General features: G+C 37.8%; 4 protein-coding genes and 2 pseudogenes across 4 annotated transcripts; 4 read left to right on the forward strand and 2 right to left on the reverse strand.

The window, feature by feature from the left end:
* Positions 1-7,691: 7,691 nt before the first annotated feature.
* Positions 7,692-9,181, reverse strand: LOC122341848. Its single transcript, XM_043235517.1, has 2 exons — positions 7,888-9,181; positions 7,692-7,787 (listed from the first exon to the last, which is right to left on the reverse strand). Exon 1 carries the CDS (start codon positions 9,165-9,167, stop codon positions 8,235-8,237), a length of 933 nt encoding a protein of 310 aa, XP_043091452.1. The 5' UTR covers positions 9,168-9,181; the 3' UTR covers positions 7,692-7,787; positions 7,888-8,234.
* Positions 9,182-11,211: 2,030 nt separating this feature from the next.
* On the reverse strand, positions 11,212-13,617 carry LOC122341847. The gene is made up of 2 exons (XM_043235516.1): positions 13,372-13,617; positions 11,212-13,271 (listed from the first exon to the last, which is right to left on the reverse strand). Exon 2 carries the CDS (start codon positions 13,023-13,025, stop codon positions 11,784-11,786), a length of 1,242 nt encoding a protein of 413 aa, XP_043091451.1. The 5' UTR covers positions 13,026-13,271; positions 13,372-13,617; the 3' UTR covers positions 11,212-11,783.
* A 1,957-nt stretch (positions 13,618-15,574) lies between these two features.
* On the forward strand, positions 15,575-16,670 carry LOC122341849 (annotated as a pseudogene).
* A 2,785-nt stretch (positions 16,671-19,455) lies between these two features.
* Positions 19,456-20,828, forward strand: LOC122342073 (serine/threonine-protein kinase pim-3-like). The gene is given in 4 exon segments (XM_043235845.1): positions 19,456-20,238; positions 20,342-20,446; positions 20,449-20,517; positions 20,610-20,828. Coding segments are annotated over 4 exon segments (642 nt in total). The 5' UTR covers positions 19,456-19,883; the 3' UTR covers positions 20,723-20,828.
* Positions 20,829-31,959: 11,131 nt separating this feature from the next.
* LOC122341966 (serine/threonine-protein kinase pim-3-like) lies at positions 31,960-33,327 on the forward strand. Its single transcript, XM_043235699.1, has 3 exons — positions 31,960-32,710; positions 32,814-32,990; positions 33,086-33,327. Exons 1-3 carry the CDS (start codon positions 32,356-32,358, stop codon positions 33,196-33,198), a joined length of 645 nt encoding a protein of 214 aa, XP_043091634.1. The 5' UTR covers positions 31,960-32,355; the 3' UTR covers positions 33,199-33,327.
* A 2,190-nt stretch (positions 33,328-35,517) lies between these two features.
* LOC122341312 lies at positions 35,518-37,513 on the forward strand (annotated as a pseudogene).
* Positions 37,514-72,089: the final 34,576 nt, after the last annotated feature.

The following is a 72,089-nucleotide window of genomic DNA, read 5'->3' on the forward strand; positions in this document are numbered from 1 at the left end:
CTTTAAAGCATGAAGGAGTTTGAATGTGTTTAAGTAAAACTAAAACAGTTATATTTACAACCCGCGATGTACAATAAAACAAATGGTATAGTTAGTAAAAAAAAAACAAAAAAAACACCGAATGCTGTCGTTCAAAAGGACGCACGTGACGCAGGTTTTTTTTTTTTTTTTTTTTTTTTTTTTTTTTGGGGCCAAAAGGCATTCCATTTCGAACCTGCCAATATGACATCACAATTAGCGAGCAGTGGTATATATAAGCAAGAAAAAAATTCTCACTTTGTTGGTTGATGTTTCGGAGTATTTGATAGCGACTGTTAGCGACTTGCAAACGGTTTTTATCATGGGATTGCTTTCAAGACTTAAAAAAGTAAGCGGTTTGGAGCGTGGACACGAGCCCAAACCCAAAGACTCCCCCATCGTGAAGGAGAACCGTGAACCGGCGTCTGCTGGTGCTCTTGAGACCGATGGAGGGAGAAAAAAGAAGAGCTTCTGGAAGTGGGCTGCCCTTCACTTTTCTTTCCTTAGAAAGGCAACATACGATGTGGCCAAAGCCGAGGAGAAATATGGGATAGAGGCAGAAACACCCTGGACAGATAGAGATGGTACAACCACATCAAATGTTGATAAATCACTAAATCTGCAGTTACAGGAACCTAAAAGAAAGGAAAAATAAAAACATTGATAACATTATCGCACCAAACATTTTAGAGCAACAGTAGAATTTGTCAAAAGTTTCCTTTTTATAGGACATCAATTCAAAACTGCTTCTAAATCTGTTAATAGACTGGAGTGTACACGTGCAATATGTACACCCGAAGACACCCCACCAGGGCTGATGAGGTGCCTGTGGGTGCTGTACAGGAGAGGAAGTCCCCTCACTTCTGAGGTCCAGCTCGTGCAGGACATCCTGGAGAAGGGTAAGAACAAGAAATCTGTGAGAATTAGAAAATGTTATTATAAAGCATTATATATATTTATATACTGTACAGTATAATATAAAATTGCATTTCATACTAACCTCAAATGTTTGTCTGTTAATAGGCCATATTCGCAACAAATATAAAATCGGCCAGAAGCTGGGTGAAGGAGGATGTGGCAGTGTTTACGGAGGGATTCGCTGCATGGATGGACTTGAGGTATACATTTTCTTCACTTAAAAACAACACATCTGTTCAGGATTTATGACTGGAGTGATATCAGCTATCTGCATGTGCTAATTGTTCATCTTAATTTGTTTTGTTGATTAGGTGGCTGTGAAATGTTCAAAGAAGTTTCCAGACATGTCATCTATCCGAGTGGTGAGTAGACTGCGTTCCCTGTCTTAGTATTGTCTCTTAGTCACTGTTTTCAGTTTATTCATGTTAACCAAAGACAAACTGTTTTGATTTGTGAAGTCTTAAGGAAACCACTTCCGTCTAAGCATCATGTTTTCTTTCTTTTAGCCTGGTCAACCCAAACGTGTCCCCATGGAGGTTGGCCTGATGCTCATGGCCATTGATGGCCCCAGCTTTCCCAGATAATTGAGCTGCTTGACTGGGAGGACGACAAAGACCACTATGTAATGGTCATGGAGCGCCCCGTGCCTTGCGTGGACTTGTTCACTTTTCTCCATGACTATGGAGGAAGCCTTGATGAGGGGACGGCACGAAAGATCATGCGGCAGGTCATTAATGCGGCTAAAACTTGCTGCGCGCGTGGCGTCTTCCATCGGGATATAAAGCTGGAGAACGTCCTGGTGAACCAGGACACCTTAGAGGTCAAATTAATTGACTTTGGAGTGCAGTGCGCTCATGAAGAGATCTGCCTTCAAAGTCTTCTGTGGTACGTGTAATGAAGTATTTTATTAATAGTCTCACAGAAACACATCTTACGTGCACTCAACATGCTGAGACAATTTATTAAACATCAGACATCCTTCCTGCAGGCACAAAAGAGTACTGTCCACCCGAGGTCAGCATGAAGGGCAGGTACCACGCAAAACCCACTACAGTGTGGACGCTGGGGTTCATCCTCTATGAAATGCTGTGTGGGAATGTCCTTCATCACACGACCGTCACATGATCGCTGTGGACCTCTGGAGCAGACCTGGCTTGTCAAAAGGTGAGATCTTCATCAAACAACAACCGACTCTGTGTCGTACAAAAAGAGAGCAGGTGTAAAGTAAAAGGTACATGATCAAATGTCTTTTTGCAGAATGCTGCCAGATGATTTCGGATTGTCTGCAGCCTGATCCACAGAAGAGACTCAGACTGGATAAGATGCATCTCCATGAATGGTTTAAGGTAACGGAGTCTTAAGACTAGCTAAGCGTTTTCTTGGTTTAGCTTGATCGTCAGTCGTCATTAACTTTAAAGTCAGCTTTTCTCTAAATGTGATGTATTTAGACAAATAATGCTGATTTATGTTATGTTTCAGGTCACGGAGTAACCTCCAAAAAGAACACAAAGAGCCTCAAAAAATAAAAAAACTCCTCTCACAGCCGTCCTGTTGTTTTGAGTCTCTAGTCAGCTTTGTGTCTGGTGGTCTGTCAAGAGTGGTCTTTCCATCAGTCTACTTAGCAGCAATATCTGTGTCTGGTAGTATCATCTGCTTGGGGATCTGTAAATATATTCATTGTATATTCATAGTATTTATTATAAGGAATTGTGTAAGAAAATATGTAAAAAATTGTCAGTAAGAAAAAACTGTGAATATATAATAAAATGTTATGTTTACATTGTGCTGTTCCCTTGTAAAGTTTTATATTCCCCTACAGTATATTTTAAATTCCCCTACAGTCCTTTAGGCTTCTGTTAAAGTAATGTCTAAATCAGTGTCAAGTACCGTTCTTGAAGTGTCACCCCCAACATTTCAGCCTGAATCTAAACAATTACATGAATACTTGTTTGGTCAAACAAACAAGGCAAATAAATGTCATTTACAAATATTAGCCTATATCAGATAGGGTTAAACTCGAACTAATTGTGTTTTATCATTTAACTTGCAAACTCGAAAATTATACATTATTGTATAAACTATCTAGGAGTTACAGAAAGTAAAGCCCACAATGTTTCTATTGCTGTCATTGATTTTGGATGAGCAGTTCAAAGACTGGTCATTTCAGCTGGAGAGTCTACTGTCTACTCACTATTCTTCAATGTCTGGTGTCTCTTCAGCAAGGTTATAGAGTGTAAATGAGCCTTTCAGCAGATGATTCAAACTAGATTCCATCTCAATTTCAAGACATAATTGCTACTGCTTTCTAACTAAATGTGTCTTATTTGTAGACCAATCAGGATGTTGTAATTCACAGGTCATGCCTCCTGATGCTAAATGAAAGTTGGTTGTGAAGTTGACAAAAGCATCACCTTCAGTGGTGGACCCTTCAGATTTGTTTGAATAAATAACTTTCAGATTTATTTTATTTATTTCGGAACCTTTCAGATTCTTTTAAATATCTTTATAATCTATAATAATGTCAAATATGGGCCTATTTCATGTTTTATGTATCAAGATCAAAGTCCCCATGTATTTCATTTATTTTATAGTAAAACATTAAATAACATAATAATAATAATAATAGCAACAACAAGACAACCAGGAAGGATAAGTTATAATCCTATTAAATCAAAATCTATTAAAAAACAATACCAAAATTCATATATGCACTACAGTGGTGGACAGAAGTACACAGAAGTGACATTTATTTATATTTACAGACTATTCAGGTATATTTACGGTTTAATTAGGCTCAGATGTGACATGAAATCATTTCAATTTAGATCGTTTACCTATTATTTCATTATTATTAGGCTACTATTATTAGGTTATGAATTAAATATTACAAAAGTAAACTAACGGCCAGTGGGTGGCGGCAAGTCACTGTTTGTCACTGAATCGTTCGTTCAAACGGTTCAAACAACTGATTCGTTCAGGAACGAAGCAAGAGACTGTTCAAAAGATTCGTTCAAAAGCATGTTTATTCATAAAGCTGCTCAGTGCTGACGAAACTCTTTGGACCATCCTTTTCCTAAAATGTAAGTCGCTTAATATTCATGTATAGTTTATTAACCCGCTTTATAAAATCAATATGACATTTAATATTAAAGCTCAGTTTATAGACATTAGAACCGTCCTTTACAAGAATACAAGAGGGCTGTTATTACCATGTTTCTTTAAGCCTTAAGGTGTCTTTAAAGCATGAAGGAGTTTGAAATGTGTTTAAGTAAAACTAAAACAGTTATATTTACAACCCGCGATGTACAATAAAACAAATGGTATAGTTAGTAAAAAAAAAAAAAAAACACCGAATGCTGTCGTTCAAAAGGACGCACGTGACGCAGGTTTTTTTTTTTTTTTTTTTTTTTTTTTTTTTTGGGGCCAAAAGGCATTCCATTTCGAACCTGCCAATATGACATCACAATTAGCGAGCAGTGGTATATATAAGCAAGAAAAAATTCTCACTTTGTTGGTTGATGTTTCGGAGTATTTGATAGCGACTGTTAGCGACTTGCAAACGGTTTTATCATGGGATTGCTTTCAAGACTTAAAAAGTAAGCGGTTTGGAGCGTGGACACGAGCCCAAACCCAAAGACTCCCCCATCGTGAAGGAGAACCGTGAACCGGCGTCTGCTGGTGCTCTTGAGACCGATGGAGGGAGAAAAAAGAAGAGCTTCTGGAAGTGGGCTGCCCTTCACTTTTCTTTCCTTAGAAAGGCAACATACGATGTGGCCAAAGCCGAGGAGAAATATGGGATAGAGGCAGAAACACCCTGGACAGATAGAGATGGTACAACCACATCAAATGTTGATAAATCACTAAATCTGCAGTTACAGGAACCTAAAAGAAAGGAAAAATAAAAACATTGATAACATTATCGCACCAAACATTTTAGAGCAACAGTAGAATTTGTCAAAAGTTTCCTTTTATAGGACATCAATTCAAAACTGCTTCTAAATCTGTTAATAGACTGGAGTGTACACGTGCAATATGTACACCCGAAGACACACCCCACCAGGGCTGATGAGGTGCCTGTGGGTGCTGTACAGGAGAGGAAGTCCCCTCACTTCTGAGGTCCAGCTCGTGCAGGACATCCTGGAGAAGGGTAAGAACAAGAAATCTGTGAGAATTAGAAAATGTTATTATAAAGCATTATATATATTTATATACTGTACAGTATAATATAAAATTGCATTTCATACTAACCTCAAATGTTTGTCTGTTAATAGGCCATATTCGCAACAAATATAAAATCGGCCAGAAGCTGGGTGAAGGAGGATGTGGCAGTGTTTACGGAGGATTCGCTGCATGGATGGACTTGAGGTATACATTTTCTTCACTTAAAAACAACACATCTGTTCAGGATTTATGACTGGAGTGATATCAGCTATCTGCATGTGCTAATTGTTCATCTTAATTTGTTTTGTTGATTAGGTGGCTGTGAAATGTTCAAAGAAGTTTCCAGACATGTCATCTATCCGAGTGGTGAGTAGACTGCGTTCCCTGTCTTAGTATTGTCTCTTAGTCACTGTTTTCAGTTTATTCATGTTAACCAAAGACAAACTGTTTTGATTTGTGAAGTCTTAAGGAAACCACTTCCGTCTAAGCATCATGTTTTCTTTCTTTTAGCCTGGTCAACCCAAACGTGTCCCCATGGAGGTTGGCCTGATGCTCATGGCCATTGATGGCCCCAGCTTTCCCAGATAATTGAGCTGCTTGACTGGGAGGACGACAAAGACCACTATGTAATGGTCATGGGCGCCCGTGCCTTGCGTGGACTTGTTCACTTTTCTCCATGACTATGGAGGAAGCCTTGATGAGGGACGGCACGAAAGATCATGCGGCAGGTCATTAATGCGGCTAAAACTTGCTGCGCGCGCGTGGCGTCTTCCATCGGGATATAAAGCTGGAGAACGTCCTGGTGAACCAGGACACCTTAGAGGTCAAATTAATTGACTTTGGGTGCGTGTGCGCTCATGAAGAGATCTGCCTTCAAAGTCTTCTGTGGTACGTGTAATGAAGTATTTTATTAATAGTCTCACAGAAACACATCTTACGTGCACTCAACATGCTGAGACAATTTATTAAACATCAGACATCCTTCCTGCAGGCACAAAAGAGTACTGTCCACCCGAGGTCAGCATGAAGGGCAGGTACCACGTAAAACCCACTACAGTGTGGACGCTGGGGTTCATCCTCTATGAAATGCTGTGTGGGAATGTCCTTCATCACACGACCGTCACATGATCGCTGTGGACCTCTGGAGCAGACCTGGCTTGTCAAAAGGTGAGATCTTCATCAAACAACAACCGACTCTGTGTCGTATAAAAAGAGAGCAGGTGTAAAGTAAAAGGTACATGATCAAATGTCTTTTGCAGAATGCTGCCAGATGATTTCGGATTGTCTGCAGCCTGATCCACAGAAGAGACTCAGACTGGATAAGATGCATCTCCATGAATGGTTTAAGGTACGGAGTCTTAAGACTAGCTAAGCGTTTTCTTGGTTTAGCTTGATCGTCAGTCGTCATTAACTTTAAAGTCAGCTTTTCTCTAAATGTGATGTATTTAGACAAATAATGCTGATTTATGTTATGTTTCAGGTCACGGAGTAACCTCCAAAAAGAACACAAAGAGCCTCAAAAAAATAAAAAAAAACTCCTCTCACAGCCGTCCTGTTGTTTTGAGTCTCTAGTCAGCTTTGTGTCTGGTGGTCTGTCAAGAGTGGTCTTTCCATCAGTCTACTTAGCAGCAATATCTGTGTCTGGTAGTATCATCTGCTTGGGGATCTGTAAATATATTCATTGTATATTCATAGTATTTATTATAAGGAATTGTGTAAGAAAATATGTAAAAATTGTCAGTAAGAAAAACTGTGAATATATAATAAAATGTTATGTTTACATTGTGCTGTTCCTTGTAAAGTTTTATATTCCCCTACAGTATATTTTAAATTCCCCTACAGTCCTTTAGGCTTCTGTTAAAGTAATGTCTAAATCAGTGTCAAGTACCGTTCTTGAAGTGTCACCCCCAACATTTCAGCCTGAATCTAAACAATTACATGAATACTTGTTTGGTCAAACAAACAAGGCAAATAAATGTCATTTACAAATATTAGCCTATATCAGATAGGGTTAAACTCGAACTAATTGTGTTTTATCATTTAACTTGCAAACTCGAAAATTATACATTATTGTATAAACTATCTAGGAGTTACAGAAAGTAAAGCCCACAATGTTTCTATTGCTGTCATTGATTTTGGATGAGCAGTTCAAAGACTGGTCATTTCAGCTGGAGAGTCTACTGTCTACTCACTATTCTTCAATGTCTGGTGTCTCTTCAGCAAGGTTATAGAGTGTAAATGAGCCTTTCAGCAGATGATTCAAACTAGATTCCATCTCAATTTCAAGACATAATTGCTACTGCTTTCTAACTAAATGTGTCTTATTTGTAGACCAATCAGGATGTTGTAATTCACAGGTCATGCCTCCTGATGCTAAATGAAAGTTGGTTGTGAAGTTGACAAAAGCATCACCTTCAGTGGTGGACCCTTCAGATTTGTTTGAATAAATAACTTTCAGATTTATTTTATTTATTTCGGAACCTTTCAGATTCTTTTAAATATCTTTATAATCTATAATAATGTCAAATATGGGCCTATTTCATGTTTTATGTATCAAGATCAAAGTCCCCATGTATTTCATTTATTTTATAGTATGTAGCGGACCCCGTCCGAATGATGGCCGAAACTTTTACTGATGTTTCCAGACTTTTATTTCTGTTCCCTTTCGTCTTCAGAAATCACCGTAAGAGCTGAACAAAGTGATACAAAACGTATATCAACATTACCTGACATATTCAGCGATGCTGACAAAAACACTTGTATTAAATCAACAGCGTATAAAACACAAACCTTATGCCTTTTCGGGGGGTTGCTAAATAAACTTGTTACATCTCTTTCGTGAACGAGTTTTAAGCCGTCATGAAGCGTTCACTCTCCCATTCCCCTTTTCTCTTTAGCGCCGTGCGTTGTGAAAAGCGGGTTTTGTTTCAAAATAAAAGTCCCCCATAAACAACGAAAATAATTTGGTCATTAAACATTAAATATTACAAAGGCAACACCAAACAAAATAAATTAAAATTAACTCTTATTAAAGCCTGTTACACTCCCACCAAATTATCAATGTTTCTCAAACATGACTAATTTCACTTATAACTCTTGTGTGCATCAAGTGCAATAAAGTCCTTTTGAAGATGCATTCACTCTGCTTCCAATAATAAGACCAACTTCTGAGCTGGCCTTTCTACTATTGAGGTTTTATGAACTCGTTCTCCTTTCTTGTTTAGTCTTTTGTCACCAAGTGCTATTTTGGCCTTTCTTACCAGTCCATCTGAACTCAGAACAGTCTCAGTAATCCTTCCAAGCCTCCATTCACTCCTTGGTAAGGTTTCATCAATATCCATGACTATGTCACCAATTTGAAAGTTCCTTTTTGGAGCATGCCAGCATCTAGCATCCTCTTGTTCACTTACAGAAGCCGGTGAACTTGCTTTATCCCTCTTGATCCATCTCAGAAGACGTGCAATGGCTTTGGTAGCTTTAGACCAAGAAGAGAACTTGGATAAGTGATCCACAAGATCTTTACTTTCTGTGGTCTTCGTTTGTAATGTCTGAATTTTCTTTACTTCTGGGTCTCCTACTGGGAGATCCAGCACAACATCTGAGGTTGTTATTTCCCTTTCCCACAAGAATGAGGGACCAGAGAACCAGTTAGATGAGAGCAGTTCATTTATTGTCCTTCCTCTAGAAGCAATGTCTGCTGGATTTTCATCCGTTGGGACATACAGCCATTGTTCAGGTTCTGTACTTTGACGTATTTTTTGAACTCTATTGGCTACAAACGTGTGAAAACGACGAGCGTCATTATTTATGTAACCCAAAACCACCTTTGAGTCAGTCCAAAAGAATTCGTCAACATTAGTGAGGTTAAGCTCTTCTCTGAGCATATTGCTCATCCTGACTGATACCACAGCTGCCGTTAACTCTAGTCTCGGTATAGTAATGATCTTTGAAGGAGAGACCCGGGCTTTGCCAATGAGAAAAGTGCAATGAATTTCATCATTCTCATTTATCATTCTCAGATAGGAACACTGACCGTAACCACAGGTACTTGCATCAGAGAAATGATGCATTTCGGTTTTCACAATCTTGCGAATTCAGATGGTACATAACATCGTGGTATATTCACATTTCCCAAATTGACGAAGTCATTCTGCCATCTCTCCCACCGTGGGCTGAGAGCAGGGAGAGCGGATCATCCCAGCCTGTACCTTGGCGACACATTTCTTGCAAAATCCTCTTGCCATTCAGAACGTACGGAGCTACAAAGCCCAAAGGATCATATATGGACGCAACAGTAGACAGTATACCACGGCGTGTTGTAGGTTGACCCTTTAGTGGTATATGAAATTTAAAGCTGTCACTCTGTATGTTCCAATGGATGCCCAAAGCTCTTTCAAGCGGCATGTCATTGAAGGTGAGATCTTTTGTTTCAAAGTTTACAGCGCATTCTGATGCTGGTATATTCTGCAAAACAGTGTTGTTGTTTGATACAAACTTATGAAGTCTAAGACCACCCTTTGCACACAGCTCCCGTGCTTCCTTTGTCAACTGAATGGCCTCTTCTACTGTCTCTGCACTTGTAACTCCATCATCGACATAAAAATCTCTAATGATGAACTGAGCACCTAATGTGTGTGTTTGGCTGTGGTCATTGGCTAAGTATCTTAGTCCATAGTTCGCGCAACCGGGCGAAGACACTGCACCAAACAGATGCACTTTCATTCGGTAATCTTGAAGTACTGAATTTGCATCTCCATCTTTCCACCACAAAAAGCGCAGATAATCCCGATCCTTTTCTTGGACATGGAACTGGTGGAACATTTTCTCAATGTCACAAGTTATTGCTATTGGATATCTTCTGAACCTTACAAGGACTCCTGTGAGATTGTTTATCATGTCTGGTCCTGTTAGTAAATGTTCATTGAGGCTTGTACCTTTGAATTGTGCGGAACAGTCAAAGACTACCCGTAACTTATCTGGCTTCTTTGGATGGTAGATGCCATGATGGGGTATGTACCACTTTTCACCATCGGTTGCATCATCATCCACTGCTTCTACGTCACCTCTTTCAATGATGTCATTCATATAAGTAACATAGTCTGTTTTGTACTTCTCATTTTTACAGAACTTCTTGTTCAAATGATTGAGTCTGATGACTGCAAGCGCTCTGTTGTCAGGCAAGTATGGTCTCTGTTTAAATGGAAGAGGCATTTCATAATGTCCTTGAGCATTTTTCCTTATTCCTTCCTTGAGTTTATCTAGAAACTTGATATCCTCTTGAGAGACTGTCCTTTGATCTGCTGTAACATCCTTAAAGTCTGACTCAAGTATCCGAACTGCATCCACAGGTGTCAAAGCTGGTATCTCCCTTGTAGCTATTCTGTGACAAACACTGAATCCAACCGATCCATTAATGCTTGGTGCTGAGCAGCCCACAATACTCCAGCCTAAGTCTGTTAGAATAGCATATGGTTCCTCATCCTTACCTAGTATGACTTGCTTGGGAGCTAGCATTCTGGGGCAGTTATATCCGATCAGTAAACCTACTTCACAACTAAGAAGTGGTGGCATTTTGTCTGCAATTATCTTCAGATGACTCCAGTTCTCAGCTTTATCCTGTGTTGGTATGTGATCACGATTAACAGGTATACACTCCTTTGTATAAACTGGAGGAAGACTGATATGTACTGATGAATTGTAACCGCTGACACGAAGACCAGATACTCTTTTTACTCTTAATGATCATGTTGTCTCCAATCATTGTGGTTAATTTGAGTTTCACTGGGTGACTGTCCGTTTGTAGCGTATTACTAACTTCTTCATCAATGAAAGTAGTGTCACTCTGTGTGTCTAGTAAAGCATACACAAGCTGTTCAATGGATGGATTTTTAACTGACGACACCCATACCGGTACAATCATAGATGTAATGACTGACTGATCTTCACTGGTGATATTAAGTGACATAGCATTTGTAGCTTCACACTCAAGTGCATGTACATTGCTTACCATGGGCAATGGTCGTTCTCTGTTTCCGTCTTTGTCATAACTGTAATCATGAAGACATGTGGGATGTCGTAATTTGCATACATCACACGTGTGTCGCACAGCGACATTCCTTTGCACAGTGGCCTGGTTTTAAACACCCATAACAGAGTTTGTTATCTTTCACATAGGCCCTTCTGTCCTTTAAAGACCTCTCCATGAATTTCAGGCACTTATGAAGCTGATGTTTGTCATCTTCACACAACATGCACTGTGCTTTTAACTGTTCTTTAACTGCTGTTTGTCTGTCATTGTTTACAATTGTTTCAGTCTTAAAGACAATTGCTTTGTTTCTTTTATTTCCTTTGAGATCCTTCTGTCTTGAGGTAACTCACGAGAATGAAGAGCATGCAATGAAGTGATGGGATTACACATGATTTCTGCTTCTGCTGACATGAAATTGACAAAGTCATGAAAGCTTGGAAACTCCTTTCCATTCATGAGGGCTGTAGTGACCTGACGGTTCCATCTGGAAGCTGCCCAATCTGGAAGTTTCTGTATGAGCTTTTGGTTCTCTTCACAATCGTTTAATATTTCCAGACCTTTAACATGAGGTATGGCTTGCAAACAGGCATTAAGGAAGTCTGCAAATGTTCTCAGACTTTCTGCATCTTTGGATTGTATTTTTGGCCACTTGGAAAGTTTATCCCGAAAGCGCTCTTTGAATGACAAAGGGTTGGCCGTATCTTTGGTTTAGTTTGTCCCAAGCATCTTTATAGGCTTCTTCGTCATTTCGAAAAAAGGTGCCCTCAAGATATTTGTGTGCTGAGCCACTCACATACTTTTTTAAATAATAGAGTTTATCAGCTGCTGGGATGCCCTTTCTATCTATTAATGACATAAATGACGCTTTCCAGTTTACAAACTGAATTGGGTCTCCACTGAACACTGCGGGTTCAGGTATGGGTAACCTGTTAATGGCTATACTGTCCTGAACTGCTTGAGCAAGATGAGTTACTTCACTGAGAGGTGTTGACTGTACAACATTGCTTTGCTGATGTAACATTTTGTTTCTCTGCTCTTCTTGTTTATTCTGTGTTGACTCACTTCTTGTCTCTTGTTTTATTTCTTCATCATAGGATTTTACTCTGGCACGAGCAACTTCAATATCCTTTTCCACCTGCAGCCGTTCTAGCTCAAACTTTTGAGTTTCTAACTCTCTTCTGAGTTGCTCTTCTAAGGTTCTTATTCTCTCCTTTTGTTGTCTTTCCGTTTCCATCATCTTGTATTCAACCTCTTTTGCAGCCAGCTCTGCTGCAGCATCTGCACGTTTGCTTGCAGAACTAGAAGATCCAGAGTGCATGCTGACACTCATTTTTGAAGCAGTTGAACCATATATAGAGCGAGCATAACTATGTGCTTTTAGTTCACTTAGACAAACTTTTTTTCTCTCTGCATCAAACTCGCCATCTACAGTTGTCATTCTGTCATACACAAATTTGATGATATCATTGGTCACAGCTTCACATGCATCAATTTTACGTCTTAAATCAGCAGCAGGTGTAACATATTGTCTTATGTCACTGAAAAGTTTCAGAATACAGTTCCTTTTATCCTCAAGAGAGTCAGCAATTTCAGCCAGTTGCTTATCAGTTATGTCTGTTTTTAAGGTCTGTCTTGCTTTACGGGCATCTAACTTCCATTGCTCATACAAAGTTATTAACCTTTTTTCTTTCTTACAGCATTCATCTTTCTGATAAGCAAGCATTTTCTCCGTAGGCATACAAGTACGTTCGGAACGTCGAGGGAGTTCTGCACTGTCTTGTACATGACACTGGCGTTCTGCAGCAATTTTATCTTTATCCGCTCCATTTAGATCCCTTTCCTTTTCTGTCTCTGTCTGAAGCAGGCTTCCAGTTATTTGTTCTTCTGTTTCAATTTCCATACTTAACTTGCCGACTACAGCACAGCGTCGCAGCTCCGTAGACCATCACGCTGATTCTGACGTACTGCCATCCATTTTCCTTTAGTCACGTTGAATCCGTCTGTCAGCACGTGCGGCGAGGATCTGAACCAGCGAAGGTAAAGCTCTTACTGTAGCGGACCCCGTCCGAATGATGGCCGAAACTTTTACTGATGTTTCCAGACTTTTATTTCTGTTCCCTTTCGTCTTCAGAAATCACCGTAAGAGCTGAACAAAGTGATACAAAACGTATATCAACATTACCTGACATATTCAGCGATGCTGACAAAAACACTTGTATTAAATCAACAGCGTATAAAACACAAACCTTATGCCTTTTCGGGGGGTTGCTAAATAAACTTGTTACATCTCTTTCGTGAACGAGTTTTAAGCCGTCATGAAGCGTTCACTCTCCCATTCCCCTTTTCTCTTTAGCGCCGTGCGTTGTGAAAAGCGGGTTTTGTTTCAAAATAAAAGTCCCCCATAAACAACGAAAATAATTTGGTCATTAAACATTAAATATTACAAAGGCAACACCAAACAAAATAAATTAAAATTAACTCTTATTAAAGCCTGTTACATAGTAAAACATTAAATAACATAATAATAATAATAATAGCAACAACAAGACAACCAGGAAGGATAAGTTATAATCCTATTAAATCAAAATCTATTAAAAAACAATACCAAAATTCATATATGCACTACAGTGGTGGACAGAAGTACACAGAAGTGACATTTATTTATATTTACAGACTATTCAGGTATATTTACGGTTTAATTAGGCTCAGATGTGACATGAAATCATTTCAATTTAGATCGTTTACCTATTATTTCATTATTATTAGGCTACTATTATTAGGTTATGAATTAAATATTACAAAAGTAAACTAACGGCCAGTGGGTGGCGGCAAGTCACTGTTTGTCACTGAATCGTTCGTTCAAACGGTTCAAACAACTGATTCGTTCAGGAACGAAGCAAGAGACTGTTCAAAAAGATTCGTTCAAAAGCATGTTTATTCATAAAGCTGCTCAGTGCTGTGAAACTCTTTGGACCATCCTTTTCCTAAAATGTAAGTCGCTTAATATTCATGTATAGTTTATTAACCCGCTTTATAAAATCAATATGACATTTAATATTAAAGCTCAGTTTATAGACATTAGAACCGTCCTTTACAAGAATACAAGAGGGCTGTTATTACCATGTTTCTTTAAGCCTTAAGGTGTCTTTAAAGCATGAAGGAGTTTGAATGTGTTTAAGTAAAACTAAAACAGTTATATTTACAACCCGCGATGTACAATAAAACAAATGGTATAGTTAGTAAAAAAAAAACAAAAACACCGAATGCTGTCGTCAAAAGGACGCACGTGACGCAGGTTTTTTTTTTTTTTTTTTTTTTTTTGGGGCCAAAAGGCATTCCATTTCGAACCTGCCAATATGACATCACAATTAGCGAGCAGTGGTATATATAAGCAAGAAAAAATTCTCACTTTGTTGGTTGATGTTTCGAGTATTTGATAGCGACTGTTAGCGACTTGCAAACGGTTTTATCATGGGATTGCTTTCAAGACTTAAAAAGTAAGCGGTTTGGAGCGTGGACACGAGCCCAAACCCAAAGACTCCCCATCGTGAAGGAGAACCGTGAACCGGCGTCTGCTGGTGCTCTTGAGACCGATGGAGGGAGAAAAAGAAGAGCTTCTGGAAGTGGGCTGCCCTTCACTTTTCTTTCCTTAGAAAGGCAACATACGATGTGGCCAAAGCCGAGGAGAAATATGGGATAGAGGCAGAAACACCCTGGACAGATAGAGATGGTACAACCACATCAAATGTTGATAAATCACTAAATCTGCAGTTACAGGAACCTAAAAGAAAGGAAAAATAAAAACATTGATAACATTATCGCACCAAACATTTTAGAGCAACAGTAGAATTTGTCAAAAGTTTCCTTTTTATAGGACATCAATTCAAAACTGCTTCTAAATCTGTTAATAGACTGGAGTGTACACGTGCAATATGTACACCCCGAAGACACCCCCACCAGGGCTGATGAGGTGCCTGTGGGTGCTGTACAGGGAGAGGAAGTCCCCCTCACTTCTGAGGTCCAGCTCGTGCAGGACATCCTGGAGAAGGGTAAGAACAAGAAATCTGTGAGAATTAGAAAATGTTATTATAAAGCATTATATATATTTATATACTGTACAGTATAATATAAAATTGCATTTCATACTAACCTCAAATGTTTGTCTGTTAATAGGCCATATTCGCAACAAATATAAAATCGGCCAGAAGCTGGGTGAAGGAGGATGTGGCAGTGTTTACGGAGGATTCGCTGCATGGATGGACTTGAGGTATACATTTTCTTCACTTAAAAACAACACATCTGTTCAGGATTTATGACTGGAGTGATATCAGCTATCTGCATGTGCTAATTGTTCATCTTAATTTGTTTTGTTGATTAGGTGGCTGTGAAATGTTCAAAGAAGTTTCCAGACATGTCATCTATCCAGTGGTGAGTAGACTGCGTTCCCTGTCTTAGTATTGTCTCTTAGTCACTGTTTTCAGTTTATTCATGTTAACCAAAGACAAACTGTTTTGATTTGTGAAGTCTTAAGGAAACCACTTCCGTCTAAGCATCATGTTTTCTTTCTTTTAGCCTGGTCAACCCAAACGTGTCCCCATGGAGGTTGGCCTGATGCTCATGGCCATTGATGGCCCCAGCTTTCCCCAGATAATTGAGCTGCTTGACTGGGAGGACGACAAAGACCACTATGTAATGGTCATGGAGCGCCCCGTGCCTTGCGTGGACTTGTTCACTTTTCTCCATGACTATGGAGGAAGCCTTGATGAGGGGCGGCACGAAAGATCATGCGGCAGGTCATTAATGCGGCTAAAACCTGCTGCTGCGCGCGTGGCGTCTTCCATCGGGATATAAAGCTGGAGAACGTCCTGGTGAACCAGGACACCTTAGAGGTCAAATTAATTGACTTTGGGTGCGGTGCGCTCATGAAGAGATCTGCCTTCAAAGTCTTCTGTGGTACGTGTAATGAAGTATTTTATTAATAGTCTCACAGAAACACATCTTACGTGCACTCAACATGCTGAGACAATTTATTAAACATCAGACATCCTTCCTGCAGGCACAAAAGAGTACTGTCCACCCGAGGTCAGCATGAAGGGCAGGTACCACGCAAAACCCACTACAGTGTGGACGCTGGGGTTCATCCTCTATGAAATGCTGTGTGGGGAATGTCCTTCATCACACGACCGTCACATGATCGCTGTGGACCTCTGGAGCAGACCTGGCTTGTCAAAAAGGTGAGATCTTCATCAAACAACAACCGACTCTGTGTCGTACAAAAAGAGAGCAGGTGTAAAGTAAAAGGTACATGATCAAATGTCTTTTTGCAGAATGCTGCCAGATGATTTCGGATTGTCTGCAGCCTGATCCACAGAAGAGACTCAGACTGGATAAGATGCATCTCCATGAATGGTTTAAGGTACGGAGTCTTAAGACTAGCTAAGCGTTTTCTTGGTTTAGCTTGATCGTCAGTCGTCATTAACTTTAAAGTCAGCTTTTCTCTAAATGTGATGTATTTAGACAAATAATGCTGATTTATGTTATGTTTCAGGTCACGGAGTAACCTCCAAAAAGAACACAAAGAGCCTCAAAAAAATAAAAAAAAACTCCTCTCACAGCCGTCCTGTTGTTTTGAGTCTCTAGTCAGCTTTGTGTCTGGTGGTCTGTCAAGAGTGGTCTTTCCATCAGTCTACTTAGCAGCAATATCTGTGTCTGGTAGTATCATCTGCTTGGGGATCTGTAAATATATTCATTGTATATTCATAGTATTTATTATAAGGAATTGTGTAAGAAAATATGTAAAAATTGTCAGTAAAAAAAACTGTGAATATATAATAAAATGTTATGTTTACATTGTGCTGTTCCCTTGTAAAGTTTTATATTCCCCTACAGTATATTTTAAATTCCCCTACAGTCCTTTAGGCTTCTGTTAAAGTAATGTCTAAATCAGTGTCAAGTACCGTTCTTGAAGTGTCACCCCCAACATTTCAGCCTGAATCTAAACAATTACATGAATACTTGTTTGGTCAAACAAACAAGGCAAATAAATGTCATTTACAAATATTAGCCTATATCAGATAGGTTAAACTCGAACTAATTGTGTTTTATCATTTAACTTGCAAACTCGAAAATGATACATTATTGTATAAACTATCTAGGAGTTACAGAAAGTAAAGCCCACAATGTTTCTATTGCTGTCATTGATTTTGGATGAGCAGTTCAAAGACTGGTCATTTCAGCTGGAGAGTCTACTGTCTACTCACTATTCTTCAATGTCTGGTGTCTCTTCAGCAAGGTTATAGAGTGTAAATGAGCCTTTCAGCAGATGATTCAAACTAGATTCCATCTCAATTTCAAGACATAATTGCTACTGCTTTCTAACTAAATGTGTCTTATTTGTAGACCAATCAGGATGTTGTAATTCACAGGTCATGCCTCCTGATGCTAAATGAAAGTTGGTTGTGAAGTTGACAAAGCATCACCTTCAGTGGTGGACCCTTCAGATTTGTTTGAATAAATAACTTTCAGATTTATTTTATTTATTTCGGAACCTTTCAGATTCTTTTAAATATCTTTATAATCTATAATAATGTCAAATATGGGCCTATTTCATGTTTTATGTATCAAGATCAAAGTCCCCATGTATTTCATTTATTTTATAGTAAAACATTAAATAACATAATAATAATAATAATAGCAACAACAAGACAACCAGGAAGGATAAGTTATAATCCTATTAAATCAAAATCTATTAAAAACAATACCAAAATTCATATATGCACTACAGTGGTGGACAGAAGTACACAGAAGTGACATTTATTTATATTTACAGACTATTCAGGTATATTTACGGTTTAATTAGGCTCAGATGTGACATGAAATCATTTCAATTTAGATCGTTTACCTATTATTTCATTATTATTAGGCTACTATTATTAGGTTATGAATTAAATATTACAAAAAGTAAACTAACGGCCAGTGGGTGGCGGCAAGTCACTGTTTGTCACTGAATCGTTCGTTCAAACGGTTCAAACAACTGATTCGTTCAGGAGCGAAGCAAGAGACTGTTCAAAAGATTCGTTCAAAAGCATGTTTATTCATAAAGCTGCTCAGTGCTGACGAAACTCTTTGGACCATCCTTTTCCTAAAATGTAAGTCGCTTAATATTCATGTATAGTTTATTAACCCGCTTTATAAAATCAATATGACATTTAATATTAAAGCTCAGTTTATAGACATTAGAACCGTCCTTTACAAGAATACAAGAGGGCTGTTATTACCATGTTTCTTTAAGCCTTAAGGTGTCTTTAAAGCATGAAGGAGTTTGAATGTGTTTAAGTAAAACTAAAACAGTTATATTTACAACCCGCGATGTACAATAAAACAAATGGTATAGTTAGTAAAAAAAAAAAAAAACACCGAATTCTGTCGTTCAAAAGGACTTGCGTGACGCAGGTTTTTTTTTTTTTTTTTTTTTTTTGGGGGCCAAAAGGCATTCCATTTCGAACCTGCCAATATGACATCACAATTAGCGAGCAGTGGTATATATAAGCAAGAAAAAAATTCTCACTTTGTTGGTTGATGTTTCGGAGTATTTGATAGCGACTGTTAGCGACTTGCAAACGGTTTTTATCATGGGATTGCTTTCAAGACTTAAAAAAGTAAGCGGTTTGGAGCGTGGACACGAGCCCAAACCCAAAGACTCCCCCATCGTGAAGGAGAACCGTGAACCGGCGTCTGCTGGTGCTCTTGAGACCGATGGAGGGAGAAAAAAGAAGAGCTTCTGGAAGTGGGCTGCCCTTCACTTTTCTTTCCTTAGAAAGGCAACATACGATGTGGCCAAAGCCGAGGAGAAATATGGGATAGAGGCAGAAACACCCTGGACAGATAGAGATGGTACAACCACATCAAATGTTGATAAATCACTAAATCTGCAGTTACAGGAACCTAAAAGAAAGGAAAAATAAAAACATTGATAACATTATCGCACCAAACATTTTAGAGCAACAGTAGAATTTGTCAAAAGTTTCCTTTTTATAGGACATCAATTCAAAACTGCTTCTAAATCTGTTAATAGACTGGAGTGTACACGTGCAATATGTACACCCCGAAGACACCCCCACCAGGGCTGATGAGGTGCCTGTGGGTGCTGTACAGGAGAGAAGTCCCCTCACTTCTGAGGTCCAGCTCGTGCAGGACATCCTGGAGAAGGGTAAGAACAAGAAATCTGTGAGAATTAGAAAATGTTATTATAAAGCATTATATATATTTATATACTGTACAGTATAATATAAAATTGCATTTCATACTAACCTCAAATGTTTGTCTGTTAATAGGCCATATTCGCAACAAATATAAAATCGGCCAGAAGCTGGGTGAAGGAGGATGTGGCAGTGTTTACGGAGGGATTCGCTGCATGGATGGACTTGAGGTATACATTTTCTTCACTTAAAAACAACACATCTGTTCAGGATTTATGACTGGAGTGATATCAGCTATCTGCATGTGCTAATTGTTCATCTTAATTTGTTTTGTTGATTAGGTGGCTGTGAAATGTTCAAAGAAGTTTCCAGACATGTCATCTATCCGAGTGGTGAGTAGACTGCGTTCCCTGTCTTAGTATTGTCTCTTAGTCACTGTTTTCAGTTTATTCATGTTAACCAAAGACAAACTGTTTTGATTTGTGAAGTCTTAAGGAAACCACTTCCGTCTAAGCATCATGTTTTCTTTCTTTTAGCCTGGTCAACCCAAACGTGTCCCCATGGAGGTTGGCCTGATGCTCATGGCCATTGATGGCCCCAGCTTTCCCCAGATAATTGAGCTGCTTGACTGGGAGGACGACAAAGACCACTATGTAATGGTCATGGAGCGCCCCGTGCCTTGCGTGGACTTGTTCACTTTTCTCCATGACTATGGAGGAAGCCTTGATGAGGGGACGGCACGAAAGATCATGCGGCAGGTCATTAATGCGGCTAAAACTTGCTGCGCGCGTGGCGTCTTCCATCGGGATATAAAGCTGGAGAACGTCCTGGTGAACCAGGACACCTTAGAGGTCAAATTAATTGACTTTGGGTGCGGTGCGCTCATGAAGAGATCTGCCTTCAAAGTCTTCTGTGGTACGTGTAATGAAGTATTTTATTAATAGTCTCACAGAAACACATCTTACGTGCACTCAACATGCTGAGACAATTTATTAAACATCAGACATCCTTCCTGCAGGCACAAAAGAGTACTGTCCACCCGAGGTCAGCATGAAGGGCAGGTACCACGCAAAACCCACTACAGTGTGGACGCTGGGGTTCATCCTCTATGAAATGCTGTGTGGGAATGTCCTTCATCACACGACCGTCACATGATCGCTGTGGACCTCTGGAGCAGACCTGGCTTGTCAAAAGGTGAGATCTTCATCAAACAACAACCGACTCTGTGTCGTACAAAAGAGAGCAGGTGTAAAGTAAAAGGTACATGATCAAATGTCTTTTTGCAGAATGCTGCCAGATGATTTCGGATTGTCTGCAGCCTGATCCACAGAAGAGACTCAGACTGGATAAGATGCATCTCCATGAATGGTTTAAGGTACGGAGTCTTAAGACTAGCTAAGCGTTTTCTTGGTTTAGCTTGATCGTCAGTCGTCATTAACTTTAAAGTCAGCTTTTCTCTAAATGTGATGTATTTAGACAAATAATGCTGATTTATGTTATGTTTCAGGTCACGGAGTAACCTCCAAAAAGAACACAAAGAGCCTCAAAAAATAAAAAAACTCCTCTCACAGCCGTCCTGTTGTTTTGAGTCTCTAGTCAGCTTTGTGTCTGGTGGTCTGTCAAGAGTGGTCTTTCCATCAGTCTACTTAGCAGCAATATCTGTGTCTGGTAGTATCATCTGCTTGGGGATCTGTAAATATATTCATTGTATATTCATAGTATTTATTATAAGGAATTGTGTAAGAAAATATGTAAAAATTGTCAGTAAGAAAAAACTGTGAATATATAATAAAATGTTATGTTTACATTGTGCTGTTCCCTTGTAAAGTTTTATATTCCCCTACAGTATATTTTAAATTCCCCTACAGTCCTTTTAGGCTTCTGTTAAAGTAATGTCTAAATCAGTGTCAAGTACCGTTCTTGAAGTGTCACCCCAACATTTCAGCCTGAATCTAAACAATTACATGAATACTTGTTTGGTCAAACAAACAAGGCAAATAAATGTCATTTACAAATATTAGCCTATATCAGATAGGGTTAAACTCGAACTAATTGTGTTTTATCATTTAACTTGCAAACTCGAGAAAATTATACATTATTGTATAAACTATCTAGGAGTTACAGAAAGTAAAGCCCACAATGTTTCTATTGCTGTCATTGATTTTGGATGAGCAGTTCAAAGACTGGTCATTTCAGCTGGAGAGTCTACTGTCTACTCACTATTCTTCAATGTCTGGTGTCTCTTCAGCAAGGTTATAGAGTGTAAATGAGCCTTTCAGCAGATGATTCAAACTAGATTCCATCTCAATTTCAAGACATAATTGCTACTGCTTTCTAACTAAATGTGTCTTATTTGTAGACCAATCAGGATGTTGTAATTCACAGGTCATGCCTCCTGATGCTAAATGAAAGTTAGTTGTGAAGTTGACAAAAGCATCACCTTCAGTGGTGGACCCTTCAGATTTGTTTGAATAAATAACTTTCAGATTTATTTTATTTATTTCGGAACCTTTCAGATTCTTTTAAATATCTTTATAATCTATAATAATGTCAAATATGGGCCTATTTCATGTTTTATGTATCAAGATCAAAGTCCCCATGTATTTCATTTATTTTATAGTAAAACATTAAATAACATAATAATAATAATAATAGCAACAACAAGACAACCAGGAAGGATAAGTTATAATCCTATTAAATCAAAATCTATTAAAAACAATACCAAAATTCATATATGCACTACAGTGGTGGACAGAAGTACACAGAAGTGACATTTATTTATATTTACAGACTATTCAGGTATATTTACGGTTTAATTAGGCTCAGATGTGACATGAAATCATTTCAATTTAGATCGTTTACCTATTATTTCATTATTATTAGGCTACTATTATTAGGTTATGAATTAAATATTACAAAAAGTAAACTAACGGCCAGTGGGTGGCGGCAAGTCACTGTTTGTCACTGAATCGTTCGTTCAAGCGGTTCAAACAACTGATTCGTTCAGGAACGAAGCAAGAGACTGTTCAAAAGATTCGTTCAAAAGCATGTTTATTCATAAAGCTGCTCAGTGCTGTGAAACTCTTTGGACCATTCTTTTCCTAAAATGTAAGTCGCTTAATATTCATGTATAGTTTATTAACCCGCTTTATAAAATCAATATGACATTTAATATTAAAGCTCAGTTTATAGACATTAGAACCGTCCTTTACAAGAATACAAGAGGGCTGTTATTACCATGTTTCTTTAAGCCTTAAGGTGTCTTTAAAGCATGAAGGAGTTTGAATGTGTTTAAGTAAAACTAAAACAGTTATATTTACAACCCGCGATGTACAATAAAACAAATGGTATAGTTAGTAAAAAAAAAAAAAAAAACACGAATGCTGTCGTTCAAAAGGCGCACGTGACGCAGGTTTTTTTTTTTTTTTTTTTTGGGCCAAAAGGCATTCCATTTCGAACCTGCCAATATGACATCACAATTAGCGAGCAGTGGTATATATAAGCAAGAAAAAATTCTCACTTTGTTGGTTGATGTTTGGAGTATTTGATAGCGACTGTTAGCGACTTGCAAACGGTTTTATCATGGGATTGCTTTCAAGACTTAAAAAGTAAGCGGTTTGGAGCGTGGACACGAGCCCAAACCCAAAGACTCCCCATCGTGAAGGAGAACCGTGAACCGGCGTCTGCTGGTGCTCTTGAGACCGATGGAGGGAGAAAAAGAAGAGCTTCTGGAAGTGGGCTGCCCTTCACTTTTCTTTCCTTAGAAAGGCAACATACGATGTGGCCAAAGCCGAGGAGAAATATGGGATAGAGGCAGAAACACCCTGGACAGATAGAGATGGTACAACCACATCAAATGTTGATAAATCACTAAATCTGCAGTTACAGGAACCTAAAAGAAAGGAAAAATAAAAACATTGATAACATTATCGCACCAAACATTTTAGAGCAACAGTAGAATTTGTCAAAAGTTTCCTTTTTTTATAGGACATCAATTCAAAACTGCTTCTAAATCTGTTAATAGACTGGAGTGTACACGTGCAATATGTACACCCGAAGACACCCCACCAGGGCTGATGAGGTGCCTGTGGGTGCTGTACAGGAGAGGAAGTCCCCTCACTTCTGAGGTCCAGCTCGTGCAGGACATCCTGGAGAAGGGTAAGAACAAGAAATCTGTGAGAATTAGAAAATGTTATTATAAAGCATTATATATATTTATATACTGTACAGTATAATATAAAATTGCATTTCATACTAACCTCAAATGTTTGTCTGTTAATAGGCCATATTCGCAACAAATATAAAATCGGCCAGAAGCTGGGTGAAGGAGGATGTGGCAGTGTTTACGGAGGGATTCGCTGCATGGATGGACTTGAGGTATACATTTTCTTCACTTAAAAACAACACATCTGTTCAGGATTTATGACTGGAGTGATATCAGCTATCTGCATGTGCTAATTGTTCATCTTAATTTGTTTTGTTGATTAGGTGGCTGTGAAATGTTCAAAGAAGTTTCCAGACATGTCATCTATCCAGTGGTGAGTAGACTGCGTTCCCTGTCTTAGTATTGTCTCTTAGTCACTGTTTTCAGTTTATTCATGTTAACCAAAGACAAACTGTTTTGATTTGTGAAGTCTTAAGGAAACCACTTCCGTCTAAGCATCATGTTTTCTTTCTTTTAGCCTGGTCAACCCAAACGTGTCCCCATGGAGGTTGGCCTGATGCTCATGGCCATTGATGGCCCCAGCTTTCCCAGATAATTGAGCTGCTTGACTGGGAGGACGACAAAGACCACTATGTAATGGTCATGGAGCGCCCGTGCCTTGCGTGGACTTGTTCACTTTTCTCCATGACTATGGAGGAAGCCTTGATGAGGGACGGCACGAAAGATCATGCGGCAGGTCATTAATGCGGCTAAAACTTGCTGCGCGCGCGTGGCGTCTTCCATCGGGATATAAAGCTGGAGAACGTCCTGGTGAACCAGGACACCTTAGAGGTCAAATTAATTGACTTTGGGTGCGGTGCGCTCATGAAGAGATCTGCCTTCAAAGTCTTCTGTGGTGCGATGTAATGAAGTATTTTATTAATAGTCTCACAGAAACACATCTTACGTGCACTCAACATGCTGAGACAATTTATTAAACATCAGACATCCTTCCTGCAGGCACAAAAGAGTACTGTCCACCCGAGGTCAGCATGAAGGGCAGGTACCACGCAAAACCCACTACAGTGTGGACGCTGGGGTTCATCCTCTATGAAATGCTGTGTGGGGAATGTCCTTCATCACACGACCGTCACATGATCGCTGTGGACCTCTGGAGCAGACCTGGCTTGTCAAAGGTGAGATCTTCATCAAACAACAACCGACTCTGTGTCGTACAAAAAGAGAGCAGGTGTAAAGTAAAGGTACATGATCAAATGTCTTTTGCAGAATGCTGCCAGATGATTTCGGATTGTCTGCAGCCTGATCCACAGAAGAGACTCAGACTGGATAAGATGCATCTCCATGAATGGTTTAAGGTCACGGAGTCTTAAGACTAGCTAAGCGTTTTCTTGGTTTAGCTTGATCGTCAGTCATCATTAACTTTAAAGTCAGCTTTTCTCTAAATGTGATGTATTTAGACAAATAATGCTGATTTATGTTATGTTTCAGGTCACGGAGTAACCTCCAAAAAAGAACACAAAGAGCCTCAAAAAAATAAAAAAAAACTCCTCTCACAGCCGTCCTGTTGTTTTGAGTCTCTAGTCAGCTTTGTGTCTGGTGGTCTGTCAAGAGTGGTCTTTCCATCAGTCTACTTAGCAGCAATATCTGTGTCTGGTAGTATCATCTGCTTGGGGATCTGTAAATATATTCATTGTATATTCATAGTATTTATTATAAGGAATTGTGTAAGAAAATATGTAAAAAATTGTCAGTAAGAAAAAACTGTGAATATATAATAAAATGTTATGTTTACATTGTGCTGTTCCCTTGTAAAGTTTTATATTCCCCTACAGTATATTTTAAATTCCCCTACAGTCCTTTAGGCTTCTGTTAAAGTAATGTCTAAATCAGTGTCAAGTACCGTTCTTGAAGTGTCACCCCCAACATTTCAGCCTGAATCTAAACAATTACATGAATACTTGTTTGGTCAAACAAACAAGGCAAATAAATGTCATTTACAAATATTAGCCTATATCAGATAGGGTTAAACTCGAACTAATTGTGTTTTATCATTTAACTTGCAAACTCGAAAATGATACATTATTGTATAAACTATCTAGGAGTTACAGAAAGTAAAGCCCACAATGTTTCTATTGCTGTCATTGATTTTGGATGAGCAGTTCAAAGACTGGTCATTTCAGCTGGAGAGTCTACTGTCTACTCACTATTCTTCAATGTCTGGTGTCTCTTCAGCAAGGTTATAGAGTGTAAATGAGCCTTTCAGCAGATGATTCAAACTAGATTCCATCTCAATTTCAAGACATAATTGCTACTGCTTTCTAACTAAATGTGTCTTATTTGTAGACCAATCAGGATGTTGTAATTCACAGGTCATGCCTCCTGATGCTAAATGAAAGTTGGTTGTGAAGTTGACAAAAGCATCACCTTCAGTGGTGGACCCTTCAGATTTGTTTGAATAAATAACTTTCAGATTTATTTTATTTATTTCGAACCTTTCAGATTCTTTTTAAATATCTTTATAATCTATAATAATGTCAAATATGGGCCTATTTCATGTTTTATGTATCAAGATCAAAGTCCCCATGTATTTCATTTATTTTATAGTAAAACATTAAATAACATAATAATAATAATAATAGCAACAACAAGACAACCAGGAAGGATAAGTTATAATCCTATTAAATCAAAATCTATTAAAAAACAATACCAAAATTCATATATGCACTACAGTGGTGGACAGAAGTACACAGAAGTGACATTTATTTATATTTACAGACTATTCAGGTATATTTACGGTTTAATTAGGCTCAGATGTGACATGAAATCATTTCAATTTAGATCGTTTACCTATTATTTCATTATTATTAGGCTACTATTATTAGGTTATGAATTAAATATTACAAAAGTAAACTAACGGCCAGTGGGTGGCGGCAAGTCACTGTTTGTCACTGAATCGTTCGTTCAAACGGTTCAAACAACTGATTCGTTCAGGAACGAAGCAAGAGACTGTTCAAAAGATTCGTTCAAAAGCATGTTTATTCATAAAGCTGCTCAGTGCTGACGAAACTCTTTGGACCATCCTTTTCCTAAAATGTAAGTCGCTTAATATTCATGTATAGTTTATTAACCCGCTTTATAAAATCAATATGACATTTAATATTAAAGCTCAGTTTATAGACATTAGAACCGTCTCCTTTACAAGAATACAAGAGGGCTGTTATTACCATGTTTCTTTAAGCCTTAAGGTGTCTTTAAAGCATGAAGGAGTTTGAATGTGTTTAAGTAAAACTAAAACAGTTATATTTACAACCCGCGATGTACAATAAAACAAATGGTATAGTTAGTAAAAAAAAAAAAAAAAACAATGCAATGCTGTCGTTCAAAAGGACGCACGCGTTTTTTTTTTTTTTTTTTTTTTTTTTTTTTTGGGGCCAAAAGGCATTCCATTTCGAACCTGCCAATATGACATCACAATTAGCGAGCAGTGGTATATATAAGCAAGAAAAAATTCTCACTTTGTTGGTTGATGTTTCGAGTATTTGATAGCGACTGTTAGCGACTTGCAAACGGTTTTTATCATGGGATTGCTTTCAAGACTTAAAAAGTAAGCGGTTTGGAGCGTGGACACGAGCCCAAACCCAAAGACTCCCCATCGTGAAGGAGAACCGTGAACCGGCGTCTGCTGGTGCTCTTGAGACCGATGGAGGGAGAAAAAGAAGAGCTTCTGGAAGTGGGCTGCCCTTCACTTTTCTTTCCTTAGAAAGGCAACATACGATGTGGCCAAAGCCGAGGAGAAATATGGGATAGAGGCAGAAACACCTGGACAGATAGAGATGGTACAACCACATCAAATGTTGATAAATCACTAAATCTGCAGTTACAGGAACCTAAAAGAAAGGAAAAATAAAAACATTGATAACATTATCGCACCAAACATTTTAGAGCAACAGTAGAATTTGTCAAAAGTTTCCTTTTTATAGGACATCAATTCAAAACTGCTTCTAAATCTGTTAATAGACTGGAGTGTACACGTGCAATATGTACACCCCGAAGACACCCCCACCAGGGCTGATGAGGTGCCTGTGGGTGCTGTACAGGGAGAGGAAGTCCCCTCACTTCTGAGGTCCAGCTCGTGCAGGACATCCTGGAGAAGGGTAAGAACAAGAAATCTGTGAGAATTAGAAAATGTTATTATAAAGCATTATATATATTTATATACTGTACAGTATAATATAAAATTGCATTTCATACTAACCTCAAATGTTTGTCTGTTAATAGGCCATATTCGCAACAAATATAAAATCGGCCAGAAGCTGGGTGAAGGAGGATGTGGCAGTGTTTACGGAGGGATTCGCTGCATGGATGGACTTGAGGTATACATTTTCTTCACTGAAAAACAACACATCTGTTCAGGATTTATGACTGGAGTGATATCAGCTATCTGCATGTGCTAATTGTTCATCTTAATTTGTTTTGTTGATTAGGTGGCTGTGAAATGTTCAAAGAAGTTTCCAGACATGTCATCTATCCGAGTGGTGAGTAGACTGCGTTCCCTGTCTTAGTATTGTCTCTTAGTCACTGTTTTCAGTTTATTCATGTTAACCAAAGACAAACTGTTTTGATTTGTGAAGTCTTAAGGAAACCACTTCCGTCTAAGCATCATGTTTTCTTTCTTTTAGCCTGGTCAACCCAAACGTGTCCCCATGGAGGTTGGCCTGATGCTCATGGCCATTGATGGCCCCAGCTTTCCCCAGATAATTGAGCTGCTTGACTGGGAGGACGACAAAGACCACTATGTAATGGTCATGGGAGCCCGTGCCTTGCGTGGACTTGTTCACTTTTCTCCATGACTATGGAGGAAGCCTTGATGAGGGACGGCACGAAAGATCATGCGGCAGGTCATTAATGCGGCTAAAACTTGCTGCGCGCGTGGCGTCTTCCATCGGGATATAAAGTTGGAGAACGTCCTGGTGAACCAGGACACCTTAGAGGTCAAATTAATTGACTTTGGGTGCGGTGCGCTCATGAAGAGATCTGCCTTCAAAGTCTTCTGTGGTACGATGTAATGAAGTATTTTATTAATAGTCTCACAGAAACACATCTTACGTGCACTCAACATGCTGAGACAATTTATTAAACATCAGACATCCTTCCTGCAGGCACAAAAGAGTACTGTCCACCCGAGGTCAGCATGAAGGGCAGGTACCACGCAAAACCCACTACAGTGTGGACGCTGGGGTTCATCCTCTATGAAATGCTGTGTGGGAATGTCCTTCATCACACGACCGTCACATGATCGCTGTGGACCTCTGGAGCAGACCTGGCTTGTCAAAAGGTGAGATCTTCATCAAACAACAACCGACTCTGTGTCATACAAAAAGAGAGCAGGTGTAAAGTAAAAGGTACATGATCAAATGTCTTTTTGCAGAATGCTGCCAGATGATTTCGGATTGTCTGCAGCCTGATCCACAGAAGAGACTCAGACTGGATAAGATGCATCTCCATGAATGGTTTAAGGTACGGAGTCTTAAGACTAGCTAAGCGTTTTCTTGGTTTAGCTTGATCGTCAGTCGTCATTAACTTTAAAGTCAGCTTTTCTCTAAATGTGATGTATTTAGACAAATAATGCTGATTTATGTTATGTTTCAGGTCACGGAGTAACCTCCAAAAAGAACACAAAGAGCCTCAAAAAATAAAAAAACTCCTCTCACAGCCGTCCTGTTGTTTTGAGTCTCTAGTCAGCTTTGTGTCTGGTGGTCTGTCAAGAGTGGTCTTTCCATCAGTCTACTTAGCAGCAATATCTGTGTCTGGTAGTATCATCTGCTTGGGGATCTGTAAATATATTCATTGTATATTCATAGTATTTATTATAAGGAATTGTGTAAGAAAATATGTAAAAATTGTCAGTAAGAAAAAACTGTGAATATATAATAAAATGTTATGTTTACATTGTGCTGTTCCCTTGTAAAGTTTTATATTCCCCTACAGTATATTTTAAATTCCCCTACAGTCCTTTAGGCTTCTGTTAAAGTAATGTCTAAATCAGTGTCAAGTACCGTTCTTGAAGTGTCACCCCCAACATTTCAGCCTGAATCTAAACAATTACATGAATACTTGTTTGGTCAAACAAACAAGGCAAATAAATGTCATTTACAAATATTAGCCTATATCAGATAGGGTTAAACTCGAACTAATTGTGTTTTATCATTTAACTTGCAAACTCTAAAATGATACATTATTGTATAAACTATCTAGGAGTTACAGAAAGTAAAGCCCACAATGTTTCTATTGCTGTCATTGATTTTGGATGAGCAGTTCAAAGACTGGTCATTTCAGCTGGAGAGTCTACTGTCTACTCACTATTCTTCAATGTCTGGTGTCTCTTCAGCAAGGTTATAGAGTGTAAATGAGCCTTTCAGCAGATGATTCAAACTAGATTCCATCTCAATTTCAAGACATAATTGCTACTGCTTTCTAACTAAATGTGTCTTATTTGTAGACCAATCAGGATGTTGTAATTCACAGGTCATGCCTCCTGATGCTAAATGAAAGTTGGTTGTGAAGTTGACAAAAGCATCACCTTCAGTGGTGGACCCTTCAGATTTGTTTGAATAAATAACTTTCAGATTTATTTTATTTATTTCGGAACCTTTCAGATTCTTTTAAATATCTTTATAATCTATAATAATGTCAAATATGGGCCTATTTCATGTTTTATGTATCAAGATCAAAGTCCCCATGTATTTCATTTATTTTATAGTAAAACATTAAATAACATAATAATAATAATAATAGCAACAACAAGACAACCAGGAAGGATAAGTTATAATCCTATTAAATCAAAATCTATTAAAAAACAATACCAAAATTCATATATGCACTACAGTGGTGGACAGAAGTACACAGAAGTGACATTTATTTATATTTACAGACTATTCAGGTATATTTACGGTTTAATTAGGCTCAGATGTGACATGAAATCATTTCAATTTAGATCGTTTACCTATTATTTCATTATTATTAGGCTACTATTATTAGGTTATGAATTAAATATTACAAAAAGTAAACTAACGGCCAGTGGGTGGCGGCAAGTCACTGTTTGTCACTGAATCGTTCGTTCAAACGGTTCAAACAACTGATTCGTTCAGGAACGAAGCAAGAGACTGTTCAAAAAGATTCGTTCAAAAGCATGTTTATTCATAAAGCTGCTCAGTGCTGACGAAACTCTTTGGACCATCCTTTCCTAAAATGTAAGTCGCTTAATATTCATGTATAGTTTATTAACCCGCTTTATAAAATCAATATGACATTTAATATTAAAGCTCAGTTTATAGACATTAGAACCGTCCTTTACAAGAATACAAGAGGGCTGTTATTACCATGTTTCTTTAAGCCTTAAGGTGTCTTTAAAGCATGAAGGAGTTTGAATGTGTTTAAGTAAAACTAAAACAGTTATATTTACAACCCGCGATGTACAATAAAACAAATGGTATAGTTAGTAAAAAAAAAAAAAAACACCGAATGCTGTCGTTCAAAAGGACGCACGTGACGCAGGTTTTTTTTTTTTTTTTTTTTTTTTTTTTTTTTTGGGGCCAAAAGGCATTCCATTTCGAACCTGCCAATATGACATCACAATTAGCGAGCAGTGGTATATATAAGCAAGAAAAAAATTCTCACTTTGTTGGTTGATGTTTCGGAGTATTTGATAGCGACTGTTAGCGACTTGCAAACGGTTTTTATCATGGGATTGCTTTCAAGACTTAAAAAAGTAAGCGGTTTGGAGCGTGGACACGAGCCCAAACCCAAAGACTCCCCCATCGTGAAGGAGAACCGTGAACCGGCGTCTGCTGGTGCTCTTGAGACCGATGGAGGGAGAAAAAAGAAGAGCTTCTGGAAGTGGGCTGCCCTTCACTTTTCTTTCCTTAGAAAGGCAACATACGATGTGGCCAAAGCCGAGGAGAAATATGGGATAGAGGCAGAAACACCTGGACAGATAGAGATGGTACAACCACATCAAATGTTGATAAATCACTAAATCTGCAGTTACAGGAACCTAAAAGAAAGGAAAAATAAAAACATTGATAACATTATCGCACCAAACATTTTAGAGCAACAGTAGAATTTGTCAAAAGTTTCCTTTTTATAGGACATCAATTCAAAACTGCTTCTAAATCTGTTAATAGACTGGAGTGTACACGTGCAATATGTACACCCGAAGACACCACCACCAGGGCTGATGAGGTGCCTGTGGGTGCTGTACAGGAGAGGAAGTCCCCTCACTTCTGAGGTCCAGCTCGTGCAGGACATCCTGGAGAAGGGTAAGAACAAGAAATCTGTGAGAATTAGAAAATGTTATTATAAAGCATTATATATATTTATATACTGTACAGTATAATATAAAATTGCATTTCATACTAACCTCAAATGTTTGTCTGTTAATAGGCCATATTCGCAACAAATATAAAATCGGCCAGAAGCTGGGTGAAGGAGGATGTGGCAGTGTTTACGGAGGGATTCGCTGCATGGATGGACTTGAGGTATACATTTTCTTCACTTAAAAACAACACATCTGTTCAGGATTTATGACTGGAGTGATATCAGCTATCTGCATGTGCTAATTGTTCATCTTAATTTGTTTTGTTGATTAGGTGGCTGTGAAATGTTCAAAGAAGTTTCCAGACATGTCATCTATCCGAGTGGTGAGTAGACTGCGTTCCCTGTCTTAGTATTGTCTCTTAGTCACTGTTTTCAGTTTATTCATGTTAACCAAAGACAAACTGTTTTGATTTGTGAAGTCTTAAGGAAACCACTTCCGTCTAAGCATCATGTTTTCTTTCTTTTAGCCTGGTCAACCCAAACGTGTCCCCATGGAGGTTGGCCTGATGCTCATGGCCATTGATGGCCCCAGCTTTCCCCAGATAATTGAGCTGCTTGACTGGGAGGACGACAAAGACCACTATGTAATGGTCATGGAGCGCCCCGTGCCTTGCGTGGACTTGTTCACTTTTCTCCATGACTATGGAGGAAGCCTTGATGAGGGGACGGCACGAAAGATCATGCGGCAGGTCATTAATGCGGCTAAAACTTGCTGCGCGCGTGGCGTCTTCCATCGGGATATAAAGCTGGAGAACGTCCTGGTGAACCAGGACACCTTAGAGGTCAAATTAATTGACTTTGGGTGCGGTGCGCTCATGAAGAGATCTGCCTTCAAAGTCTTCTGTGGTACGTGTAATGAAGTATTTTATTAATAGTCTCACAGAAACACATCTTACGTGCACTCAACATGCTGAGACAATTTATTAAACATCAGACATCCTTCCTGCAGGCACAAAAGAGTACTGTCCACCCGAGGTCAGCATGAAGGGCAGGTACCACGCAAAACCCACTACAGTGTGGACGCTGGGGTTCATCCTCTATGAAATGCTGTGTGGGGAATGTCCTTCATCACACGACCGTCACATGATCGCTGTGGACCTCTGGAGCAGACCTGGCTTGTCAAAAGGTGAGATCTTCATCAAACAACAACCGACTCTGTGTCGCATACAAAAAGAGAGCAGGTGTAAAGTAAAAGGTACATGATCAAATGTCTTTTTGCAGAATGCTGCCAGATGATTTCGGATTGTCTGCAGCCTGATCCACAGAAGAGACTCAGACTGGATAAGATGCATCTCCATGAATGGTTTAAGGTACGGAGTCTTAAGACTAGCTAAGCGTTTTCTTGGTTTAGCTTGATCGTCAGTCGTCATTAACTTTAAAGTCAGCTTTTCTCTAAATGTGATGTATTTAGACAAATAATGCTGATTTATGTTATGTTTCAGGTCACGGAGTAACCTCCAAAAAAGAACACAAAGAGCCTCAAAAAATTAAAAAAAAACTCCTCTCACAGCCGTCCTGTTGTTTTGAGTCTCTAGTCAGCTTTGTGTCTGGTGGTCTGTCAAGAGTGGTCTTTCCATCAGTCTACTTAGCAGCAATATCTGTGTCTGGTAGTATCATCTGCTTGGGGATCTGTAAATATATTCATTGTATATTCATAGTATTTATTATAAGGAATTGTGTAAGAAAATATGTAAAAAATTGTCAGTAAGAAAAACTGTGAATATATAATAAAATGTTATGTTTACATTGTGCTGTTCCTTGTAAAGTTTTATATTCCCCTACAGTATATTTTAAATTCCCCTACAGTCCTTTAGGCTTCTGTTAAAGTAATGTCTAAATCAGTGTCAAGTACCGTTCTTGAAGTGTCACCCCCAACATTTCAGCCTGAATCTAAACAATTACATGAATACTTGTTTGGTCAAACAAACAAGGCAAATAAATGTCATTTACAAATATTAGCCTATATCAGATAGGGTTAAACTCGAACTAATTGTGTTTTATCATTTAACTTGCAAACTCGAAAATTATACATTATTGTATAAACTATCTAGGAGTTACAGAAAGTAAAGCCCACAATGTTTCTATTGCTGTCATTGATTTTGGATGAGCAGTTCAAAGACTGGTCATTTCAGCTGGAGAGTCTACTGTCTACTCACTATTCTTCAATGTCTGGTGTCTCTTCAGCAAGGTTATAGAGTGTAAATGAGCCTTTCAGCAGATGATTCAAACTAGATTCCATCTCAATTTCAAGACATAATTGCTACTGCTTTCTAACTAAATGTGTCTTATTTGTAGACCAATCAGGATGTTGTAAATCACAGGTCATGCCTCCTGATGCTAAATGAAAGTTGGTTGTGAAGTTGACAAAAGCATCACCTTCAGTGGTGGACCCTTCAGATTTGTTTGAATAAATAACTTTCAGATTTATTTTATTTATTTCGGAACCTTTCAGATTCTTTTAAATATCTTTATAATCTATAATAATGTCAAATATGGGCCTATTTCATGTTTTATGTATCAAGATCAAAGTCCCCATGTATTTCATTTATTTTATAGTAAAACATTAAATAAAATAATAATATATAATAATAATAATAGCAACAACAAGACAACCAGGAAGGATAAGTTATAATCCTATTAAATCAAAATCTATTAAAAAACAATACCAAAATTCATATATGCACTACAGTGGTGGACAGAAGTACACAGAAGTGACATTTATTTATATTTACAGACTATTCAGGTATATTTACGGTTTAATTAGGCTCAGATGTGACATGAAATCATTTCAATTTAGATCGTTTACCTATTATTTCATTATTATTAGGCTACTATTATTAGGTTATGAATTAAATATTACAAAAGTAAACTAACGGCCAGTGGGTGGCGGCAAGTCACTGTTTGTCACTGAATCGTTCGTTCAAACGGTTCAAACAACTGATTCGTTCAGGAACGAAGCAAGAGACTGTTCAAAAGATTCGTTCAAAAGCATGTTTATTCATAAAGCTGCTCAGTGCTGACGAAACTCTTTGGACCATCCTTTTCCTAAAATGTAAGTCGCTTAATATTCATGTATAGTTTATTAACCCGCTTTATAAAATCAATATGACATTTAATATTAAAGCTCAGTTTATAGACATTAGAACCGTCCTTTACAAGAATACAAGAGGGCTGTTATTACCATGTTTCTTTAAGCCTTAAGGTGTCTTTAAAGCATGAAGGAGTTTGAATGTGTTTAAGTAAAACTAAAACAGTTATATTTACAACCCGCGATGTACAATAAAACAAATGGTATAGTTAGTAAAAAAAAAAAAACACCGAATGCTGTCGCTCAAAAGGACGCACGTTGACGCAGGCACGTTTTTTTTTTTTTTTTTTTGGGGCCAAAAGGCATTCCATTTCGAACCTGCCAATATGACATCACAATTAGCGAGCAGTGGTATATATAAGCAAGAAAAAAATTCTCACTTTGTTGGTTGATGTTTCGGAGTATTTGATAGCGACTGTTAGCGACTTGCAAACGGTTTTATCATGGGATTGCTTTCAAGACTTAAAAAGTAAGCGGTTTGGAGCGTGGACACGAGCCCAAACCCAAAGACTCCCCATCGTGAAGGAGAACCGTGAACCGGCGTCTGCTGGTGCTCTTGAGACCGATGGAGGAGAAAAAGAAGAGCTTCTGGAAGTGGGCTGCCCTTCACTTTTCTTTCCTTAGAAAGGCAACATACGATGTGGCCAAAGCCGAGGAGAAATATGGGATAGAGGCAGAAACACCCTGGACAGATAGAGATGGTACAACCACATCAAATGTTGATAAATCACTAAATCTGCAGTTACAGGAACCTAAAAGAAAGGAAAAATAAAAACATTGATAACATTATCGCACCAAACATTTTAGAGCAACAGTAGAATTTGTCAAAAGTTTCCTTTTTATAGGACATCAATTCAAAACTGCTTCTAAATCTGTTAATAGACTGGAGTGTACACGTGCAATATGTACACCCCGAAGACACCCCCACCAGGGCTGATGAGGTGCCTGTGGGTGCTGTACAGGGAGAGGAAGTCCCCCTCACTTCTGAGGTCCAGCTCGTGCAGGACATCCTGGAGAAGGGTAAGAACAAGAAATCTGTGAGAATTAGAAAATGTTATTATAAAGCATTATATATATTTATATACTGTACAGTATAATATAAAATTGCATTTCATACTAACCTCAAATGTTTGTCTGTTAATAGGCCATATTCGCAACAAATATAAAATCGGCCAGAAGCTGGGTGAAGGAGGATGTGGCAGTGTTTACGGAGGGATTCGCTGCATGGATGGACTTGAGGTATACATTTTCTTCACTTAAAAACAACACATCTGTTCAGGATTTATGACTGGAGTGATATCAGCTATCTGCATGTGCTAATTGTTCATCTTAATTTGTTTTGTTGATTAGGTGGCTGTGAAATGTTCAAAGAAGTTTCCAGACATGTCATCTATCCGAGTGGTGAGTAGACTCGTTCCCTGTCTTAGTATTGTCTCTTAGTCACTGTTTTCAGTTTATTCATGTTAACCAAAGACAAACTGTTTTGATTTGTGAAGTCTTAAGGAAACCACTTCCGTCTAAGCATCATGTTTTCTTTCTTTTAGCCTGGTCAACCCAAACGTGTCCCCATGGAGGTTGGCCTGATGCTCATGGCCATTGATGGCCCCAGCTTTCCCAGATAATTGAGCTGCTTGACTGGGAGGACGACAAAGACCACTATGTAATGGTCATGGAGCGCCCGTGCCCTTGCGTGGACTTGTTCACTTTTCTCCATGACTATGGAGGAAGCCTTGATGAGGGGACGGCACGAAAGATCATGCGGCAGGTCATTAATGCGGCTAAAACTTGCTGCTGCGCGCGTGGCGTCTTCCATCGGGATATAAAGTTGGAGAACGTCCTGGTGAACCAGGACACCTTAGAGGTCAAATTAATTGACTTTGGGTGCGGTGCGCTCATGAAGAGATCTGCCTTCAAAGTCTTCTGTGGTACGTGTAATGAAGTATTTTATTAATAGTCTCACAGAAACACATCTTACGTGCACTCAACATGCTGAGACAATTTATTAAACATCAGACATCCTTCCTGCAGGCACAAAAGAGTACTGTCCACCCGAGGTCAGCATGAAGGGCAGGTACCACGCAAAACCCACTACAGTGTGGACGCTGGGGTTCATCCTCTATGAAATGCTGTGTGGGGAATGTCCTTCATCACACGACCGTCACATGATCGCTGTGGACCTCTGGAGCAGACCTGGCTTGTCAAAAGGTGAGATCTTCATCAAACAACAACCGACTCTGTGTCGTACAAAAAGAGAGCAGGTGTAAAGTAAAAGGTACATGATCAAATGTCTTTTGCAGAATGCTGCCAGATGATTTCGGATTGTCTGCAGCCTGATCCACAGAAGAGACTCAGACTGGATAAGATGCATCTCCATGAATGGTTTAAGGTACGGAGTCTTAAGACTAGCTAAGCGTTTTCTTGGTTTAGCTTGATCGTCAGTCGTCATTAACTTTAAAGTCAGCTTTTCTCTAAATGTGATGTATTTAGACAAATAATGCTGATTTATGTTATGTTTCAGGTCACGGAGTAACCTCCAAAAAAGAACACAAAGAGCCTCAAAAAAATAAAAAAAAACTCCTCTCACAGCCGTCCTGTTGTTTTGAGTCTCTAGTCAGCTTTGTGTCTGGTGGTCTGTCAAGAGTGGTCTTTCCATCAGTCTACTTAGCAGCAATATCTGTGTCTGGTAGTATCATCTGCTTGGGGATCTGTAAATATATTCATTGTATATTCATAGTATTTATTATAAGGAATTGTGTAAGAAAATATGTAAAAAATTGTCAGTAAGAAAAAACTGTGAATATATAATAAAATGTTATGTTTACATTGTGCTGTTCCCTTGTAAAGTTTTATATTCCCCTACAGTATATTTTAAATTCCCCTACAGTCCTTTAGGCTTCTGTTAAAGTAATGTCTAAATCAGTGTCAAGTACCGTTCTTGAAGTGTCACCCCAACATTTCAGCCTGAATCTAAACAATTACATGAATACTTGTTTGGTCAAACAAACAAGGCAAATAAATGTCATTTACAAATATTAGCCTATATCAGATAGGGTTAAACTCGAACTAATTGTGTTTTATCATTTAACTTGCAAACTCGAAAATTATACATTATTGTATAAACTATCTAGGAGTTACAGAAAGTAAAGCCCACAATGTTTCTATTGCTGTCATTGATTTTGGATGAGCAGTTCAAAGACTGGTCATTTCAGCTGGAGAGTCTACTGTCTACTCACTATTCTTCAATGTCTGGTGTCTCTTCAGCAAGGTTATAGAGTGTAAATGAGCCTTTCAGCAGATGATTCAAACTAGATTCCATCTCAATTTCAAGACATAATTGCTACTGCTTTCTAACTAAATGTGTCTTATTTGTAGACCAATCAGGATGTTGTAAATCACAGGTCATGCCTCCTGATGCTAAATGAAAGTTGGTTGTGAAGTTGACAAAAGCATTACCTTCAGTGGTGGACCCTTCAGATTTGTTTGAATAAATAACTTTCAGATTTATTTTATTTATTTCGGAACCTTTCAGATTCTTTTAAATATCTTTATAATCTATAATAATGTCAAATATGGGCCTATTTCATGTTTTATGTATCAAGATCAAAGTCCCCATGTATTTCATTTATTTTATAGTAAAACATTAAATAACATAATAATAATATTAATAATAATAATAATAGCAACAACAAGACAACCAGGAAGGATAAGTTATAATCCTATTAAATCAAAATCTATTAAAAAACAATACCAAAATTCATATATGCACTACAGTGGTGGACAGAAGTACACAGAAGTGACATTTATTTATATTTACAGACTATTCAGGTATATTTACGGTTTAATTAGGCTCAGATGTGACATGAAATCATTTCAATTTAGATCGTTTACCTATTATTTCATTATTATTAGGCTACTATTATTAGGTTATGAATTAAATATTACAAAAGTAAACTAACGGCCAGTGGGTGGCGGCAAGTCACTGTTTGTCACTGAATCGTTCGTTCAAACGGTTCAAACAACTGATTCGTTCAGGAACGAAGCAAGAGACTGTTCAAAAAGATTCGTTCAAAAGCATGTTTATTCATAAAGCTGCTCAGTGCTGACGAAACTCTTTGGACCATCCTTTTCCTAAAATGTAAGTCGCTTAATATTCATGTATAGTTTATTAACCCGCTTTATAAAATCAATATGACATTTAATATTAAAGCTCAGTTTATAGACATTAGAACCGTCCTTTACAAGAATACAAGAGGGCTGTTATTACCATGTTTCTTTAAGCCTTAAGGTGTCTTTAAAGCATGAAGGAGTTTGAATGTGTTTAAGTAAAACTAAAACAGTTATATTTACAACCCGCGATGTACAATAAAACAAATGGTATAGTTAGTAAAAAAAAAAAAAAAAAAAAACACCGAATGCTGTCGTTCAAAAGGACGCACGTGACGCAGGTTTTTTTTTTTTTTTTTTTTTTTTTTTTTTTTTTTGGGGCCAAAAGGCATTCCATTTCGAACCTGCCAATATGACATCACAATTAGCGAGCAGTGGTATATATAAGCAAGAAAAAAATTCTCACTTTGTTGGTTGATGTTTCGGAGTATTTGATAGCGACTGTTAGCGACTTGCAAACGGTTTTTATCATGGGATTGCTTTCAAGACTTAAAAAAGTAAGCGGTTTGGAGCGTGGACACGAGCCCAAACCCAAAGACTCCCCCATCGTGAAGGAGAACCGTGAACCGGCGTCTGCTGGTGCTCTTGAGACCGATGGAGGGAGAAAAAAGAAGAGCTTCTGGAAGTGGGCTGCCCTTCACTTTTCTTTCCTTAGAAAGGCAACATACGATGTGGCCAAAGCCGAGGAGAAATATGGGATAGAGGCAGAAACACCCTGGACAGATAGAGATGGTACAACCACATCAAATGTTGATAAATCACTAAATCTGCAGTTACAGGAACCTAAAAGAAAGGAAAAATAAAAACATTGATAACATTATCGCACCAAACATTTTAGAGCAACAGTAGAATTTGTCAAAAGTTTCCTTTTTATAGGACATCAATTCAAAACTGCTTCTAAATCTGTTAATAGACTGGAGTGTACACGTGCAATATGTACACCCGAAGACACACCCACCAGGGCTGATGAGGTGCCTGTGGGTGCTGTACAGGAGAGGAAGTCCCCTCACTTCTGAGGTCCAGCTCGTGCAGGACATCCTGGAGAAGGGTAAGAACAAGAAATCTGTGAGAATTAGAAAATGTTATTATAAAGCATTATATATATTTATATACTGTACAGTATAATATAAAATTGCATTTCATACTAACCTCAAATGTTTGTCTGTTAATAGGCCATATTCGCAACAAATATAAAATCGCCAGAAGCTGGGTGAAGGAGGATGTGGCAGTGTTTACGGAGGGATTCGCTGCATGGATGGACTTGAGGTATACATTTTCTTCACTTAAAAACAACACATCTGTTCAGGATTTATGACTGGAGTGATATCAGCTATCTGCATGTGCTAATTGTTCATCTTAATTTGTTTTGTTGATTAGGTGGCTGTGAAATGTTCAAAGAAGTTTCCAGACATGTCATCTATCCGAGTGGTGAGTAGACTGCGTTCCCTGTCTTAGTATTGTCTCTTAGTCACTGTTTTCAGTTTATTCATGTTAACCAAAGACAAACTGTTTTGATTTGTGAAGTCTTAAGGAAACCACTTCCGTCTAAGCATCATGTTTTCTTTCTTTTAGCCTGGTCAACCCAAACGTGTCCCCATGGAGGTTGGCCTGATGCTCATGGCCATTGATGGCCCCAGCTTTCCCAGATAATTGAGCTGCTTGACTGGGAGGACGACAAAGACCACTATGTAATGGTCATGGAGCGCCCCGTGCCTTGCGTGGACTTGTTCACTTTTCTCCATGACTATGGAGGAAGCCTTGATGAGGGGACGGCACGAAAGATCATGCGGCAGGTCATTAATGCGGCTAAAACTTGCTGCGCGCGTGGCGTCTTCCATCGGGATATAAAGTTGGAGAACGTCCTGGTGAACCAGGACACCTTAGAGGTCAAATTAATTGACTTTGGGTGCGGTGCGCTCATGAAGAGATCTGCCTTCAAAGTCTTCTGTGGTACGTGTAATGAAGTATTTTATTAATAGTCTCACAGAAACACATCTTACGTGCACTCAACATGCTGAGACAATTTATTAAACATCAGACATCCTTCCTGCAGGCACAAAGAGTACTGTCCACCCGAGGTCAGCATGAAGGGCAGGTACCACGCAAAACCCACTACAGTGTGGACGCTGGGGTTCATCCTCTATGAAATGCTGTGTGGGGAATGTCCTTCATCACACACGACCGTCACATGATCGCTGTGGACCTCTGGAGCAGACCTGGCTTGTCAAAAGGTGAGATCTTCATCAAACAACAACCGACTCTGTGTCGTATAAAAAGAGAGCAGGTGTAAAGTAAAAGGTACATGATCAAATGTCTTTTTGCAGAATGCTGCCAGATGATTTCGGATTGTCTGCAGCCTGATCCACAGAAGAGACTCAGACTGGATAAGATGCATCTCCATGAATGGTTTAAGGTACGGAGTCTTAAGACTAGCTAAGCGTTTTCTTGGTTTAGCTTGATCGTCAGTCGTCATTAACTTTAAAGTCAGCTTTTCTCTAAATGTGATGTATTTAGACAAATAATGCTGATTTATGTTATGTTTCAGGTCACGGAGTAACCTCCAAAAAGAACACAAAGAGCCAAAAAAATAAAAAAAAACTCCTCTCACAGCCGTCCTGTTGTTTTGAGTCTCTAGTCAGCTTTGTGTCTGGTGGTCTGTCAAGAGTGGTCTTTCCATCAGTCTACTTAGCAGCAATATCTGTGTCTGGTAGTATCATCTGCTTGGGGATCTGTAAATATATTCATTGTATATTCATAGTATTTATTATAAGGAATTGTGTAAGAAAATATGTAAAAAATTGTCAGTAAGAAAAAACTGTGAATATATAATAAAATGTTATGTTTACATTGTGCTGTTCCCTTGTAAAGTTTTATATTCCCCTACAGTATATTTAAATTCCCTACAGTCCTTTAGGCTTCTGTTAAAGTAATGTCTAAATCAGTGTCAAGTACCGTTCTTGAAGTGTCACCCCAACATTTCAGCCTGAATCTAAACAATTACATGAATACTTGTTTGGTCAAACAAACAAGGCAAATAAATGTCATTTACAAATATTAGCCTATATCAGATAGGGTTAAACTCGAACTAATTGTGTTTTATCATTTAACTTGCAAACTCGAAAATTATACATTATTGTATAAACTATCTAGGAGTTACAGAAAGTAAAGCCCACAATGTTTCTATTGCTGTCATTGATTTTGGATGAGCAGTTCAAAGACTGGTCATTTCAGCTGGAGAGTCTACTGTCTACTCACTATTCTTCAATGTCTGGTGTCTCTTCAGCAAGGTTATAGAGTGTAAATGAGCCTTTCAGCAGATGATTCAAACTAGATTCCATCTCAATTTCAAGACATAATTGCTACTGCTTTTTAGCCCTGATTTAACAAAAAACCTTCAGCAAACGCACAAACCATGTTCCCCCAGTGTTTGGATATGTCTACATTTTTAACAGTTCCTACAAAACCTACAGCCTGAAAGCCTGAAGCCTTATTTTCTTCCATCGGCAGATGAATCAAAGTCCGCTATATTGGATAGGAAGACAGCCTGCAGCTGCTCTCAGGTGTTTGACCTTGAATGTTTTGGTTTTGGCGTTAGCACAAGTAATACTGAAAGGTATAGCGATGAAGCTCAAAGGTTGCAAGCAAGGGTAGCAATAAAAGAACCATTCTTTTTTAGTGCACAGAAAAGAGGTGCTGTGGTCATTTTTTATTGTCCTTTTTTCTGGCCAGTGCCTCCTTCTTGCGTCTAATTAGAAAGTGGTCAGTCTTGTCCTGTCCCTGCCAATCAAAGATTGATTTGGAACAACTTGCTCTTGCTCAAGGTCAGTGGCATGTCTGGCATACTGTTTCAACATCACACGAGAGAGCATTTATACCTTTCGAGTTTTCCGAAGCTTTCTGAAGGTTATATATTTGCGGCAATAGGTGGCACCACTTGATCATTTAAAGTGAGCCACTGAATATTTTAGATTCAAATGATTTGGTAAAAAATGCTACTTCATTCAAGAAAGAAACATATTCGAGTGAGCGACTGATTCATTTACACAACTAATTTGTAAAAAAACAACAATACCAACTTTGTTTTTATATTGTTTTGTAAATTTGTGACTGATTCATCGAGTCTTTTCATGTGTTTTGAATTGAACTCATGATTTTCACTTTAACATTTTACACCAAACAAACTGTTAGTCTGTGAGTTATTGTTTTGGATTTTTTTAATTAATTTTTCTGAAGTATTTAGAAGTAAGTAACTCAACCATTCTTTCAAATGATTGGATCAGGAATGAAACACATGAGTCAATGAATTATTCCCTTAACTGATTCATGCAAAAACGTTGATTGATTCAAGGAAAAAACAAGTATGAGACACAAAGTCACTCAAGCAATTAATTAAAAACCCTGTTTCATTTGGAATGGAATTTTACAAGTGATTCTTTTATTTGCAGATAATTAGTGGTGAAAATTCAAAATAAAAGTGTTTGTTTAAATAATATATGTGTGTATATATATATATATATATATATATATATATATATATATATATATATATATATATATATATATATATATATATATATATATATAATATATTTGTATATATAAACTATATTTAAACACATGCATTTATATATTTATGATAGCATATGTTTATGAAATATATTTTTATATTTTATATAATAGAAATGTATATGTGTAAATATTTTCAAACCACATACTGTGTGTGTGTGTGTTGCCTAATAAATAAACACAATGACAATCATTTGACGGCACTATAATGCATGTAAGTGGAATCAGTGGATCCATGTCAAATAATAATAATAAAAAAATGTATCTAATAGTCTGTGAATGAGTAATGAGGATTTTGTAGTCTTGTTGGCAGCAGGTAACAGTCTGTATAAGTTAGTTATTAATTATTCTTTTAAATGATCTATCTAAAAAAAAGAGAATTTATTCAAAAACACTGACTGATTCAGAAACTAAACAAGCAACTCTCTTAGTTCATAAACAATGCTTGGAAATATCTTTCCCGGATGAACGTGTATGGGAAATGTAAGTTACTCAATAATAATTAGTTTATTCAGCTGCTGTATCAGCTATATCAAATCGCACTTCTTCTTAAATTTGCTGAATGTGTCCGCGCCAGGTATCGACGGCACCCGTGTGCTACAGCCCCAGCGGACACTACATGATCGACAGGGATTTCTTTCTCATCAACCACTCTGCTTTCAGCCTTAATTTACACCATAGAGAATCTCCGTGCCTCTTTTGAAGGAAATTAATTAATCGCCAGCAGATTGGCTCTTGTAATAAAGCAGCTGTGGTCTGGTTTCCCCCCAACGGACCAAAGGAACCAGTGATATGAAATACAGCCTCCCTCTTTGGGTCCACTTAGGACTGCTAATGAAAAGTCTAATAGAAACTAATGATATAGCCTTGGATACGGTCACTGCACGGCTGTATGTGTAGCCATTTGAGTGCTCTCTACATCTCGGTTATTTGTATCAGTTTGCAAAGATCGTACCTGGATTTAATTAATGGCCTTTGTAGCATTTGTGTACTCAGTGCCGTCTGGAGGGCTTGGGTTAATTTGACCCGACTGCTTGCTAAAACAGAACAAGGGAACAGGTCCCACAGGTATTGTTAACTACTGTCTATCGCTTTTCTGTGTCAAAACAAATGGCGGTTACGTGGTCAGATGAACAGATAGTCTAAGACTAGCATTAGAGGACAGGCAGCTCGTTGTTAGCAAATTCCCCTTCGCATTCATTCACAGAAGTGTTTGCATCTGAATGGCGTTCAAACAAGACCAGCATTAGAATTGATCTCCTCTCCAACCACCCGGCTTCATTTTCGCAGTTATTCTAGCTTATTTATGCCACTGTTTTGGTTTAATTAGTCTGTACCGATACACGGATGAATTTGATCAGCGTGTTTTATTGTTACCCGGGAACATTAGCAATGCGAAGAGCACAAATTTAGCCATATCTAATGAGGCCACTATCTTTTCATCCGATATTATGGACTTGTTTGGGCCTCTTGTTTTGTTGGCTGAATTGATTACACACTTTGTCTTGTATGCTGCAATTCACATTGACCGCTGTGCATATTGTCGCTGGTTGACCGATTTGGTAAACAGCACTTTAGCGTAGTGTGCATTTTTTAAACGTTTCAATATTTTCTCCTATCCTAGTTTAACATACAGAGACATTTTAGTGAGCTATTTGTATGTGCATTAGTGTTTTAAATAAATGCTGGTCTCTGTGATGATGTTCATTTTAGCCCTGACCAGCCCAACACGGGTACATTGACTCTACCAATGGAGCGCAACAGCACGGTTCCCCATTCTTTTCTTCTATTGGGGAACAGATTTATTTTATTTATTTTGCACACGATAACTGAGCTAATCGGTAGTGTATGCTTTGTTACCTAATGGTAACATCTAAATGAATCAGATTTATACAAGTCAGAAAAACATAATATTGCCGAATCAATGTAAAATTTAAAAAACAATTATTTTATTTATTCATACCATCACATCTAGCCTAAGACAGGATTAAGCAGTAGTTCAATTAGGATTTAAATCATTTTTATAAACACACCTTAGAACATTAATGGTGTGCATCTTAAGACAAAACAAACACTGAGATGTTTTAAAATCTTTCAGTTGAAACAGCTCAGATTTACATTTTAGTCATATATATATATATATTAATGTGGTTCACTTTCTAACTCTTTGGTTTGGTTCATGGCTTATGTATCTTTTTAACAAAGACTTAAAGCTCCTATAAGAAAAATGATTCGGGAACCAAGAACGCTTAAATAAAAAAAAAAAAGCAGGCAGGTATTTTATGGCATGAGGTCTATAGACTGACCAATGGCAGAAAGGGGAATGTTTAAGAAACCTGTTTAAAAACAGTCATTGGTTGGATTTGAAAAGCATATATGAGTGTACTGCTCTTTCTGTTTCTGCCATATAAAAATATATAAAGGTGGAAATAATAGATGTAGCATGAAGTTGTGATTTCATTATTTTTTCGGTTCTGTTTGGTGATGGTAGGGGCACAGAAATGACATGCTTCAATTACACGCACTTTAATTGTGTTTTGTATGGCCTATTCTTTGTCGAGGACTTTCATTTTATAAAAAACAAACAAACAAGAAGTGAAAGCAAATAACTTTTTGGGGTTCAATTTTACTCTTGGCAAGACAGTTGGTTGTAAAATGCCTCAGTCTGGATTGAATTGGCTGTGTGACATCAGGTTTTGATCTGTCCCTGAGCCCGAGCCTGCCTTTGATCCGTGCTTGTCAGATCCAGAGAGTTAAATGTGACCGGGAGAGTGCACCTGCGACCTGGCTGGGAAGATTATTCTGTGTCAATATTCATTAACCCCGGGCCATTTCCATCAGTGTGCTCACGGCTGTAAGTGTGAGAATTTATCTACAGGCAACACGGCCACGCGGCTCCTCATTTCATTTTCATATTTAAATGCCTGTTCTCTTGAACGCACCCTGTTGGCACTTTTAAATAGCTGTGTCCTACTCTGCTGGTTCTGAATAGAGGAAAAACAAAACGCGAATGCATGTGTTTGCTCTCCGATACCAAATGAACATTCTGACTCAGTTGCCGCGTTTGCAATGGGAGTACATTTGGCCCGCTCATATTAGGCAATTATTTATGAAATAATTAGAAAAAAAAACTCATTCAATAATGAAAATTCTGTCATTGTTCATCCTTCATGTCATTCTCTACTGTACAGTTTGAATGGGGAAAAACTGTGATGCTAAAAAAACTAACGAAAGAACTTTATTTGGCTAATGGTAAATTCCTTTACTACAATATAAAGTGAAAAACAGGACATTTTTTACAGTAAAATATGGCTAAATTATTTCATTAGTTATGTATATTAAGGTTTTACGCTGCATCTTATGTTGCTGAATTTTGTTTAATGCATTAAGTGCTGTGTGTTACCATGATGGCATTTTGTAGGCATTATGATACTGTGCATCTTCTATATTTTAATATTCCCCTCCTCAGTTTGTGAAAAAACTACTGGCAATATATACTATGCTTCAATGTGTGAATTTCTTATTCCCCCTTGTGTATCTTTGTATGCTATTATAAATTGTAGAAAAAGTAGATTTTTGTGTATTTCTATGAGTTGTTATGTAGCATTATTGAAATACCCTTTTTTATGTACTGTAAATGTACGTTGAAAGTTTTTGGTGTTCTTCTGCAGTAGGTATTCATACAGAAAGTCTTAGATCCGCAACATAAGAATGTGTTTTCTTATGCTGCAGATCTAAGAATCATTCTTTCTGCATGATTTCATAGCGCAGAAGAACACCGATTCGTCTTATAGCAGGACCCACTTAACCTCTGGTGGGCTCTGTAATTGCCTCTTTGGCCTATGCACCATTTCAAACGGTGACAGGTGGGGGAATTTGAGGCCAAACCTATGCAGCGAGAGAATGGTATTTAGCATTGGACTTTTTTTTTTTCAGTCAGTATTCCCAAGCCTTTGAAAGCATATTAAGGACAGAGCAGGGAAGTGGTTAATCATCTCCTCCTCACACCTCCCAGCAGTTGGGCTCATCCCTGCCAGGCTCTGACATTTCCTCCCTTCAGCCAGACCCCGCCATCACCCGCTCGCCTAATAGACACTGACATATAGCCGCTTGAACGTCACAGGAAACTTACAACTGCAAGCCACAGCAGACCTACCTTTCTTTTCTCTTTCTATTTTTAAAACAATACAGGTTCAGCGTGGAAAGTGTTTGTATAAAGTGGAAATAAATCTGCTGGGCCGAAGGCTGCCGGGTGACAAGCCCCAGTTTGACAGTTTACGAGGGCGTATCAGTGTTTGATTGGTCTGCTTTCTGAGGTCACTGATTTTCAGCTCTAAATGAGCCGAGGCACCGCAGTAAACCTATGGCCATGGACCGCTGCTGGCCAGCTTCAGCTTTTCTTTCTCTGTTTGAAAGTCATAAAGAAAAGAATTACACAACTGTGTGGATGAGAGAGCTCAGAAAGAGCTGTATGCGGCATATAAGTCTTGAATTTGTTATTTTACTATTGCTATTTTTTGTTACTATTAACGAAGGACTTTGCTTTCTAACTCTTTAGAAATCTTCTACAAGACAGCATTTCTTTGATGCTGTAGTCATGCTCTCTCAGTTTTTATGCTTTCTGTATTTAGGAGAGGGTTGGATGATATTCAGAAATCATGAACTGACTTCTTTAACATTGATGAGCTTTTGAACCGGAATTTAATTTTTAAGGCCGATGTCTCTGAATATTTATTACAGTGATATATTTAATATATACATTAGTGCTGTCAATCGATTAAAAAATTTGCATTGATTGATTTGCATTGATCGTGATTAATCGCATATTTAAAAAGGATTTATCTGTAAATGTGTTGAAATAAAGAAATACACGACAAAATCTTTTTGTGACATTACATGAAGTGTTATGACAAAATGCACCTGTTGTGATCTAACATTAATAAGGAAAACTATCCAAATCTCAAGAAATTCACAAACAAACCAAATTGTAATGTTCCTTTTATTATATGGTTCCTTTTAATTCACATATTAATTATAAAATATTGCTTATATAAATTCTAATTCATCCTAAGGTACATTCATTTATTTTAATAAAAACTAATTGCATAAATGCTAAATTATGAAATTTAGAGTATTTTAGAGAATTTTTCATCTCTATTCTATTCTATTCTATTCTATTCTATTATCACATTACAATGCTGCATCCTGTTTGCTACCTCAGTTTAAATCTGTGAACTGAATTGAAATAGAAAAAAAGCTTTCTCATTTCACTTCTGAACTGCACACAGCCCTGAAGTGGGAGATGCCAAACTTCTCCTTCAGATTAAAAGAATAGAGATGCTCTGAGAGAAGCGTTTAGCAAAGCAAATTGATTGTGCTGTGTCATCACCTAGCATGGGCTTGCTAATCAACCTCCTCTTTGATAACTTCAGTGGCTTCAATCAGAAAAGTGAGGCCAATCGATCAGGACAAACAGTCCTTGAATTCACATTTGGAAAGCAACACGAGGCGCTCCTTTTGCTAAATCTTCTAAATGTGTGTGTGCTGAGATTTAATGGCTTTAGAGGTTTTGTGAAAGTTTTGTGTCGGTAATCAGGGAGCATTACCCATAGCCTCTCATCTAGCAAACTTCTAACCTGAGATTTTACTGCACTGTCCCTCTTTGAGCTGTCGTGCCTGAGCAAACGTGAGCTGCGTTTTCCCACCACTTTTTTTCTCTTTCATCACTCACTGAGCTGAGACCAAAAGAGTATTTGGATTTAAGTTGTTAATGTGAGGCTAGCTGAGCCTAAATGCGTTAGTGCCTTGAGAACTGATCATCCGTAGATGGGCGGGCAAATTGGTGCCCTAACCATGATGAAGTGCGCTGCAGTGTGACTGTTACTGAGCTGCCCGAATATTGAAGACTGCTGGAGTTCCTGCTGACTGAAATTGCAGAGACGTCGTTCAGAATGATTGTGACCTGACACTCTTCCTCACTTTATCGTTATTCCCTCTGTACCTGCGATAATGCATGCTTGACAGTGCTTTCATTTTTATTTCTCATTTACAAAAAAAGGTTAATATTGTCATCATGTGAAGATATAATGAAACTAATATATAATTTATTTTAAAAAAATTTAACAGAATCAATTTTTAAAAGTAATAGTTCATCAAGAAAATGAATTTTATCTCCATTTACTTATTTCTTATTCACAAGGAGATGTTTAGGAGAATATTCCTGATGATATTTAATATAATGAATCTGAATAACCGTAATGACACACAAATACACACACACACACGCACACAAATGTACTCTATAAAATATTAATTAAAAATGTTAGCTCTGTATTCCTTTTTTTTTTTTTGGAAGTCTCTAACCAAGGCTGCATTTATTTAAAAACGTAATCGTTGAATTTTAAAATGTGTTAAAATAAAAATAAAAACTGAATTTTACGCAAATGACTAAATTGTCTTTACTAATTTGCTGAAACATTTATTGTCATTATATGTTAATAATATAACACAAAAAAAGTTTTTTCTATTCTCTTTAGGATTTAACTAATATAAAGTTTAAAAGAAGAGCATTTATTTGAAATTGAAATCTTTTGTGACATTATAAATGTCTTTACTGTCATTTTTTGATCAAAAATGCACTCTAGAATTGAATCAATCTGAAAGTACTGGTTCTCATGTGTCTTGTAACTGACTGAGGTGTAGCAAATTCACATATGCAACTTCAAAATTAAAATCTATGGCAGAAGGGAACATTTTATGCCAAACAGAAAATACTATACAACTTTCTTGCGTTTAGAAAGCTTTGGGTATAGCACATGAGTCATTTGATAAAAATACCATGGTACTTTTATAATGTTTTTTCCTCATTTGACAACTCTTGTTCATCATTCATTTAAAAGCAGTGTGAACATCAACTTCATTGTGTGTGTGTGTTACACAGAAGAAAGCATATTAAAATCATTTTGAATTAAATGAGGTGAGTACATGTTCTCTCTTTTCAAATGCATCTATAATCCTTTTGGACACTTTTTTATCGTATTGGATGAAAATTTGACCTCTCCCTTCTAAGATTTGTTTCTGGTCCACATTTGTCCTGTTCCCTGCTAAGAATGATATTTCTGTTGCAATACAGAGCAGAAAAGCTTTGAATGGAGCATCACCCTGACTCTGCTAAAGGACACCGACACGCACCAAACAACTGGGACTGAAGTCATAGTGTCATAGCTGGAGATTACTTTAGGGTCAAGGGTTTTCTCTGTGGTTGTTTGGCAACGGACAGAGCTGAATTCAGTCCCCTCCAGGATTACACAGGCTTGTTCCCTTCTGAATGTGCTTCAATTCAAACTTCCAGTGTTGCAGAAGCCCAAGCTGACTTCTCTGTCTGCAAAACACGATTTGACAAGCTGTTACTGTAGATCAAATCAGACATGTTTAAGGTAATAGAGATCATGAGGCATATATTAAACAGTTTCCTTTCAGAGGGATTTAGTGTAATAGTGAAAACATATTATGGAGATTATTAGGTTGTTGATCAGAAGTCTAATGGAGCAGAAGAGCATATTTTCAGCAGTCTGTCACTAAGCCCTCTTTTGAAAATCCTCTTTGTCTCTGTGTCTGTAATCAATCTTCATTAATGGTTTGGCAAAACTCCACAAAGGCATCTGGAACGAACAGAATGACATTATAACTAATAATACAAGATAGAGATAAATTTCATTGTCATGGACTGAATTTAGCTCCATTTGAATTGTTTCTCAGGGTGTCGCATGTTAAGGAATATAGTTAAATGTCTAAAATTCAAAAAGAAAAATGGGGATGTGGTGTTATTTTTATTTGCATATAAATTCTAAATTCAGCAGTTATTCTTCCTTGATTTCTTAATCCCATCCAACGCGCATTATCTGGCTTTACAAATGTGACACATTCTACAATAACTTGTCACTGTTCAGATCATAATTCAGGCATTTCCCACCTGTATTAAAATGCAGTATGTTTTTTTGTACGAGAAAATACTCTGTGCTAAATATCCAAAGACTCATAAAGGCTCACACCTAACAACTAAAAGACAATTTCAAAACATTTTCGAAATACTTCAGCATTTACCTTTATTTAAACTTTAGATTAGATTAATTTAAACAGAAATTAGTCAGGAATTTCTCTTTTGGGCCTGACATTTCATATTGTGTTCCCATGTAACTCAAAGTAAATTCTTTTAGTATTTATTTTCCAAACAGGACTAAAGACATATTAGTTCTACTGAATGAATTCCATGAGTACATCTTAACATAAAAGCCAGGCGGGAGTTGATTGCATTTTGATTTTAAAGTCTGTTGTTAAGCTTCTTTGCGTAAACATCTTATATTAATGACCTATAAGCCCCCATATTTACATCATCTGATGTAGTTTCCCTCTGTTCCCTTTGTGTAATGATGCAAACTGCTGTGATCTCAAGACACCCTATTATTTTATGCTTTTTTGTTTACAGAACAATATGCAAAGGTGTACCATAATTAGTATCTACTGCTTTGTACTCCTACATTTCTCCAGCAGTTCACATCCAATTCCCCCGTTCAGACACACAAACCTTTGATTTCATGAGCCTGAATATAAAACTTTAGTTATGGGCTCTCCTTATAGCTCAAAGTCATGATACAAGAACATTTGGATCGAGATTATGGACTAGTAACAAGCTTAATAAAGTCTAACAGAACTTTGATTGTACGACCTTGATACAAGCCGAGAAAGTTTGTCAGATAATTGCTATCATAATTGAGTTTCTTCTTCATCTATTCATTATTATATCCATTTAATTCCTTTTTTTGTAAAGCAATTACATGTAGACAGTTCTTCTTTTTTAAGTGAATAAAAACACCATTCCTTAGTGACTGTATTCGTAATTAAAGTATAAACTTACAGCTATATTAACCCAAACACTGCAGTTATCGAGCACAGTGCAATTTCCATTGTCTCAGCGCACCAAAGCGACATGCCATACAACACACATCCAATAACCATAATGTCAGCAAGAGTAATGACTTTATTTAGAAGTTGTAAATATATAAAGAGATGTTTTCCGTTGATTTACTTGGACAACTGAATGGACTAAAACCACAAAAGGAGCTACAAGCTTCTTTTTAGGGCTCCTTTAGGTCACTCGATCCACCGACGCCAAGATGAACATTGTTTTTTTTGATGGTTCTCGGTTATGACCATGCAAGATGCAGCCTAATTGCTTTTGGAGCACAGGTTAAGTCATCGCAAAGTGTCCCAAGGGTATTTGGAGAGAAATAGGGGAATAATTTCCCTGTGCACTCTTCTGTGGTGTCCAGAGACCTGTTACCAACTGATCCAGGCAGAGCAAAGTAATAACCCTCCGGCTGTGTTTGCTTTTGGCTCCGGCTCATGTGAAATTGAAGGGAGGGAGAACATTGATCCGTGTAGGGATGGAATGACCTCCGAAACAAATGTCAGAGTAAGTCTTAACCCTTGAACCTCTGCTCAAATGCTGTTTTTCTGGCTCCCATGCCCACAAGAGATGTTCGTCTGAACCGAATGCATGCACACCCAGTACGATTTTTTCACCCCGGGGGCTTTGGTTGAGCTGGGTATGTAAGCCGCGGTCGATGTTTAGTATTCTGGAACAACGTATCTGTCCTTCAGCCACCTTCGCTCCCTTGAGTCCGGACATTGGCCGTGGGCAAAGATGTGCGGTCCCTTTCCTTCTTGTCAGTAGCTTTTCTCAGATAAGCATGTGGCCGATACATCCTCTTTTATCCTCTTTTGTCCTGACTCGCTTACCTTGGACTGTGTTGACTCTAGGGCCACAATATGGAGCAGCGAAGGCGTGAAAATCCAAAAGGCTGCATTAGAATTCCATTTGAATTCCTTTGCTTCAGTGCACAATGCTATTAGGTGTGATTATTTCCGCAGTCCGGCGGACATGCCTTTGTCGGACCATCTGTCGATCAGGGTTGCAGGAGCAACGCAAACACTAATGTTAATATCGCCAACTTGTCATGTGGGATCATTTTTTATTAGGTTTTCTTTTCCCTTTTTTTTTTTTACATTAAGCTTTGCTTCCAAAGAATAGTTTGAGAAGCATCCACATGGATGAATGGCTCAGTTTTCTTAACATCAGAGTCCTGGCAAGAATTTATCTCCTTCACGGGCATCCGTAGGCTTCAGAGGAAGCATTATAATCAGCCGTCTTCATGATGGCCTGGCTCAGAGCTGGAGAATCGTGTCGTAGTCCACTGGAAGTCTAGCTTTTTAATGATGAGTGTTGTATCACCAGGATGCAGATGTTCGTCCTGCAGGGTGTCCGAGAAAAGATAATCAAGCTTCTTATGGCTGCCATAAAGGGGAACAACGCAATGCATTTAAAGCTAAATTTCTTTAATTATGACCATCCTGGTGAGACAGGCACTGCATTAACCTGCCAGTGGGCCACACAATCCGTGGGGGGTTGCAGCTTCTAATGGGGTCTTTTGGGCTAACCTTTCTTGACCAGCTGTAGGAGTAAAAACACATTCTGGTGATCATTAATGTAGGACTTTTCTGATGGAAATTCAGAGCGAGCGATGCCGAGATGTTTTCTGTGAAGTGCCAACTACTCGTCTAGGTCGTTATGAGGGTGGGAAACAATGTTCCTGAGCACATTAAGAGCCCAGTGGACACGGCTGTCCCGTTGTTTGTTCATTCGGCTAATGTTCCCGCTCATTGTGCTCCGTGCTGGTGTTCGAGAGAGAAAGTCAGAGCGCTCTGTTACCACACTTTTCAATTAATCCATTAGCAACCCGTGCAGTCGACTGAAAAGATTGCTTAAAATGCAGCTCTAAGATGTGTAGAGAGTGAAAACACACACACACACTCACATATACATATATATATATATATATATATATATATATATATATATATATATATATATATATATATATATATATATATATATGTCAAAGTTTTCTCAGATTTAGTAGTGCATATTAAAAAAAAAAAAACGTATTGCTGAGCATCTTTAAGCATTGTCCTGACATATCAGAGCACTTGTCAAGTCTCGACAAACTGATTAATTGATGCAGGTTTGCTGTAAGGGCAAGAAGCTGCTGACGTTCTGTGGATTCATAAGCTTTGTTCCACCCTCTGCGCTGAAATGTGCTAACAGCACAGCTGTACTTAAATGGAGAAGTGAGATACATATGATTTATTTTGGAATATTAAAAACAACTGTAAAATGATCATTCAGAAATTAAATATACAAGGTTCTTTAGATTTTTACTAAAGGTTCTAAAGATTTTTTTATGTTTTTTAAAAGAAATCTATTATGCTCACCAAGGCTGTATTTATTAAATATAAGTTAAAATTTATAAAACATTCAAAAGACCAGTTCAAAAACTAAACAAAACTTAATTATTTCTTTACTTTCATATTTGAAATAGGAATTTCTAAATTAATTTTTTTCCCATACATGGAAAAAACCCCACTCACTTCCATCTTTGCAATTACACTCAGTTCTCTGAAGAAGGCTATTTTACAAAGTTTCATTTCGAGTAATTACTGTAGATGCTCATTTTGCTTGGGATGTACCAAAAGTAATGTTCTCTGATTAAACTGCGAGTTGTTAATTTGGTCATTTTCACCCAATTATCCCATTACCACCAATGTGACCCATCTGTGTCATTGTGCGTTTTACGTGATTTGCATTACCATGGGTTAATAAGCCAGTCACTATGAGCCAGAGTCAGCGACCTCTCATTGTATGAAAACACAAGAAGCAACACTTAAAACAGATGAGCACTATACAGCGGCCATTATTTTTGTTTGTAATATTTAATTTGCTTTATTTCTGTATTGTCAGTAATTCTGTGAAGGAGTTCTGCGTTCTGTCAGAAACATATTTGAAGATTCTCAGAAGCTACTCGTGATAGAGGCATACTTTTGTTTTTCAGAGCTGTGGTTGTGCCGTGTGCACAGGGACCGGGTGGCATGTCTGATTTATGCACAGGTGTTGAAGTTGAGAGATAGCGACAGAGCCTAGTCCGTGTAATTAATTCCCTGCACAGTTCAAGCACCTTCCGTCGTCACGCCCAGCACTGCTCTCTCTGGCTGACCTGCGCTCTGCTCCTCTTTCACATTATTACTCTGTGGCGGTAGCAGCAAAGGTGGTGGTCGCTGACCAAGCATGCATGCTGCTGACACGTGTTGCGAGATTATGGAGTGCAACATCATTTGAATTAGGTGTAGTGAACATCTTAATAACCCAACATGTTATGCCACGTCTGAGCCGTGGTGAGTGCAGGAACATGACTTTTGTGCATGCATCTGTTCGTGAGGAAATCCACTTACGTGTGTGTGTGAGTTTCTGGGGGCTTGTATTCTTGGAGTGTTATATGTCAGATATGGCTGGTTTAGCCCCCCGGTGTGTTGTTCAGAGCTACATGTCCAGACTGACAGATCAACATTGGAACTGAGAGGCAATAAAGCAACTGCATTCGGTGATTGATAACACCTTTCTCTATGACAGTGGTTCCCATCCAGGTGTACATGTACCCCAGAGGTACTGAAGCAGGGTCCAGGAGAAAAGATTCCGCTTTGTTAATCCTATAAAACAGAAATTGTTTTAAAAATAACAACATTAGGCCTATCGTTTGTCATTGTATTTTAAATTATTCTGTTCTTGCCATGAATATATAGCCTTTGGTGGTGACATGGCATAACACAATATTAAAGCTGTCAGTAGATTAATACTGCAGAACCATGATTATTCTTAGTATTTTGTACAGTTCATTTTTAAGGAAGGACAAAAATAATGTATGCAAGTTTTATATACATTTTCACTAGTGTAATACATTTAATTTATGTATCATAAAATAAAATAAAAAAGATTATTTTGTGTTTCATTAGATTAAGTATCAGACATTTAGTGAAAAAACATACAAGCACATTTTCAAGAAAAAAAAACATTTCACAAAAGCAACTTTGGAACAATTTCTGTTTTTTATGCATAATGACAAACTGTATTCAGTTTGGTTGTAAAATATGAGTGGCTCATGTTCTTAATTAATGAACCGTCTGGTTACACCCATGTGAAAACATCTTCATATATCACTACCAGCAGTACTACCAACAAAAATGTTAAAGTTGCAAATGGCAAAATAAATGCTCTAGCATGATTAATTTGCAAATGGTGCTTGGTTTAAAATTCTTTTATTTTCAAGTGCAGCTAAAATGTTTTTGTGGATGTGCAGGGGTTGGACAAAATTATGCATAGGGTTGATATTTGGCTACAGTGAAAAACCAAATGCTGCATTTATTTTTGTATCTTTTTGTTGTCTATATTCTCTATAGGTTGTATATTAGTGTACAAAAGATTCCAAAAGAAGAACCAAGAACCACTTTGAAACATTTAAATAATCAAATGAACTATTTTTCCACAATAAAGAACCTTTTGTGTAATGAAAACATCCCATGGCTGTTAAAGGTTCTTTATGGAACTAAAGATGCCAAAGAGAATCATCATTTTTAAGAGCAAATTAATTGTGCTCTTCACTGCACTTGTGGGGATCAAACAGTTTGTAAAATACATATCTGGATGTAATACTGCTGCTATCTTGCCGAAACAATTTTTGAACTGAACTGAAGTATAGCCTTTGTAAAAGTATAAAGTATAGCACACCTAAAACCTAAAATCACCTTGGTAAGAACCTACATTCAGTATCTGTAGAGTGTGTGGCTGGACACATGGGTGTTTGCCCTTTGGGGCAGCAGGTGGCTTCTTCCCACAGATGAATTAGTCTGGACGTGGTTGTGGTCTATCACATCGCCCGAGCAGGTGTAATCGCTCTGTCGCCGTGTGCTTCCATGCAAACAGACATTGGGAGGTCCTCTGCTACAAGGAGAGATAAAGCAAAATACGATAGATTTCACTGTCAAATGGGCGGGGAAGAGAAATAGGCAAAGATTGAGACGTGAACACCCTAAGGACAGCTCAATTATCCAGCCATCAATCAGCTGGGCCCTGATTGGTTGTGTAGACAGGTCAGGAGTGATACTTTGTGTTGGATCGATGTCCCAGTGGTCTCTCTCTCTCGGTCTTAAGCGGCTAACCCACCCACCAGGTCCCCACACAGCGTGTCAGACGCAGGGTCCTGCTGATTCACAGGTTATTCCAGTCTGCTCCATTACACAGGAGGGGCAGAGGTGTTTTTTCCAGTGACACTTTACGCTTATGACTGCTTACTGTAGCTCAATGACTGTCAGTGGAATGGATTTACACTTAACACTTAATTTTATATATTTTTTTGTAGTAGTAGTAGTAGTAGTAGTAGTAGTAGTCGTCATAGTATTTGTAGGTGCATACACTACTGTTCAAAATATTACGATTATTTTAATGAAAGATTTTGCTTAATTTTAAAGAAGAAATACATGTTAACCAGTGCTTCATTTATTTGATCAAAAATACAGTAAAACAGTAATGTTGTGAATTTTTTAGAATTTCAAATAACTTATTTTGGTATTTTAAAATTGCATTTATTCCTGTGATGGTGGTCAGTCATTATGTATGTTGTACTGGCTTGGTGGTCAGTTGTTATCAATAATTATTGGTCATCAATTATTATTAATGATACTAAATAAAAAAAGAACATTTATTTGAAATAGAAATCTTTTGGAACATTAGAAATGTGTTTACTGTCACTTAATATGTCCTTGCTGAATAAAAGTAATACTATTAAGATTTTATTTACACAAGTAGAAATAGTACATAATTTTTGACTAATTGTAAGTCAACATTACATATATCATTTGTGGGTACAACAATCCAAGACTAAATAAGTTGCCAGATAAATCAGCTTGAGGCAAATCATTATAAATACATATGTTTCCCTAAAATATTTCATAGACCGTTTCACACATTGTGCATGCTATACATTTTATATTTTTAATTTTATATTTGTTTGCTAACAACAAACTGTTCGAAGAATGTATTTAGTTTTTCCCGTTCCATTTCAGTTTCTGATCCATTTGAGATGCTCCCCAGGATTGCCAGGTCTGTATAACAAAACCAGCCCAACTGTTACTCAAAACTAACCCAATGGTGTTCAAAAAGTCCTTCCAGGGGTCGCACCTCGGTCGAAAACGCGTGGGAAGAGTGTTTCACTTTAGCCTCAGAATAAAAAATCATCCCCTTGAAGCAGCATGAAAGAAGCCAAATTCCGCTGGAATACCTCAGACTTGGCAACACTGATGCTCCCTTACAAGTTAGGTGCCTGTGTAGACAGTAGACACCAAGGTGACTATGTGCATTTTGACGTATGTTTAAATGATTTTAAAAAATGTGGAAATTTATGAACCTGATGTCACGGGTTATGCTCACTTTTTCAAGAAACATAAAAACTTGTTTAGCTTTCATACTGCATGCTTATAAAGCCTTGTGAAAGAAAAAGGAGTGTTGCATAATGTGTCAGGGCTTTCTGTTTTGGCTGGGCAGAATATCCAATCTTTTCTTCAATCATTACTACTGTTGTCAAAGCACAAGATGCTTCATTTCACTGGGCACATCTCTTCAAGCACCATGTTTTTTTGACATGCAGAACAAGAGTGTAAATTGAATGCGAATCGCACTTGTATCGAAATTCAAAACAAGAGATGAGGACAAACTCATGAAGGAATACAAAAATACTATGTTTTTTGTCCACTCATTCTTTGTCAGCATACATACCGAAGAGCACAGGTAATTCTCCAAGCAAGATGCTCAATCTTCAATCAATCACAAGATTCAGCCTCGCTAAATTATTTATGATGTTTTTTAAAAAAAGTAATAGTAGTAATATGATCAAACCTGCCAGTTTTTCTTTTTCTTTCCTTTTTTCCCCAAGTAAACTGGTTGATTTGGCATGGCTCGACTGACAACACCAGAATGTTCTGCCAAGATGGTTCCTCATCAGTCTCCTAAGTTTTACACGCTCCGACGATGACAGATTTCAAAACATCTCTCATGTCTGTTCTCTTTTTACATGACAGGAGGAACCTAAGTGCTTTTAGGCCTTAATAACATGCCATGTGTCACATTTGATCAGAGCCTAAATTCTATATGGCAGCCTTCTATATTATAAATATATATCTACATGTAAGAATCTATTTATAGAGTCTTTTAGCCCTGTCTTAATGTGATCACAAACAGTGGGGATTCCATCTCTTCATACATTAGTCATAAGCGATGCTTTTAGTCACAAGGTTGTGACTCATCAAAGACAGGAGGCCAGCTTGAAGACCCTTGAAGACAGCTGTCGTAGCCTTAGTGTGAGGTTTCAACAAGGGATCCATCATCATTTTCTGCTGCTGCCATTACCAGCATTAGAGGACAAAGCTATCTGCAGCATTATAAAGCTTCAATAGTGTTTAATGTAACCCCTAAATGACGTGAGAAATGACAAGCAAGGCTCAGTGGTTTTGATTAAGATTCATTTTGTGGGGACTTTTATCTTCAATGTAGCATTCAGTTAGAGGTGTAAATGACTTTGGCAGTGATGTCATTTAAATATACAGCCAAATATGAGACTTCTACTTGGCCTTGGTTTAAGAAAAAATGAAGAAGCCACCCAACTGTGACTGGAAAATGTATATCTTGTCTAGTTTTACTCTATATAAACACTACCATCCAAAAGTTTTAATGGTTTTGAAAGAATTCTTTAATGCTCCCATATAAACAGTGATATTGTGAATATTTTCTTTTTAATAGATTTCATTCTTTCCATTCAGCCATTACACCAAACCTGAGTGTCACTTAATCCATCAGAAATCATGTTGAAATGCCGATTTGCTGCTCAAGAAACATTTCATTGTCAGTTGTGCTTAATTTAGTTTTTCTATTTAAAAGTACAATGATGCATTGCTGTCACATATATAATTTTTTCCCACTCAGTTATATATGACATATTTTCTAGTAATGTTGAAATTCTATGTCATTAAAACATCCAGTTGAAATAACATTCTTCTTGATGAAATGACATTTCATAAAACATGAAACCGACATGTATCTTAAAACCGAGCAGCATTAGGTTTAAAAATAGAATTAGAAATAGAAATAGCATTTATACGTTTACCATTTCTTTAAAACAAATTTACTGACCCCAAACATTTCAATAGTAGTATATACAGTAATGTATTTGGTGCTTTGGTAGTTTGCTTATTTTATATTAAATATGACAACTACATGTATAACTTTAGGCATGCAATTATTTATTGTGTGATAGGAAAGTTATTTGTCGTAAGATTGTCGCAAAAGCTAAGAGCAAAACAATGCCATAACAAACAAAGCAACAGGAAGCGCTAGCAAGTTGTGCATTCAGTTGACTCGGATCATCTGCCACTGGCGCGGAACTAGTTGAAATCGAAAAAGGAAAAATAAAAGGCGCTCTTTATTTAGATGTTGTCAACTTTTGTTTGCATCATTAATGCTGTAATATTGCACCCCCTGGAGCTGCCGTAGTTCAAAATAACACACAATGTATCTACATTTGACGGCAGGCGATTAAAGAGGTTGGTTGCCTTGTTGCTGCTTTTGAAACCAACGGAGCATAAAAGGCAAAAGGCTTGACATTTGATATGATGCTCATAAGTGCTCCTCCGCAATTAACTTGTATCATAGCTGCAGGTGGTTCGGAAATGTGCCTCTTAACATCCGTAACAATGATATCAGTCGACTTGTAATCAGTAATCAGGCCAAATTGTTCTACTAATCAATGCAATATGGAAGCATGAAGGAGTGTGATTGCGCATAAGGGTTTAAGCAGACTGGTTTGTGAGCATGGAGTGCCTCCTGTTATTCTGCTCATTCACCCTGAGACAGCTGTTAACCCAACACTACTGCAGTGAGTGTGCCTTGTCTCATGTTGAATAGCGTTACATATCTTGACTATGCTTTTCAGGACGGGAAAGTACATAAGCAACCTTGATTATGATGAATCATGGTACGCCACTTTGGTATAAAAGAATGAGAGAGACATTGACAGGCAAAAAAGAGTGAGAGAAAAGGATTAAATTACCCTGTTTATCCCACGACACTGCTGAATGCTTGTTTTTGAATGGTTGCCAGACATTTTGTTTAATTTTCTATATCTGTATAGCTATGAAGTACTTTCAGGTCTTGACCTTATTGCAGTTACATAAGAAGCAGAGAAAGACACAATCGCTGCTAATGGAATGGCATTATATTAAAATATTATAATTATTTTTTATTCATACATTTTTTGGGGTAATTACATTTTTTAAATGATACATCATGTTTTAGAAAGTGTTGGTGGATTGGCTTGTCTTTAAATAGGATACTCTGTGACGCTTCTACACACAAGACAAGCATGTTCGTGTTGAAACTGGGGTGTGCATAAATTTTCAATAATTTTGTGGTCCATTGTCAATTTTTACTTATAGGTCACGTGCATCTGCCCTCAATTTTTTGGTAACATTTTATTTTGATGGTCCCTTTTGAGCATTTTGTTAACAATAAAAAAATCTTTGCACTTACAAGTCGACAAACTTTCAGTAGAGTATTAGTAGACTCTCTGATTAATATCTGCTAACTCTTTGTTGTGATGATCTCCCAACAGATACTTTACTGACTACAAATAACTTTACAAGTACATGTCAACTTATTCTAAACTTAACCCTACCAGTCTACTAATAATCTACTAACACTCTAATGAGAGTTAGTATATATGCAGGTGCAACGCTACTTATAGTCAACAGAATGTGTTAAAGGGACAATCAAATTAAAATGAAACCATTTTTTTTTTGAAGTCATGGGACTTATGGCCAATATTTTTGTATAACAACTACTAAAATACTGGGTTAAATACAGCCCAGCACTGGGTAAAATATGGGCAAACCCAGCTATTCAGTTGCTTTCACATGGTTATGTGACTACCAAAAAGGTTGGTTTAAACAACCCAGTTGCATTTTTTTTCTGTTTAAGTGACACTTCTTGGGTATTTCATATCTGATTCAGACCTGACTAATTGCTGGCCATTTAGCAAACTCTCCAGAGCTTTGTTTGTAACCATTTCTGCTGGAAGACCCGTGATGCATCTTTCTGACATTGGCCACTATGTTGCGCCGCAAAATTGATTTCAGATTTCATAATGCCATTCACACAGTCAAGGCTTCCAGTGCCAGAAGCAGAAAAACAATCCCAAAACTCCAGTCTTGCTTTTTTATTTTTAACAATTTTTTTCTTTTTTTTTAATATGATTAATCAATTTGGCAACTTGATATGCTATGCAATTCAATATGGATGTAATGTTCCTCTTGTTCCCAGGCTGGTTGTTTTTTTTAATGAACTGTTCAGTAAATAGCCATGTAAAAATCTGAATAAATATACAGTGATCTGGTCATTATCACAAAATAATCCCTTTCAGAGTGATGCAAGACCCTTGCGCTTCACATCAGGCCTTTCTTTTGTAATAATGACTGGGTGCCTGCACGTTATCTCTTAATTGTAGAACATTATGAGATATTCTTTGTTTGACTTTGTTTAATATGCACCTTGGTTGACTACTGTATGCGCGCTGTACAGCGTTTCCAAGGCCACCGCTTCCTGTTATTTTCACCTTTGACGGTCTTTGTGATCAGCATGGCTCAGTGCCGCCCTCAGGTCAGCTCCTCATCTGGGCATATCAGCGGTTCGCTGGGTGAGACAGGATGTTGAAGGTAGACAGCGCCATCCGTCCTTGCGGTTCTGCCAGGCCACCATTTCTCTGCGATCACAGCATCCAGCCAAGCCGCATTGGCATTCGGCTAATGCCGCCAGGCTGCCGTTTTCACGTGTGTCTGAGATTCATTGATGAGCGCAGAGGGCTGCATCCCGAGCTTAGCCCTGGAACGTGGCCATATGCCGGTGACGCACAGCCAATTCATTAAAGACTGGCTGTCTGCCCTGCGCTCAGTGCACCGGGCGCACCTGTGTCACTCTGAAGAGGCCTGTGCCTTACTCAGTCGGACAGTTCGGACAGAAGGGATGGAGCCGCTCTCTCAGTCACTTTACATTTGCTTGTAGTTCACTTACACTGATTATCTGAGAGGATTGCTCCGACTCTTTATGCCACTAGAGTTCTTCATAATGGAGCCACAGTTCTGCCGCATAAGCAAGAGTCCAGTGATATTATATAGTGCTGGACAAGCCATGTCAGAAAAAGCCAAACATTTTTGATCCGTTTAGTAGTTTATTAGTGGTACTTGCTCTAAGGGTTTAGTCATCATCTCTTGAAAAACCTGTGCGCTTCCTAATAATTTGTTATTATTTTTGTATTTTTTGATACTTTTTCTTTGTTTTTTCCAGTGTGCACGCTTAATGGTTTGCCACATCTATTTTACTAACCAAAAAAATCATAGGTTTTTGGCCAGCAAGCAACCAGAAACCATTAAGTATTTTTGAAGCACTCAAGACATCAGTGACCCAGAATGCCTGCATAGTAACATGCTATAAACCACACAGAACACTTTAGCAACAGTAACATGCTGAAAATCACTTTGACACTTCACTTCAGATGCATAGCAATGTTTGAAGCTGTTTAGAACATTGGATTGAAGTCCCATCATAAGCAACAGAGTTTAGTCTTTCTCAAAACCATAGTTCAAATGAACATTGAGCAAACACCATCACAAACTTGGCCTAGGTTTTGAAACAAATATCATGATTCGTTTTGATTTCTATCCACAAGTGTGCAATTCAAATAAATTTTGAATTCAATATTGATTATTTTGTATATAGATTACACTGATAACTCTCAACTAATAATGTTAAATATACAGGTTAGTTGGCTAGTACTAAATTATTATACTGAAGTTAACTGATTTGAAGTTAACTGATTTGATTTATACTGAAATTAACTGATTTGTTTGTGAATAGAGTGAAAGTAATGTATAATGACAAGATTAAACACTTCATTTTTATTAAATGCAGAGATTGTCTGTGTAATCGACTATAATCACTAGAAATTAAGCATTCCCAACTAAACAAGACAGAGGCAAAAATGGCAAGGAACCAAAACCCCATCTGTCATATATCATTGAACCAACTTGGTTAAAACATTGGAGGTGTGGGAAAGTTAGTTTCTAGAATGGAGCACTATACTCTGCGGTATATGGTGGTTAAGGAGCGGATTACGTCACTGTATAGAAAATGCACCCCAGAACGTCTTAGAAAAACTGCACAGCAATGACAATAGGCAGTTTGATTACGCTAATGTGACTGCACCTTAAGCCAGTCAGCAAAGGCAGGCACCACTTACTTTTCCAGCATGAAAATGTAAATCTAGTTATTCTATTTTGTTGTGACATTAAAGGAGCATTTTCCCAAGATATCACATAGAAGTTTTGCTTACTCAGAAGTGTTCATAGAGAAGAAAGAAAAAAGATTATCTCTATTAACCAATCATTTTTCAGCCTGCTTTAAAACAATTCGGAAGAAAGCAAAGCTGTGAGCTCAGAAATGGCTGGACATTAGCAGATATGTCCACCTGTATTTGTTTGGTCCTGCTGAGAGTGCAACAATTCACTGGTCTGTAAATTGAGATGGGGAGCTAAGTGAGACGCTGGGCTCTTTCACTCATAAGGCCAAATGCAATGTGCAGTTGTCAGGTTCATCTGCAGAATGGATGTGACCAGCGCTGGCTCCTGTAGCCAGTAATTGCGTTTCACTCTTAAGTGATATTTACAGCGAATGCCCGTAAGTACTCAGCACCGCAGCAACAAATGTAGGAGGAAACCGTGATATATATGAGCACAAAGGTTTACTTTATTTCCAAATCAATTATGAATCAATTATGGGGAAATACAACTCTTCCAGAATCAAACAGATGTGTCTGCTGCCCTAATGAATGTTTAAACAGTTGCTGACTGAACTAAAATGCCACGTCTAATATTTACAAAGTTCTTTTATTATTTCAGCACTTTTTACTTTCTATTTTTTGCTGAGAAAGTGCAAATGGTTTAAATATTCCAAACAATTGGTTGCACCCCATGATTTATGCAAGTTACAGGCAATAGTCCACTGACAAATCAAAAAGCTATGTTTTCCACGGGTCCATAAAATAAAACACCACAAAAATGGTCTGTACGACTTTTCATAGATGTACGTTACAGGTGCAGTTCATTGAAAAATGAGAACCTATTTTGTCCATGTGCTTATTAATAATAACCCCTATATACCAACTCTAAAATCACACACACACACATATTCTATAATGTGTGTGTGTGTGTGTGTTCTATATATAGATATATTCTGATTAGCATCACTGAAATAAATTATATTTAAAAAAGCAACATTTAAAATCATTTGAATGGTACTGTGTGTGTGTGTGTGTGTGTGTGTGTGTGTGTGTGTGTTAGGGCTGCACAATTAATACATTTTCCACTTATGTTATTCTGCGTGCTTCTGATTTTTTTTTCTTTCTACAAGTTATCTTAAGGATAATGGTGCAGTGCGTGTGTGTAATTTTCATACGAATCAGATGCTGTATTTAGTTTGAGAGCTGCAGCATAGGTGAATATTATCTTAATTTAGATAATTTAGCACACAAAGCTAATGTATTGCCTCAGAAATTGCATAATCTGTTGAAGTACTTTCATGCATTTATAGTGATTGCGTACATTTTGGATGAACTGCCGTTGCCTGAAAAGTGGAGATTCAAAAATGTCCTTTTATGTTTCACTGAAAAACTTTACAGATTCGCAATGACGTGAGAATAATGACACAATCTTCTTTCTTTGGGGGGACCTGTCCAACCGAATGAGGTTACAATTCCAGTTCGTATAGTTTGTTAAAAACACCTTGTAAGTGCTGCAACCGAATGAATTTATTAATTTTCAGAGTTTACTTTTGTTTTCTCTCTCCTACAGGGAAATTTGTCTTTAGCTTCAGCTCAGTTGTTCATTTAATAGCTTAACCTGCAATTGTTTCCTTCACGCTATCAGCCGTGGCCTCAGATTACCTCTTGTTCTGGAGCCAGGCAGAGATTTTGAAGTTGTGGTGAGCTGTTAAACTTTTCAGGCCATCCGTTCTTATTGAGACAGCTCGTTGCCCTCTTACTATCTAATTGACGTATGGGTGAGCGATGACTTACAGTAGAGACTTTCGACAGACAGTCCGCCAAAGGGAATACCAAGGAAGGCAAATCAATATCGATAGCAACTGACTCAAATTAGAGGAGCTGACAGCCACTGCTAAACAGTCTGGACGTGGTGCTGCCGGATCGCTAAAACGGAGGTTTTTTAATAGTGTACAGTCGATATCTGCTGCATGAAAACCATGTGGAGTTTAGGCGTTGCATGAATATGATCAAAGCTAAAAGAGCCATACGCAGTGTTGAGGGACACTATATTTTCTTTGCTTCAGGGGATGCATTGAACCAGAACAAAGATCTATTTTATAGGTGTCAAATGTTTATCCAGTCTTTTCTTGGTTAACTGTAATAAGGCGACTGCAGCTAATGGCCTTGGATTGAATAGAGTCCCCATCCAAACACTGTTATACTCTTAAAAAAAAAAAAAGTTTTAAAACAAAATGGCATCGCTTTAAGTTAGTTGAAGGGTTTTCACACTGTTCTTAACTCTTTGGGTTACCATCTTTTTAAAACACTGGGTTACAGCCTCTTTTAACACTTTCAGGGCACTTTGGAAAGTTTCACACTTGTAATTTCCAAGGAGGGTTAGAATTGCTTTTAACCTTGTGTTTGAAACCCTGCTAACAACGAATGGTATGATATGATGTTGTTCTGTCATCATTTGTCACCCTCATGTTGTTCAAAAGCTGGCTGACTTTCTTCTGTAGAACACAAAAGACGATTTTGAAAAATGACTGTCGGGTGGCTCTTTTCTGTTCCACTGATTTATGAAATTAGTACATAAGTAAATAATGATAGAATTTTCTTTTTGGGTGAACTAGGCTACTCCTTTAATATTGTTTAATATTGTTCATTAAATATGAACAAATTATGCACAATAGCAGAAATTAAAAATTAAAGGCACATTGCAAAAATAATTTGAATTATTTGTGCTGTCAAACAATTAATTGATTCCAAAATAAAAGATGTTGTTTACGTAATGTGTGTATACTGTGTGCATTTATTCTGTATATACAAACACATGCATGTATATATTTAAGAAAATGTTATTCTTATATAATAAATGCATTGAGATATAATATAAAATATAAGAATATGAACATATAAACATATAAAATTAAATATTTTCAAAATATATACTGTACACATACAGTAGATATATAATGTAAACCAAACATTTTGGATGTGATTAATTGTTTGACAAGACTACTTTTTTCGTTAAAGGTCTCTCTCTCTCTCTCGTCTACATAACATTTATACAGAATTCAAGTAAGTCACACATTTTAACAAACTTGGCAAAGAATAAGCATATTTTTACCTGTAATTTTGTGTTTAATTTTGATTTTGACATTTGAAAAATCATCATTTTATCTATGAATCTCTAGCGATGTACCTCCATGTTACTATTAAATGCAAATAATGATAGATGCTTACAATGTAAACAAGCTGTTTTTTTTTGTTGTTGCTATTTATATTTGCTGCAAATAGGAATTTACACTTTTTTTAACACTTGTTTAAATATCCACTGCCAGAATGAAAATGTTGAACGGCAAACGTGTTAACTGGAGTGAAGAAGAGTATTCACACTTCCATTGTATGCATTTGCCAAACACTTTCATCCAAAGTGACTTACACTCCATTCAGGGAATGTAAACCAGCTCATGCTTTACTCGAGAACTGAACCCATGACCTTGACTGGCTTTGCGCGCATCACGTCATTTAAGATGCAGGAGTAACTCTCAAGAGCTAACACAGATCTATATATAGTGTTTTCAAAACCGTACACAAAACACATACTAATTTTACTCAGGAATTTCTAGAAAATTTTGCAATGTGAAAGGTATTCTAGAGAAAATATTGGTAGCACCTTATTTTGCAGTCGTGTTCCTCATGTACATACTCTATACTTACCATATAATTACAATAACTAGGTAATAACTAGGTACTAACACTAAACCTAACCATACCCCCTTGTTACTTTAAATTATAGTACTTCCTTACGTAAGTACACTGTAAGTACATGCACTATTAAATAAAGTGCAACCAAAATATTTATAGTAAAACTATATATACTGTATAGATCTGTGTTCAGTGCTGTGAAAGCGGAAAGTTGTCCATTTGTGATGCTTGACAGATGGATGTGGAATCTGTCCAAAATATCCGATCCAGCTGTTGATGAACTTTGCAGCTCTCTCCATTTCATCATGCCAGGTTGTTTCGGACTCCGTACGTTCCAAACATTCAAGCTTCCTACCAGAAGGAATGATAGCCCGCGTCTGTTAACACCGTGCTGGGCCTGTCAGTGTTGATAAAGGGTCTGTTTAACAGTTAAACAGCTATGGCTGAGAAGAGAATGATGGATGGGGGTTTGTTTGTGCCCCAGTGGGCATCCTAACAGTGACATTGCAGGCACTGCATATTTCATCTCGACACGGAAACATTCTGTGCAGCACGAGCCTATAAGGCACTTCTTGATGCTGAATATATGTAAGGACTAATTCTCCTGGTCTTTCTCATGGCAATTAACAAGCTTACTTGAGATGCTGTACTCGTTACATAAAGGTTGTTTTTTTTTTCCTTGTTAGCCAGCTCTGTTGCTCATCTTTGATGAGTCTTGCGGCTGCATTTAAAGCATCGGCTGTCTTTAAAAAAGCCCTTCCCATATCCATTGAGTTCAAAGTGTGCAACACCACAAGATTTCCCAAAGGAAAAAGCATGCTCTATTTCATAGTAGGCCATGCATTACATTATTTCTGGGTGGTAAAATGGATACACGTGGAATTTGCTGGAGCACATGACATATGGACCTGTTTATATGTGCTGTGCTGCCGTGTTTTGTTTCTTTCTCTGGGGCGAGATACATCTCAGGTAGTGACCCATTAATCTTGTAGAGAGTGGTAATAATTGCTGTCTAGCCCCCTCACAACATGTCTCTGGCACTCAATACTTCTTGTTTGATGTGAAAATAATTAGTGGGGGCCTGAAGTTCACGAGTCTCTTCAGTATCTTTCAACCATGTTGTAATCAGTAATCAGATACCTAAACTTTGTTAGCAGCGGTTCACAACAGCAAACTGTAGGTTAACAATTGTCAAAACAACAAATGCTTTTGATTGGGCAGAAATAAATTAAAAGGAAGCATTAAACTCATCTTCCATGATTACTGTAGCAATAATTAGGGGTGTCGGTTTTCAGGAATTTACTGTAATTAAGATATCGATTAATTGTTATGATAATAACACAAAACATGTGGAGGACTATGCGTGTGTCTCAACATTATTATCAATGTTGAATACAGTTACACACGTTTTTTTGTGGTTTCTTTAATGAATATAATTTTCACATGTCTTTACTGTTTTGATCCGTTTACTGCATCCTCGCTGAATAAAAGTGTAAATGAATTTAAAAAACAAACAAAATAAAACAAAACTACACGCTGATACACAATTTCCCCCTTAGTCACGCAATGCTGATGATGTTAACATTCATCATTTGAGAATAAAGTATAACAATAAAAATAACCTGCAGGTTTTGACGTGATATGACCTAATCGATAGTTAGATTAAATCACCATCGGTAGCGCGATTTATGATAATGATTTTTCCTCAGTCAGAACTAAGCATGGCAGACTTACTTGTTCAGATGTCAATATCTGGTGAAAATTCTTATTTGGTTCATATATTTCAAGACGTAGTTTAGAATCTGAGATTACTAAATACAGGTTCACTTCAGTGCAGCGGCCGAAAGCTACACGTTCAGCTCAAAACATTAGATTCATCCGCGCCGCAGTACAACCCACGCATAGCATATAATTCCGCAAAAAGCTGCAATACCTGGTATCTTAAACATAGATGGCGACAAAGAGACTAAACTCACAGACTGCAGCTTTAATATAAACAATGTTCAGCTATGACTTCTTATTGTATGGATCGTACGGTTTTGTTTAATTACACATGGTGTTTATTTGCATCATTATTAAGTGATAGTATGCTGTGCCAATACAATGTATATCATATATTTATATACAAGCCCGATCTCACAACAATTTGTACATATTTTATCATTCTTAAGAATTCGTATGACCTCACTTCTACAAATTCATATGATTTTTGCTAAAACATACTATTTTTATGAATTTGTACGAATAACCTACACTTAACTCCACCCCTAAAACTACCCTTCACTGTTGTTTAGACAAATCTTACAAAAGTGAGCATACACAAATTCGTACAAATTAGTCACCTCGTAAAATACATACCAATTGGTCTTGGGACTGTGTTGCTTAGTCAGTCTAGTCAGTGGACTATTTGAAGTGAAGTGAAGAGGATGTCCAACACATGACCCCTGGCCTCACGGTGGCTTTTATGGCACACCAAAGGTTTATGAGTAGAAGTCACTCGTCTAGTGGCGGTGGGTTTAAAACACAATACAGTTGGGGTTTATGGTTAAGACCCAGTGGAAATTGATGGTGGTGAAGCTGGGCAGTTTATGATGTAACGTAGCTTTTATGGCAGCAAAGAAGGTCACCCTCTCAGATGCTAGTTTTAGAATGGGAGGACAACCTCGGGGGGTAATTTACAGAAAGACAGATGGCAGCCCAGCTGCTTAGTCACTTCCTCTGAGGGAATATCGGCAGGTTTGACAGGTGTCCGTGCACAGCAGGTGCTTCTGGAGTGTCACAGTGTGTTTGCTGATCCTATGATGCAAGCTTTTTTGATCATTCTATAATCACCAACATTGCAAATCCAACGTATGTAATAGCACTAGAAAAGCCGGATGGAGAAAAGATGACATGACAGTACGGTGTATGAACAAGCACTCTATATTTGTATCACTGGTCACCCTATATGATGCAGCATTTCATAAAACGTTTGGCACAGTATAATTTGTTTTAGCGGAATTGAATGTCAAGCATCTGACAGATCCATGGCTTGACAGATCCATTAAAGATTTATTTCAGTGGTATCACACTTCGACTTTGTATGCCTTTATTACATTTTGCAGTCAAAAGATTTCTTGAGGATGAAGGTTTTGTCATTTGTGCACACTGCAGGCTGGGATTTTAAGGCATATCGTTTTGTTTTTTTTTTCAGTCAGAGCAGACACATCCTCTTTGAAATTCTGGAAGAACTTTTATTCTGTGTACCGTAACCATGTTTAATGTGGTCAGATAACATCTCTTTGCATTTCGCATTATCCATTTACCCGAAAACAGCTTAAATTAGCGATCAAATGTCTCCACTTTTTAATCTTCAATTTGTTTTTTATATTAAAAGTCTTCAAAACCAAAT

Source organism: Puntigrus tetrazona, chromosome 3, assembly GCF_018831695.1.
Source record: "Puntigrus tetrazona isolate hp1 chromosome 3, ASM1883169v1, whole genome shotgun sequence".
NCBI classification, from domain to species: Eukaryota; Metazoa; Chordata; class Actinopteri; order Cypriniformes; family Cyprinidae; genus Puntigrus; species Puntigrus tetrazona.

Excerpts from the sequence above, each read along its gene's own strand:
- LOC122341848 (XM_043235517.1), bottom strand. The coding sequence starts at position 9,167 with ATGCATCATTTCTCTGATGCAAGTACCTGTGGTTACGGTCAGTGTTCC.
- LOC122341847 (XM_043235516.1), bottom strand. The coding sequence starts at position 13,025 with ATGGAAATTGAAACAGAAGAACAAATAACTGGAAGCCTGCTTCAGACA.
- LOC122341966 (XM_043235699.1), top strand. The coding sequence starts at position 32,356 with ATGGAGGTTGGCCTGATGCTCATGGCCATTGATGGCCCCAGCTTTCCC. Across the intron at positions 32,711-32,813 it reads TGCCTTCAAAGTCTTCTGTG|GCACAAAAGAGTACTGTCCA; the intron begins GTACGTGTAATG and ends TCCTTCCTGCAG. Across the intron at positions 32,991-33,085 it reads CAGACCTGGCTTGTCAAAAG|AATGCTGCCAGATGATTTCG; the intron begins GTGAGATCTTCA and ends GTCTTTTTGCAG.